Here is a 72,089-nt window from a genome sequence, read left to right as displayed (position 1 = left end):
ACCACACAAACAATTATTTCAGTGCAATAAATGCTACAATTTATTTTTATGATGTAATTCTATAGTGACAATTTTGTCATGTCCTCACAGGGCTACAACAAACTAGGACAGCCATTGGTGGGGTAAAAATATTTTTAGTTTGTAATAAACTTGTGCACATACCAACCTTGTTTAAATGTGTTTTAGCTGACCTTTTTTTGTTGTAAAAACTAAACAGTTAAAATATTTCAACATTCATTAACCTATAAATAATTTACAATCAACAATAGCTTAATTAAATGGTCATATTTTGCAACGACCCCTTATCATCCCCGATGCCACTGCCAGATGCAGACACAGCTCAGCACACACCAATCAGGCAGACGGAGCTCATACAAACATAGCTCAGGCAGACCGAGCTCGGGCAAACACAGCTCATCATGATGGTGCCAAGGCCAACCGGACCTTCACTCAAGAGGAATCATTAGCAGTGTAATTCTTGTTTTTCCTTTCTTACATTAAATCATAATGCACAATGGTCTTGTCTTTATAATTAAATTTATATAATTAAATGTATATTTCATTCTGAGCTTCCTTGTTCATATTTTGTAGGGAGCAACTAGGCAGACATATCCCAGGCAGACATAGCAGACATAGCTCAGGCAGACGAAGCTCAGGCAGACATAGCTCAGGCAGACACATCTCAGGATGATGGTGCAAAGACCAACCGGACCCTCATGCACAAGGAACCATTAGCTGGGTCAGAGTTTTGTTTATCTTTTCTTACATAAAATTAGAATGCACAATCATGTTACGTCTTTATGATTGTATGTATATTTCATTCTGAGCTTCCTTGTTCATATTTTGTAGGGAGCCACTGGCAGACATAGCCCAGACAGACATAGCAGGCATAGCTCACACAGATAAAGCTCAGGCAGACAAAGCTCAGGCAGACAAAGCTGAGGGAGACACAGCACAGGCAGACACATCTCATTATGATGGTGCAAAGACCAGCCGGACCTTCATACACAAGGAACCATTAGTTGGGTAAGAGTTATGTTTATCTTTTCTTAAATTAGAATGCACAATCATCATATGTCTATATAATTGTGTGTACATTTCATTCTGAGCTTCCTTGTTCATATTTTATAGGGAACCACTGGCAGACACAACATGCAAACATAGCTCAGGCAGACACAGCTCAGGGAGACATAGCTCAGACAGACACAGCTCAGGCAGACACAGCTCAGGGAGACACAGCTCAGGCAGACACAGCTCAGGGAGACATAGCTCAGGCAGACACAACTCAGGCAAACATAGCTTAGGCAGACACAGCTCAGGGAGACATAGCTCAGGCAGACACAGCTCAGATTGATGGTGCAAAGACCAAGCGGACTTTAACGCACAAAGAACTATTAGCTGGGTAACAGTTTTGTTTATCTTTTCTTACATCAATTTAAATGCACAATCATTATGTGTCTTTATAATTATACGTATATTGCATTCTAAGCCTCATTGTTTTATAGGGTGCTACTGGCAGATGCAGACACAGCTCAGGGTGACACAACTCAGGGTGACACAATTGCTCAGGGTGACACAACTTGGGGTGACACAGCTCAGGGTAACACAGCTCAGGGAGGCCCGGATCAGGCAGACACAGCTCAGACAAGCAAGCCAAGGTAAAAAAAATAATTTTGCCTGTAGGTTTTAAGTGCATTATATCTCAAACAAATCTTTCTTATAGTTTGCCATTTACTAAACAAATCAAGTTCATTATTTATTCTAAGCTCTGAGACATGGTAAGTTATTAGTTAGTGTCTTCATGGACATTTCATCCATGTATATCTATGCATGTAGGTTTTCAAGGGGAACCTATCTGGCCATAAGCCACGGTGATGAGATCTACCCAGCAGTTGTAAGTTGTAAATTTTAAAAAGTTGGTTCTTTGTTTGACTTTATTTCAGGTTGTTTATCTTGTGTTGTTAGGTTAAGTTACAAGTTTAGTTCATCTTTTTCATTTAACCTTTACCATGTCACGAATTCGTGATTACCTTTACAAATAATTAGGGTCCAGATAAAATACCGAGCAACTCGGCATCTTATCAAGATCCAAATTATTAACAAAGACCACTCTGATAATATTTTGGAAAGAGAAAAATTAGACATTTCTACTTTGAGAATGGAAGCAGACAACAAATTGCTTAACATGCTAAAAATTGATCTATATGTTTGTAAATGTTATTGCAGTGTTCAGTACCTTGATATATCATTACAAGGGATGAGTTTATATACATTCTTAAATGTTACTGTTTTCTTTCAAACTGAGAGTCTTGTTCTTCCGTTCATTTTACACCTGATATGTGTATACCACATGCCAATGTATAAAGTGCAAATGATTTTCCGTTTTAATTTTCACAATAATATAAATTGTATTTTCATATTCTGTTTACAGACCATTAGTAAAAACAAATTCACAAATGGCCCGAATCCAACAGTAGGGAACTTCATGCAAGTGAAATGTAAGGCCATTTTCAAATAATGTGTGCAAGAATTATTTCGCAGATTCATAGGTGGTATTGATATATATTCTGTATATTTGTATATAATTTTACATTTCTTCAATGAACATATAAAATGTCTCCTATGACACTTCAGGTTGATGAGTGGCCGTGGATAAACTATTTCACGAAGGTGAAGAAAATGTGGCAGATGAATGACGTCCGGTATACGGTCCAGCAGGATGACGTTAATCGAGTTCTTGAAACACCTGACCACGTGATGAGAGGTTCAAGGATATATTATAAGTTTGGTATGTCCGTATTGTCTCAAACTGACATACGGGCCTCATTGTATCTGTAGTTATTAAATTTTTCAGACTTTTGTAAATTATTTCGAAAGAGGAGTCTAAAATGCTTCGTTTATATAAGCCGTAAGATTTGTTCTGAAATATGTGTAACGTGATAATTGTAAAGTACTCTTTTTCAAAAACATATGTCAAACACTTCGTTGTTAATTATGGGACGCCATTACTGCATTGCATGGTAATGTATAAATCTATGTGGCAAGTCTAGTATCATGTATGTAATATGTTATTGTAATTTGAAATTATTGTGTGCCAGTCTATAGCACATCTAAACAGTGTCCGTTTTGTTGTTTATATTGATGCCAACTATGGTATAACGTTTGATTGCATTGAATTTTGTTAATTTGTAGTTGTAAATAATAGCTCCAGTTTATCATTTCCATATCTATATTTTTTCATCATAAACTTTTCATATCTTTTCCATACTTTTATTTTAGACTTTTTTGTAATTAATTTTAGTAATAATGGAAGTAATCAGTGACGTATTTTAATCACATGACGTATGAACTTAGTAGCACATATATTTTGTATAAGTAGCACGTATTATTTATGGGAGCCTACGGAGGTAGGGTGTACCCAAAGGAGCAGTTTTATGCCCTGATTTATTAGTCCCCTACTGGTTGAAAACCAGTTTCGGGGACTATAGGAATGCGCTTTTCCGTCATTCCGTCATTCTGTCATTCCGTCCATCCGCAATTTCGTGTCCGGTCCATAACTCTTTTTTCCATGAAGGGATTTAATTATTACTTGGCACAAATGTTCCCCATGATGAGACGACGTGTCATGTGCAAAACCCGTACCCCTACCTTAAAGGTCAAGGTCACAATTGGAGGTCAAAGGTCAACAGGGCTTTTTTTCCTGTCCGGTCCATAACTCCCATCCATGAAGGGATTTTAATATCACTTGGCACAATTGTACCTCATAATAAGACGATGTGTCGTGCACAACTTTCAGACCCCTGGCTCAAAGGTCAAGGTCACACTTAGTAGTCAAATGTTAACATGGCATGAACAGGGTCTGTTTCGTGTGCGGTCCATAACTCTTTCATCCATGAAGAGATTTTAATATTACTTGACACAAATGTTCCTTATGAGGTGACGACGTGTCATGCGCAAAAACCGCACCCCTAACTCAAAGGTCAAGGTCACAATTGGAGGTCGAAGGTCAACAGGGCTTATTTCCTGTCTGGTCCATAACTCTCTCATCCATGAAGAGATTTTAATATCAATTGGTAAAATCTTACGTCATAATATGACGATATGTTGTAGAGATAGTACCTAAGTTTTTCAAATCATAGGTTTGAAGTTAAAAAGCTTTGAAATGAAGAGAAATGTCCATATATTTCTCAAAAACAGAAATATAGACAATATTTTAACCAGAAGTGCGGAGTTATGAGCATTTAATATTTTCATGATAACGAAAATTTTGTGATCAAGGAAATGTAACTCTTCTTGAACATGGAGAGCATAAACATCAAAGGGACATAATATAGTCAATATTTTCTAATTGGGTGCATTTGATTTAACATTCAACTTTGATGTGGATTGCTTAATACTGATAGATGATACTGTGTGCTAAAAATTTAGAACATCTGGAACAGTCTATTAACAGCAAAACTATGCTTTAGCAGAATCTAAATAGAGTTAAGCTCTAACTGGGACTTGAACCCAGGACCTCTCACCCCTAAGGCAGACACTCTACCACTTCCCTATAACAGCAGTAGCTAATAGCTATGCAGTTTAATTGCTGGATTACATTGCGTGAACTGGAACAATAATCGGTGAACTCCGGATTATCGGCGTATTCGCTTTGTTACCTAACGGCAATTTTTGTGTAAAGAAAAAATATAATCTAATGCTGCCAACGTCATAATTGGTCAAATCTGCCCAAATTTCTCTGACGTGTTGTTCAGAGTATGAACTTACTAACTGGCAGTACCAGTGAAATATTACTTACACTGAATCTTTTATATTCGCCCTTTTTGCAGCTGCCGAACGGCAAAGACGATGAGATTTGTCCAAATATAAGTAATTATTTTACCAGTTTTGAGAGGATTTCAATTGATGGGAAATTAAAAGTTACAAACTAAATACCTTTCTGCAACACATGGAGTCATTAGCATTCACTGTCAATCGGTATTATGACTGAGATCGACTGTCATTCATTCATTTCAAAGTTTCATAGACAGAGTCCGTTGTTTACATTTTTATCGTAACCGGCGCACTTGTAAAAATCACTTTAGTTTGAAAAATCAAAGTATGCGAAGAGCTATGGTACGGTCTCTATATGTTGTGCACAACTTTCAGACCCCTAGCTCAAAGGTCAAGGTCACACTCAGTAGTCAAATGTTAACATGGCATGAACAGTTGTCTGTTTCGTGTCCGGTCCATAACTCTGTCATTCATTAAGGGATTTCAATATTACTTGGCGCAGATGTTCTCCATGATGAGACAACGTGTCATGCACAAATCCCGGAGCCCTTGCTCAAAGGTCAAGGTCATACTTAGAGGTCAAAGGTCAAATTCAAGAATGACTTTGTCCGGAGCATTTCTTCTTCATGCATGGAGAGATTTTGATGTAACTTGGCACAAAAATTTTCACCACCATGAGACACACTTTTTTAGAATTACGTCCCTTTGTTGTTACTATAAATAGATTACATTGTAACTTTTTTATTACTGGCCGTAGGGAAAAATCGAGATCACTTTTCTGTGGTACAACATGCATGTTACATCCAATATTTAGGTGTATTTTGATCTATCTCTACCTGGTAAAGATTTTCTTGTGGACTTCCATTTTATATTTTTTTTTTTTTTGATTTTTTTTTTAGGAATAATTTCACTTTGTTGTTACTATAAATAACTTTTATGATAACTTTTTGTATATTCGGCCAAAAAAAATCCAAATGAAAACAACTGTACGTTTTTATATATGCAAATTTTAATCCAAGTGCTTTGTTATATTATATTGTATATATAGTACAATATTGTTAATACATCATTGACAGATATTATTATGTTATACTGCAGTAGAGAAAATTAGGCGCCTTCCAGTAGGGGACTTTGTATTGCATGGCAATACTTCATTCACTTGTTTGTTTTGCTATGGTGCTTACCATTTGTTATATATTTTAGCTTCTTCCGCCAGACGACTTTTACCTGGTGATAATGTCACAACCCGGAAGTACAATACCCGAGGTTCACTTGTCTTCACTCGCCTGGATGTGATTTTCCCAGCGCAGAGCTTTCGTCCCATGGTTATGCCGTAAACCGCAAAGACGATGATTTTGTTATCCTCTGAAGTCAGCTCAGGGATGCAATCACCTACCATCATAGGGAGCCAAAACGGAGTCAACGTATTCACGGTTTAAAGGGACTTTACTTGAAGATATGTTGTATTTTTGTGCTACTTAAAGTTCGAAATTAACTGAAAGAACTGTGCCACGTCACGTTAAAACGGAACTGTCAGTGTTAGAACTTTATATCTAGAGATACTGAGCTCAGATTTTCTTTCTTTCTTTCTTATAATCAGAATTTGTTTTCCATTTTTCATTTATTCATTGTTAATAATCATTTTATGTAAATAAATTTGTAAATATTGTAAAGGGTGTTGATTTGTTCTGATAGTTATTGTCCCCGGTACGTCCATCCTGTCACACGCATACAAGCACGAGTTATTTCTCTACCATGTGAATGTCATAAACCTTCTCAATAGGATTTGTTCTTTCATAAAAGAAAGAAAATAACAACGATCTTTATTGATTTTATTATTCACATGCATATTATAGACATTTTTAAATACGATTGTTCTCATCCATAAATACATAAAAATGATTTTAAAATGTCATTGTTTCAATATTTAAAATTGGTCATGTACCCACAAAAAGTTATTTGAACATTTGAATATAAATATATATATATATATATATATATCTTTTCAGATATCCCTTGAAGCCCCATGCAGATCATCATCCACTGTACCTGTGTTGCTAATGATCTGACATTAAGTGTTGAAAATGTTCATAAAAATAAAGATACATAGCACAGTTTGTTTTCATTATTTGCTTTGCAATCAATAACCTACCTGCGATTCAGAAAGATCACATCAAGTTTGGGCGTGACAATTTGACATACAACATGGCAAAGCTAAAAAGCATGACCAATAATCACAAAATAACCTTTAGGCAAGCGAGTGTGCTCGGTTTTACCACACTCGATTTTACGCCTAATAAATTACTATGATCATATAATGGGGGTCAGTCTTTCTATGGCTCTACCTGGATTCTTATCAGTGGTGACCTCAGTTCACTGCAAGTGACTGACAGCTTTCCCACATGAAGCAGCGTTATAAAAGTGTTAAAATCTACCCTTACCTATTATCTCTTGAAAGGGCCAAACACCCCACGTCTAACGGCCGAACCAAATGACTTGCAAAACAGACATGTGGACACCCATCCAATACATCTGATGTAATATGTGTTGCGTGACCATCATATAACAGTCACATGGTCTCTGTGTTACTGCATTTAAAATGGTTCTTAAAGTAGTCCAAGAAATTAAGTTGTCCAACCCTTCTTTATCAATGTAAATTTGAATTTCCTGGTAGACAACCTTGTGTCAGTTTTGTCATCAGACGTTCAACTTTGTAAATTACGAATAGGGGTAAAGTTTCTCTAAGAGCACTTCCCGTCGCAATTACTGTGGTAGTAGCACGTCTTCCAGAAGTGATGGTATATGGTTTTTCGCCTTTTCCAGCAACAATTTTAGTTGGTCGAAAGTCCAACGTTATCCCAGTCCCATCAACATTCCATATGGATGCAGGGATGTTCAGAAGTCCATGCGTAATGATAAATGTTTCAAGTTATTAAAGTATTTATTGATATTACCAACTGTGTGCACGAGCAATTGACCTTTTCTTTGATACTTTAGTATTCAACTTGTTGAGAATAATAAATCCATACTACCGATTTTTACTAGCTGTGACTTTGATACCTTGAGAAACTAGCATATTTTCAGCAGCTTCACACACTTGACACCTCTGATACTAATTACCTAACCTAGACATCTTTTTATATGCTGTTCCAATTCTGCTTCCTCTGCTACTGTGCAATGAGTTATATGGCCAACAGATACAATATTTGGATGGCGTTTGATGTGTGGTCTGAATCAGGCACATAGAACAATTTAGCAGTTTTTTTAGTCATTAGTTGCCCGAACATGTGCAAGTGTAATTTGCAAAGCAGAAGCTGCCTGCTCTTGTACCTGCTTTCTGAGAGCTCTCAGAGATCTCAACGTAATTGTGACAATTGAAATCTGAAAAAAAAAGCAATAAAGGTAAGGACTTTACTGGGGGTAGATGGCGGGGGTGTGGGTTGGGGACAAGTTTTTGAAGTATAAATAACATTTCTTAAATAACATTTTCCATGCTTGATCTGACAGCCCATTCGTAAAATTCATGAGGGTCTTGTATCATAACATAACTTTGCCGCTTCTAATTTCCTAATCAACAAGTTTTTACATGCTCCACCAAGTCCGTCACACGGCCCCTTCCTGTGGCCAGCCTCAAAATAATTTCACATTGCTCCAATAATGATTGGCAACGAAGTTAAACATGTTTTTGTTTCAGTATTGACTTTAAGTTACTGTCAATTTGTTTCAGATATGGCATAATCTCTTCAAACCCGCCCGCTTAGTTCGAGAGCGCAGATCTACGGATCGCGGGGTCGTGTGTTCGATCCGCGGACGGGGCGTATGTTCACCATGATGATTTGATAAAAGACATTGTGTCTGAAATCATTCGTCCTCCACCTCTGATTCTTGTAGGAAAGTTGGCTATTACTTGCGGAGGACAGATTTGTACTGGTTCAGAATCCAGGAACACTGGTTAGATTAACTGCCCGCCGTTACATAACCGAAATACTGTTGAAAAACGGCGTTAAACCCAAAACAAACAAACAAACAAATAATCTCTTCAATGAAAGCAATGACTGGACGGTTTGTGTGCCATTTCGTCAGATATTATAATGAAACTTTTTTTTAGGGCTCTCACTGTTAAAGTTGCATTTTGATGCTTTGTACAGAGACATACGTTTCTGTTTGAAAATGTAGCTGTCATAAACTTTGGTACGGATCTACAGAACGATATAAATGATATTTTGACACCTGGGCTGTCAGACTTAAACTTGCTATTATACAAGTTCGTCAAAAAGTCCATCATCATACGGGTTCGCACTCTCTTGCCTTTCTTATTCTTTTCACATCAGTCTTGCAAAGATGCTGACTGTTGTTATCACCTCCCTTTACATGAATTCCTCCACAAGACCTTTAAACCACATAAATGTACTGATTCTAGAGGACCTCACTACTTGATGTTCTTTACTCTCGTTTTGTCTTAGTTTCAGTCCAGTTCGCTAAGCTCTAAGTAAACCATTTGTATGACCAATTTTAAAGAGATGAGTGTTTTGTTTTTATTTTATCAATATCCTTTAGAAATTTTATTTAATTATACTATGTAAAGAAAAAGAAAAAAAAAACACTTTTGTAAAAAAAATAACTAACATTCTGGTACCAACTGATTTTCATTTTCAATTTCTATGCCAATTTTAACAGATTCACACGATGAATACGATTTAATTTCTTCGTTGAAAAATGTAATTTATATTTAGATAAAATAGAAGCAAGGTCGGCGTGTCATCTTCCCCTTGCCAAACTCTGTTCATTTCCATAAAGCAGAATTCTAAAACATTCATTACCATATAAAAAACCATCTCCAAAAAAGACAAGGGAGGCAACTGTGACCTTGCGTCGTGTTCTCGCTGTCTGCTTGATGTTTTCTGAAAATAACTTATTTGGTTAATATGTAAGGAATATATTTAATTTCATGCTTTATAATGCTACATAAAATATATACTCACTGTGTTATCAGTCAACAGAGATTACGAATGCAATGTACTTGATTTTTGAAACGCGCCGGTATGGCGTCAGAAACACTTGGCTGGTTTTAATATAGCATCTATATAGCATCTAGTTTCCAAACTGTGTAACGAAAGTATTTGTAACGAAGGTTATAAGTCATTATTACTTTGATAAAAACTAGTTACGATAGTCATGTATTCTGATCATTGTTTCAGTTGTTTAAAGAGCATTATGAAAGATTATATATAAAGCAAAAAGTATTGATAAAATCGTCTTTTTCATTCAATGGGTGCAATAACGAAAGTTTAGTGTTTTCCGTTTTAAGACTACGCGTGTATTATCGTCCCTTATAAACATGGCATGTGTTCATGTTTTCTAAAGTTTATTTACATAGACAATAGTTCGTTTTTAAGAAGTAGGTCAATAGTAGACAAACGCATTAGTGGCCTTCAGATATGCAATAACGATGGTTTTTTAAAACAATTAAACTCGGCGACACAAAAATATCGTACTTTTACTTACTTTTAAAAGCTTCTCATGAATTGATACATTACAGTATGCAAAACTAAATCGTTAACACGCAAGAAACAACAAATTTGCGTTCAGTTAACCGGTAAGGTTTTAAAATGCTTCCGGCGACAGTAACGAAAGTTTAAATTTTGGCATTTTTTAAAGGAATATGTTTGGTTTAAACATTGTTTATTGCTCATTCAATATTTACAAGAATACATAACAATTGTACAAACACAGACAAATAAGCAAATGGGTCGGGCCACAAGTTGTGTGATATGGCCTCGTTCTGAAACCCACGCGCCAGCACCCTCACGAATAAGAACGGGAATCTACGATGGCAAATATTTTTCACATTTCCAAACGATGAATGCAAAAGATTTCTTGTAACCGAAACATTTCAACAAATTATATTATATATCTTCTAATGAAAGGCCCATAGTTTGACAATAAAGTAAAAAAGAATCACGAAATTTATGGACTGTTCTTACAGGTTGATGGTTAGTAATTTGTCTCATATCATCCCCAGCTTTTATTATATTTGACTGGCTTATCATAGTAGGTTGTCCCCCTTGAAAACTATCCGATAATCAATATTCATATTGGTTTCCCCACTGATATTAGTTTGAGCAATAGATTATATAGGAAATTTATTTTCAATGATTAATATCAAATATATCTTTTGGTTTGTGAATATTTTACCAGATATGACAGTAAACTTCAATTTCTGCTCTTCAATTTCATGTGAAAATATTTATTCTAACTGAACATCTTCTTGCTTCCAATTTTGTTTTTAAAGTATCACCATCGCTTACATTGAACATATAATGAAAAACACTAAACTTTTCAATTTCTGTTACTTTAGAGGCAAATAAATTATAATTATCAAAGCATGACAATTTATTATCACATATGTAGGTATTCTTGACTTTATAAACAATACAATAATATAATTATAAGTGTAATAGGGTAAAGGCTTCTTGCTTCCATTTTACTTCAAAATGTATCAAGAAATTAAAATCTTGTTGATTTTTTAAAGTTCTGAACTTCTGATGTAACTTAAACCGTGTTAATTTACGGAACTGCATATACAAACAAGTGGCGTACGATTCAATATAGTCTTTTGAAATAAGAACGTTCATAATTGTCTAATTAGTCAAAAAATAGAAAAAAAAAACATATGAAAAGAACCGAATAGAACAGAGCTTTGATTTTTCACCAAACTGTTTATGAGAACAATACGAATCAACATGAATTAGATAATTTCCGACTGAAAACTAAATATCTTTGGAATATTGAAACATTCAACGACAGGAGAAAAACTAATTCAAAGAATAATTTTCTTATGAAATAGTGTAATTTGCAAATTAGGCACTCATTCAAAGCTGGTGAGAGTGGGAAGAGAATGTGTTCATTTATTTAAACAGAAGACACAGCATGGTTTCCACGATATGCAAAGAAAGGGTGAAATTAACAGACGCGCAATATCATGTCTATTTTAGAAATGAAATCCAAGCTTTATAAAGAAATGATAATAAATTTTTTTAAAAAAATGGCATGCTTTCCATGAGTTTGCACGGCAGGATTATCTCTTAAGTGCGATCTACATTTTTGTCACAGTTTTGTTCGTGGAAAGCATGCAAAATAACCACCTTTACAGCTAAAGACTTTAGTTTACACAATAAATTTGATTTCATGATTGAATTGTATAGTATGTACAAACACATATCTGAATGGCATATATCATTGATTATACAAGTAACTTAGACACTCTAAATAAGTAGACAGGGTGAATCGGAGCTAATTGTTTTTTTTTTTTTTTTAAATGAGTTCGGATCTCTTGATACAAAGAAAAAACAATGCTGATAAGAAAAATCAGAAATTTGATTCATAATTAAATAGATTCTTTCTTTCTTTGATTTCTATGGAAATTCAAGGCCAGTTAATAAAACGTGTGTGCGTGTTTTAGTAACATGTGTGTGTTTTTAAGTTTGTTAAATTGCTCGGGTTTTCTTTGCCATTGCCTGTCAAATACAATATTGCTTAGTTTATTACTTTATTTTTTCATGTTTTAGAGTAAACTTCTAGGCATGAAAGTTAAACAGAAGTACCATTATGTGGACAAGAACAATCAGGCAAAGCGGGGAATACTTGTATCTTCACACAAATTTCGTTTTTCTCGAGGAAAACTATCATACATGTTTTGGTGGGAAAGCTCGTTTATGAAAAAATTATCGGATTTCAATGTTTAGCGGGATTCAAAGTTTCAAAAGAAAAGAAAAGAAATTTATTCGAATTTCGCAATATCATAAGCTAACATAATGTTTTTTTAGAGAAGTGTTATATATCTTTACAAGAATAATATTTCTATATGAATCTTTAAAACAACGTGATTTATATCAAAAACTGACTACTTGTTGCTTTCTGTGGAGTAACTTGCGAGCTTAATTTCCGTGTATTACCTAAAGCAAAAATTTATATCAATGCAAAATCCGTGACAAAAAATATAAATGACACGACTTTAGCTAATGTAAGGGAGGCAATCCAATTTGAAGAGAATTCTTTAACACAATCAATAATTAAGGGGGATAATTCTTACAAATTCTCGTTAAAAACTGACCATGTAAAACGAAAATTTCATGTTGTCTTTACGTATCTTTATAGAACATCACTTTTTCCTACACCTATTTTTCATGACAGTTCTGTCATAAATTAACGACAAAAATGAAAAAATAGGGGGTTGAATAGTTCCTAGTGAAATGCCAGTCAGTTGTGGTTTGCTACCCTAAAATGGCGCATATTTGCTCTTGTCCGCACAATAAACCCCTACTTTCGGTTTCGCTCTGCAAAACTTGCCATGTGGGGTGTATAAACATGAAAACCGTCTCATTTCATGCAGAATATATTCTAGCAAAAGTGTAATTAAAGCACTCGTTCAACACGAAACCGTCTCATTTCATGCAGAATATATTCTAGCAAAAGTGTAATTAAAGCACTCGTTCAACACGAATTTGCGCTAGAAATGGGAAAAGTAGGATATATTTACTAATGACTTCTTTCGACTACACCACGGAAGCACATTTTCGACTGAATTACTGACCTTATTCCTACAGACAAGAGACAGTCACAAATTATGCCCTTTAGACTGTGTTTCTTCCCTTGTCTTACATGCGCTCATGTAGATGCAGTAGTATATTCTAAATAACGCAGCATGACGTAGACACAGATAAAGACTCGGCCAATCATTGCTTGCTGGAAATCTCTAGCAGTCGTTAATTTAATTATAGGGATAAGGTCTTTATACATTTTTCCTATTTTCCTAAAAATGCTATCTTTTGAAATAATAAAAATCGTATGCAGTTTTCAGCTCCTTATTCCTTTATGTAAGCATTTCAATAATTGCCTGATATTTCTTTTATTTACAATATCATTTTTTCATTGTAACATTTTAATAACTACTCTATACCAGTGGCAAAATCCTAAAGCGTATCAAATATAGTTCCTACCGGTGACTAATAAAGGGATTGGCTTACGGAAGGTCGGTGGTTGCTCGTGATGAAATGATGCACGGTCTTCCTCCACCATCAAAGCTGGGAAGTCGATCGCCATATGACCTTTAAGTGTGTCAGTGCTACGTTAAACCCGACAAGAAAAAAAAATAAGATAAAGGAAATGAAGTGCGTTATATTCGGAAGTATTGGAAAAATTGTATAAAAGCTGAGAGCGGGTTTGATTTACCATTAGTCGTTCAGTGGTTAAAGGATAACTTACAATAAATTAGTGGGTGTTCCCTTAGACAAAAAGAAATTTTGGGATACACCAGTTTAATCAGAATTTTGACAGTACAAATGTTCTATTAAATACATATAAAAAAAGGCTTAATTAAACACAAACAAGAGAAGTTGAAATCATTTAAACAGATGCATCTTATTTAATAATTATGGAAAACATCTCTTCTGCTAGAACGTTTGAAAACTTGAGTGAAAGCACAAATAGTACGAACATAACGTATGATCTACCACCAGAGCCGCCGTTATATATTGTGCTTACATCAACATTGCTTTACAGTTTGATTTTTGTGGTTGGTATATTAGGAAATATTCTTGTTACCATAGTTATAACATTTAGTCGGTCGATGAAGACAACTGTAAATATGTATTTAATGAATTTGTGTGTCGCCGACATTCTTGTAATTATTGTTTGCATGCCGACTGCACTCGCAGATATCTTCACAAAAGAAGTATGGTACTTCGGAGAAGCTATGTGTAAGTAGATTTTAAATGATTTATTTTTTCTTTTAAAAATACGGCAAAAATGCGGACTGTTTTTTAATTTAATTCTGTAATAGTCTCTTCATCGTACATCAGGCCCCGTGTTCACAAAACATTTTTCGATCTCAGCTGAGTTTGAGTTTGATATTTTAATATTAATTTTGCTAAAACTTCGAGGTTAAATTCCATCTAAGACAGACCATCAATACTGATTAGTCACTTGAAATTAATTTTGAGTATAAAATTAAATTTTAATCATACTGTTTTGATATAAATGACTAATAAAATTTCATTATCAAACTCAGCTGAGAGTGAAAACGTTTTGTGAACACGGGGCCTGTATATGAAACATATCAATATCAAGTCATAAAATCCTAAGCACGATATCAATCGTATGAAATATCAGCATGTTCTACAATATATATATATTTATGTTGACAACATTTTAGAGTGACTTTTTTTTGTACATGTCCAGGCAACTACATTTTTAAGTAATTTACCTTTTAAACTTAAAAAAAAAGAATTGAACAATTTTAACAGCGTTTTCTTATTTAATACTTTGTATAAAGTATAGGATCACTGTAACAACGAAGTTTATTTCAAAGCTATTTGGTTCTCGTATTATGTAAGTGTATGTCGCAAAATTAATAAAGTTCATTTGACATTAGTTAATGACGTTAATTCTGTTTGCTTTGGGCTTTGACGTCATGGGTCATATATAGTGACATATTTCCATAAATATACACGCGTAAGAAGTAAGTGTTTTACCTCAATGAAATAACTAAACTACAAGAATTGACGAGATGATTCAATTAGCAATTGTAGCTTCATCAATGAAGACTCTTAACATTTCCTTCTTTAGTGTCCTCTATATCTTGTGCAGAAACGATATTTGTTGATTAACACACGACCACATGATCCTTTCAGTGTCTGCTATTACTACTTAAGACAACGATAACACGTTTTGGAAATAATTCAATCATGTTTAGAGCTTCAGATATCTTGAGCATCGATGTTTACAAACGAACAAATGATTTTTTTTTCTAGTTGCACTTTCGGCAGAAAAGGACACGTTAAATTTTATGCAGTACATTTCTTTCCTTGGGTTTGTAGATGTTTTTATGTGTATTTGGCCATATCGTCTTTGAAATGATAATAATAAAAACATTTTTTTTGTGTAATTATTTCGATTTTTATTACTCATATATATTACGGCACCTTGGTATAACTTTGGATAAACACCGGCTGGACGGCTTCATCACATGAAAATATCTACATCTGAATCGAGGTCTCGGTCCCACAGCGGTGTTGGACAAGTGAGTCAAAGACCATAGCCACTCGGCCTAGGGAGCATACTGTTTGATATTCACAGTAATTTAAGCACGCGTTTTATGATGAGAAAATATATTACATACGTTGCCAATAACCATCGGTTATTCATTTATTTAGTAGGCTGCAAAGAACAAAGCAATTCCTTCCTATTTACACCACAGTTTGTTGAGTTTGTAGAAACAAACATTTTATTGACCTTCGTTGAGAAAACATTTAAGTTTGAATCCGTTCGTGAAGTTCTTGTTATGTTAATTTTATCTTATTTATGTTACATAATTCATTTCAAAATGTTTTCAACTCTAGGTCTATCTCAGCAGTTTTAAAAGCTCAAACTTTTGCTATATTCACCTATATGCTGCCTATTCGGTGCTTTTACAATCATGTATTTTTCATGAAATTCTGTTGAAAATCGTTGTTTTCCTAATAAATTTAAGATAAAAACATTCGTCTACAATTTCTAAGGGTTTTCCGGTTTATAAAAAGAATGGATTTTCCGTCAGCAAACATCACTTGAAAATTAATAGAGCGCAGACGTATAGGTATCGCACAATACTGTGACGTTTTGAAAATAAAACAAACAAACAATAACATAAAATGAAGTCAGTACATTTAGTACGTTTAGTACGTTTGCGATGCAGTCAGTGATTTCTCGTTGGCCTACAGCGGTTACGGTATTCGTATTATACTTATTTTGTCGTGAGTTCAATTCCCAGACCCGTTAAATTTAGTCTTTAATTTTTGTTTTTTTTTCATCAAATCAATAAGGACAAAACGAGTAAATCTAGTTCTAACATGTTCACTAACATCCTATGTCATAATTGACACGTAATCATGTCTAGATACACGCCACCTCTAATGTTTAAGCTTTCCTGTGATATTTTTACACCTGTACGAGTTAGTTTTATAACAATCTTACACTTCACGTTAATAAAATCAATGCCTTGCCATAATTTTAGGATCGATTGATTGATTGATTTATGGATATAATTATACGAAAATAAGAAACAAAACAATAAATTAGAAACCATAGAAAAATAAACTTACACAAAGTATGTGATACAAAATTTGGGGACCGAACTCGCCGGACGAAAAGGTATAATACGAATACATGTACCGTGACTACGGTGTTTCGTTTGGACAATCGTGACATTTTACTGAATCCTAAACTGCAAAAAATCGAATGTTCCCGTAATTCTGGAAACTATAAACTGGTCAACCATTATCTTTCATGTAAATATATGAAACAGTGGCGGCATTTTGCCTTTCGGTGATAAATTATTTTAAAAATTACAAATCACTTTGTGTGGGTTAGTCGCTTTAAGGTCCTAAATACATAAATTCTATACTCTGAATGTTTAAAAAAAGTAAAATGTTGCACTGTATGCCAGAAACTAATGGTATTTTGTTTCCTTTCAGAAGGCATTCACGTGGCATGAACACATGATAGCCTTTAAATAAAACACTTTTCCTCTACGTTTTCTTCATATAAGTTTCTTTCTTTTCTGTCACGCAAATACGATTAAACACTGATGAGATACGAAAACGCAACAACATGTTAGTTTGGCTTTATAAGAATAACTAATTAAACAACATTCATAAATTGGATATCAATTAAATCGGCGACTTACCAACATTGCATGATTACATTCTCCAGTAGTGACTACCGAGATGTGTTTGTGTTGAACATTTTAAGGTGATGCTTTTTGTAGTAAAAAATATGTTTGTTTCGTTTTCATGTCTCGTTAGTGTATGTAATATTTTAGTAGTTTCCGAGTGTATATATATATATATATAAACATATATATTGAGAAATGTTTGTAATAACGTATGAAAATCAACAGCATCGGGTAATTTTGTATTTTGCATCCTCAACCAAGTTTAACAAGGAAAACAATACAAAGATGTCTAGAAATTGGAAACGAGGGAATTTTGTTAGAAGTCAGGAAAGATCTTTTGCTTTTTAGATAAATATGCGGTTACAATTTTCTGATATTTTAAAATTATATAGTAGAGGTAGTTAAATAAAAGTTCTTTTGGTTCAGTTTGAATCTACCGTAAGTTTCAAATGGTTTGAACGACATATTTGTCTATATATCGAATAAGTTTCTGAAGTACAAACAAAAATACAGGTTATAGCAAAACTGTCAATGGAATGGATGTGGGCTAGGAGTGTATTGATGACAGGAAGTAATATTTTATATGCATGCATTTCCTACAAATGGGGAAAATAACTAACGTTTACATAAAACAAAGAAAGTACCAACAGAATGAGTGATACATTTGCAATGAACAACTCTTGATGCACGGACCATGAAGGGGATATTATGACGTCAGTTATCATTCGGATCCTTAAAATCCCACTTCCTGATCGTCTGAGCTCTGAACCATGACAAATCAGACGGTAGAAACCGCAAGGGCACTGATTATTATGTATCCCACAAATAATGGTGGAAACATATTGATTAAGTTTTGTCCGTCTGTATGTCTCAAAGTTTGTCAACGCAAATACTCCAGACACAACTACACGGATTTACACAAAACGTCACAAGCATCATTTTGCATATTTATAGCATTTCCAGTTCGATGACTTTCAGTAGAGTTATCACCCTTGATTTGTTGTATTTCACCTTTAGGGAAAATGCCCCACTACCGACAAAAGAAATAACAGCAAACTTCATAATAGATATCATTGCCAAGCTAGTTATCCATATCATGGGTATGTTCCGGGTTGATGTTTTTCAGCAGAGTTTTGACCCTTGATTCGTAGCATTTTACTATGTTTTAGCCACTACTTTTATATAAAAATGCGGATTTCCACCACACCGTACAGGAGTGATCAGTGCCAAGTCTTAATATTCATAATTTTGCATGTTCCGATTCAGAAATGTTTAAGGTGTTATGGTCCTTTATTTTATGTTTTCCAGTGAATTATTGAGTTTTCTCAGTGAAATGAAAGTGATAATCCACCGTTTTGAAACAGTAGATTATCATTTTTATTTTTCACTGTTTTTGCCGAACTAGTTCCGGTCCTCCGTCGCGGCTGAAGTCAAATTGTATACCGAGCGTTATGAATACGGGGGACCATGATGACGATGACGTCGTAAAAATGACGTCATTTGTGTTATGCTTTCTGTTGATCTTTCACGCGATGTTCGACATTTTATAAATAACGCGACAAAAGTAGAGTTTTACACATAAAATAAAAAGAAAATTTGTTTGTATCAGTGAAATATCAATTTTATTTCACTCGCCACTCGTGAAAATATCAGTTTTTGACGCTCACTTGTGAAATAAAATTGATATTTCACTGAAACAAACAAATATCCTCTATTTATCTTATGCTCTTCTGTGAAATAATGAAATTTATCAGTGAAATAAAATTGATATTTTCACCGTTTCAGACAGTGAGAATATCATTTTCATTTTTCACTGGTACGGAACTACATTTGAATGCGAAATGATTTGAATTATAAATGATAGGAATTTCCTTGCAAAATATCTTCAGTAAAGGTAAAAATTTATAAAAATAATAAAAGGATCATAAATATTTACATTTCATCATTATGAAATATAAAAGAAATCAGGAAACGTAATAAAACTATTTATAGTTTTTGTTTCTACAAAGACATCCTGACGTCATGACAGTATGACGTTATGATGCGATGCACGTGACGTTGCGCGGACAAACTGAATATAATTCGGTTGAAACATAAAAATGCATAAAATAAATAGAAAATTTGTTTGTTTCATTGTAAGATCGAAAAATATTTCACTCGTGAACGACATGATTTACATTTTCACCCGTGACTGCGCCACTCGTGAAAATATTGCATTATAGTGTTCACTCGGTGAAATATATATTCGATCTTACACTAAAACAAACAAATGTCCTCTATTTATTTGTCAAATTATATGAAATTTCTCATACACCATTGGGCAGATGTCTGCTGAATCGTACAGGACATATCATTGCAGAGCTTAAATACATATAACCGGAATATTCCGGTTCAGTAATTTTAAGAGTTATGACCAGTGATTTGTCATTTTTTAGTGTCTACACTACTTTCTGTATAAAATTAGGCCGGATTTCACAAAACCTCACTATTAGTGTGTAGCATAGTTCTGACTGACTGACTATTTAAATTTAATATGGGTCCATCCGCCCTGTCGGGCACAACATAACTTTCGCTATTTATAGTATAGACACCCGGCATGTCACCAGGCATGCCGTTAAAGATGCTTTTTGAACCCTAAATGGTACAAATTTACCTCTACGCAATTTCCATAGAGTATATGCCAAAGATAAGTAATTTTGAAGCCAAAAGTGGGTCACTGTCGCGGCCAATGAGACCTAAATGAAAGATATGAGAAGGTGTGGCAAGGGTCGCCCTTAAAAGGGCGGTTGATGCCGCAGGTGCAGGCTGGTCTACCGTGGTGTTGATGCCCCTCCCCGCTCGCCCCTCACGTTGAGCGTGGAGTTTGAGCAACTTGGGGTCTTCTCTGCATGCCTTCAGTGGATCTGTCGATGTACTGGCAGGTCTTCTATCCAGTCTACACGACTGTGCCACTCAGAAGTGTCCCGCGAAGATCTGCCGCAACGTTCGGTTGCCGTCTATCGCCATGCAGGAGTTTCATCATTACCACCCGAGTTGAGTGGAGCCGGTTGGCCGAAGCCTATTTGTTGATAAACAACAGAAGTTGAGTAGGTTGGGTCCCCCGCGTAGATTCGTTGGAAGTCTGCATGGCCCATCCGCGTCGTCCAATCCTTTGCAGGGCCACTCCCTCCGGATTAGTCAGGACACCGACAGTTGTCTTGGCTCCACATCTGGCGATGCCCTGTGCCTTCTCCGCGACGTGCACGCTCCGGAGGGAAGGAGAAGAGCATAGTTCTGATTTAATTACTTTCATTTATATATAGTTGAAATGTTATGGTTCAGTGATTTTTCCTTGGAATTATCGCCCCTTTATGGCATTTTTCAATTTCTGCTGGATAAGTTGTGAGAGACATGTGTTTTACGTGAAAATCAATCTCTTCCTTAATTGATTCTTGACCAGATTTTTCTCTCTTTTTTTTCTACTTTTTGTTTGCGTGTCTTTAGATTCCAGTCTTATTTTTAGGAAGCATTTCCTATCTAGAAGGTTGACACTTATCAAAGTATTTATATCCTTTATTTTATCGTTTTCATAAGAAAAGTTTGGTATTTACATGTCTGACATTAACTAACTTTTGTAACTTTAGCACTCTGTAAATGAAAATTGCAATATACATGTTTTAAGAATGTTCCCTTTGAAAAATATATTTTAACGAAGTCAGCATGTTATCATACATTATCGTATAGAAACAAAAGAAATATTAGTTAAACTTACTTCAGTGGTTCAGCTTCAGAACAAATGGACGTTATTTATAGGTTAAACTATATTGTGTCCAAATTTCATTTATAACAAAATGTGAATAATTACTAAACAGTAATTATGTAAACATAAAATAAACAGGTTTGTGGGTAGAAACAGTACAGTGTGTCAGGTTTAATATACTTCACGCTAATAATAATGTAAAAGTAATATATAAATACACACATAGTGAACATGTGATGTCACTAAAGGGACTGGCAGTTTTTGGAAAAAATGACTGCTATTTTATGACACTTAATTGTGATTGTAGTTTTTCATTATGAATTTTAGTTTATATAATTATCTTTAGCCAAATTGTATTTAATCGATAAGGATTTTCTGGATTTAAATCTGCCTTTTATGATAAAATATTTTTGTGAAATACAAGAATACTACATCTTTAAATGCAGCAGTCATTTTCGTATTTGATGTTATTAAAGTTATGTCTATTACATGTAACGTAGTGATATATCAAAAATTTGGGTGAAATGTATTTGGTTAGTTTAACAAAACATATCATTTACGTTTTTTGACTGGTATACAACATTTCAATGCCGAAAATATGACTTCTAAATGACTTGTGCACCGCCGTATGAACACATCTGCGGATGTCTCTAAATTGTCTTTTTACTTTTAGCGTGAGTGAGTTGGGTTTTACGGCGAATCGACACAAAATGGTCATATATCGCCGAGAAGAAGTCATATTGCAAACGCCAACTGTAAAGCCTAAACATTGATGTAAAAATGTAAAGCATACCTAAAACATCCATGTAAAAATGTAAAGAACACTATGAATAATGTAAAACATATCTAAAAGCATCCATGTAAAAATGTAAAGCATATCTAAAAACAGTAATGTAAAAATGTATGTACGTGTGTGTTAAAATATCAGCTGCAAACATAATAATATTGCAAGATGTAAATATAAAAAAGAAGTGTTAGATCTTTTGATATATTCCTATCTGCTTTAAAAACGATAAAATATTTCCAACTGAAACGTTGTCAAATAATTCTCTCAAAGATCGAACGTCATAATATGTACTGCGTTGTGTAGCAAAGTCCACACAGTCGATTAAAATATGTTTAATAGTTAGCGGTGTTTGACATGGTACACATTCGGGTTGATCTTCTTTATTCAAAAGGTAAGAGTGAGTCAAACGGGTATGACCTATTCGACAGCGAGAAAGAACAACTTCCTCCCTGCGAACAGATCTGTTCCCTTGGTGCCATTCCCCTAGAGTAGGTTTGATATCATGAAGTTTATTGAATGAAGCACGGTTCCATGACGACTGCCATTTAGATAAAATGTATTTGTTTATATTGGGCTTAAAATCGGTATGTGGTAATTTCAAATTAGATTGTGATAATAAAAGGGATTATTTCTTTGCTGCAATATCAGCATCCTCGTTTCCATGAATACCAACATGACTAGGAATCCAACAAAATATGATAAACTTTTTTAAAGATAGTTCATGAAGCCTGAGAAGAATATTTTGAATGAATGGATTTTCCATATTTCGGTTATGAATTGACTGTAAAACAGAAAGCGAGTCGGAAAAGATAATAAATTTTTCTGCACTATCTTTTGATATAAAATTTAGAGCTAAATCAATAGCTTTGGCCTCGGCTGAAAATATTGTTGCATTATTTCGCAAACGTAATTTTGATTGATGGAGGAGGCTGACAGCAGTACAGCCAACCTTTGATTCATCTTCTGTGTAAATTGCAAAATGGTCATTGTAAGTTGATTTGATTTCATGATATTTGGACTTGAATATTTCAGGGCTTTTTTCAGACTTTCTGAAGGCAGTTTTCAAATCGAAAAGAACTGTAGGGGTATGAAGGGTCCATGGTGGTGTATCTGGAATTGAATTTTCTTTAATACCATCGAATTTGAAGTCTGTTTCATTCATAGAAGATTGTATGCGAAATCCAAACGGTTTGATTTGTTTTGGTTTTTCCTCATATGAATCGGAGTACTTTGGCTTAAAAATAATTTCATGAGCAGGATTGGATTTGTTGGCAGCCACTCTTAAAGCATATTGCAGTGAAAGTTTTTCTCGGCGTGTGTAAAGAGATGGTTCGTTTGCTTCAGCATATAAACTTTCAACTGGCGATGTTCGGAATGCACCAAGAGCAATACGAAGACCTTGATTATGTATGGTATCTAACATTTGTAAATAAGATTTTCTTGCGGAACCATAAACAATACAGCCGTAATCTAGCTTAGATCTAATTAAAGCCCTATAAAGTCTTAATAAAACCGTGCGACCGGCTCCCCAATCAGTATTTGAAATTACCTTTAAAAGATTTAATGACTTCAGACATTTGGCTTTCAAGTATTTTATATGCGGTACAAACGAAAGCTTTTTATCAAAGATAACACCAAGAAATTTTGCTTCATCAACAACGGGTATTTTTGTACAATTTAGAAAAAAAGCAGGGTCACAATGATGCTTCCGTAATTGGCAAAAGTGGACACATAGAGTTTTCGATTGGGAAAATTTAAACCCATTTTCCATGGCCCAAGTTTGAACTTTATTCAAACACTGTTGTAATTGGCGTTCAATCGTACGCATATTTTTTGAACGATAACATATCAAAAAATCGTCAACATATAATGAACAGTCTGTCCCTGGTAACAAACATTTCACAATATTATTAATTTTGATGCTAAAAAGTGTGACAGATAAAATTGAACTTTGTGGAACTCCCTGTTCTTGCTCAAAAGAGTCAGAAAGGGTATCACCAACACGTACTTTAAAACTTCGATCAGATAAAAATTGTGGTATAAATGTTGGCAGACGACCTTTTAAACCTGTGTCGTTAAGATCATTCATTATACCATATTTCCATGTAGTGTCATAAGCTTTTTCTAAATCGAAAAAGACAGACACTAGATGCTCTTTTTTAATAAATGCATCACGAATAAAATTTTCCAGTCGAACAAGATGATCGGTTGTGCTGCGTTGTTTGCGAAAGCCGCTTTGAAAGTTTGTAATTAAACCTTGTGATTCGAGGTACCAAACTTGTCTAGAATTAATCATACGTTCCAGAGTTTTACATAAACAACTAGTAAGAGCTATCGGTCTATAATTACTTGGGTTCGTGCTATCTTTTCCGGGTTTTTGTATGGGAATAACAATAGCTTCTCTCCAGGAGTCTGGAAAAATACCAGTTTTCCATGTAATATTGTAGATTTCAAGGCGAAGGTCTAATGATTCTTTTGGTAAGTGTTTTAAAAGTTGATAATGTATTTGGTCTGGACCAGCTGCAGTATCATGACATTTGTCTAAAGAGTCAATTAACTCTGTGATCGAAAAAGGTTTATTATAATCTTCCTCATTATTTGAATCAAAATTCAGAGGTTTGCTTTCTTTAGTTAATTTAATGTTTTGAAATCTTTGGTCATAATTATGTGAAGAAGATTTTTTTGAAAAAGCTTCACCAGGGGTATTAGCAGTGTCTTCTTTGGTAGATGCAGTAGTCTTGTCAGATTGTTTAAGATGAGAAACATTTGAATATTTCCTTTTCCACTTATTTTACGAATCATTTCCCACACTTTTTTAACCGATGACCTAGAATTAAGTTTAGAAACGTATGAATGCCAGGAGTTTTTCTTTGCTTGTTTTATAGTTCTGCGAGCTTTTGCTCTGAGAATCTTAACTGATTGCAGATTGTCTTTTGTCGGTCGAATATTAAATTTTTTAACGGCCGTTCTACGTTTTCGAATGGCGGTCTTACAATCATCGTTATACCATGGTTTATTTTTTGATTTACCATTTCTTGAAGTTTTTGGAATGGACTTGTCTGCAATATCTGATAAAATAACAGAAAACCGATCAATAGGATCAAAAAAATTGGCGAAATTCTCCAAAGACAAATCATTTTTGCATAAATACTGATATTGCTGCCAGTCAGCTTTATTAAATTTAAAATAAGAGGAATCAGCTGATGTTTGCTGAACAATACTTGATAATATAATCGGGAAATGATCACTCCCATGTAAGTCATCTGGCACCCTCCATTCGAAGTCAAGAAAAAGGCTTGGTTGACAAATTGACAAATCAAGAGAAGAGTAGTGTCCTGTAGCAGGATGTAGGTATGTTTTGGATTTATCATTCAGTAAGCAGAGAGAATTTCTTTCAATAAAGGTTTCAATAATTTGACCTCTAGCATTGATTAAAGAGTTCATTTGTATTTTGTTCATTTTGAATTGTTATTCCTCGTACATTACTATTATTTTGAAAAAAGTGTATGTATTCGTGTGCCACTGGTCATTATCTGGCCGTGTGTAGAGTTTATTTTTATTTCAGTTATTATGTTATGAATATTGTGCAAACTTTTATGTGTGACATGTAACAAACAAGCAAAAAATTCGTAAAACTGCATTATATAACGGTACACAATAGATGTAGAGGTCATTACCACTGGATGTTTTAAATAAATGGCTATTATACATGTACATGTAAAACTAAACAAAATGATTAACACCATTAACATTTCTCAGCAAGTATTGACATTATAATTCAAGTCAATTAAATTTGATTCTTTTATTAATATTTTATTAAATTATAAAAAATGGATAAAACGTTCTGCCATTACAAAATTTGCTGGTGTAATAGACATCAAGAGTGATTTAACACGTAAACAAAATTCAAATATATATATATTTACAGAAATGGAAATCAGGTTAATAAATAGTTTTAACTATTTTCGCAATAATTTGTAATTTTTGATAAAAACACAATAGTGAAATCATAAGAAAACGAAAATGAAGACTTCGATTTTCAACTTTTTCAACAAAGCCAAAGCACGACCGAGAAGTGAAGAAATGAAAATTTGATCATATCATGAACATTAAAACATGAGTATTTGTTTTTATGCCAAAATCAAAAAAATACATGTCCGTGGTTGACCTGTACACCACGGAGGGGTCGTTAAATATAGAGCAGTTTGCATCCGTTACAAACGCTTCTCAATTTTGAATGAAATAATAGCAACTAATTCTTAGGTGTTTCCATAACAAAAAAATTGTCAGTAACTTAGTTTAAAGGCCTTCTTTAGAAATATAGTAACACAAAAGTATCTGATATCTGTGAATCTATAAAAAAATCTATCTTTTTGTTGTCGTACGATCTGAAGGTCAGTGCCTTTAAGATAATGATAACTTTACAAATAACGGGTTTGCTGCTTTGTTGAGTATAGAATATCTTAGCGACTAGGAAATTCGATTCAAGCGTACAATTATTTTACACAACAAAATGCTCGCTGGAATTCGCTAGAATCCTTTTATCTATGATCATCATAGAAAACCAGTTGAGTTTAAATATATGCACAACAACATCTCTTCATTTTACTCGGAGAACAACCAAACCAGCGCCTTGTCACTTTAGTAGAAGATACGCAATTGATTAAAGACCTACCACGACCTAGGGACCTAGTTTTTCCTCCCACATGAGTTTCGTGCAAATCATTGTGATAAAACTGGTATTATACAGCTTTTCTACACGGTGACAGGTAAACAATCTAGACCCTCCCTGAATTAATGTGTTTTCACAACTTCATCTGAACACTTATTCAGTCTTTCTCTTTTCAGTATAGTTTTGTAGACGTAAAATAATAACTATCAGAACAGAACAGAACAGAACAGAACAGAACACTTTATTAGAGATAAGACACAGATTACAAAATACAAGTATTATGTAATAACACGTCAACAGAGAAAAATGACAAAAATATTCTATTATGGGTATGAATAATTGTTTTAAAATGACAATGTCTAACAATATCTAAATATTAAAATCTTAAATTCTTACACTGTAGAAACGAAGTGTGGTCTAAACTCACCTTAATACATCAAGTACTGTGCATACTTCTACATTAATTTGATAATATATTTAGACATCAAACACATTGTCTTGGTCTTATATATATATATCACTGTCAATTTGTAACTAGATACTGAATGTTATTTCTCATTTTCTTTATGCAAAACATGTATAACTACCATCTTGGAAATATAAAAAACAATAAAGTTATTTTGTGGTGCGTCTTTAATGACGGTTAATCTGCTTATATCAAGTTGTTTCCTTCTTGAATATTCAAACAACTCTTTTGATGTATTTTTTTTTTTTGTATTTATTTTACAAACACTTCATATTTATATTAATTTTAATCTAAGTGACAACTATACTGTAGCATATCAAACTGTATATTTCAAACGTACAACGTTTCAGTAATACGTGCAATTATAGTATTGGTGAATTCTAATTTTGAGACACCTTCGGCCAAGCGATTAAGTTGTGACTATTACGTAACAGTCAACTATTGCCACATTATTATCCCCTGCCGAAAGCGTAGGGATATAGTTTTGGCGTCGTCTGTCCGGAGCCATATCGAAGAAAGTGGTTTCGAATATTTAAATTAAACTTCATATACAATTTACCACAATTAAGAAATGCGGCCCGTCTAGTTTCAGTCAGATTGCCCAAGTAACACCAGAGTTATGACCCTTTGTAGTTTCTTGTGTTTACTAAACAAGGCACTATAAATATCTGCTTCATAACATGTGGCATATTTGACCTAGAACTATGAAACTGAATTTAGACCACTATATTTCTTTTATAATTTCGCCAGGATCTCTTTGAAATAGTAACATCAGAGTAATTGCTCTTTACTTGATTTAAAATCCTCATATTTGTACATAACAAACTACTAAATGGTAGAATTTCATGAAACTTCCATTATTCCATGAAAAGTTTTTATTACTATGACCAGTTGAGTACCCACACCCGGTCTCTCCTAACACCCTGTTCACCACCCCTCCCCAAACCCGCTCCCACATTTTTTTTAAATCTTAAACTTTGGCTAAAATATATATCTTTAAAGTTGAAGTTTGGTTATATTGTGAACATTAGAAAATAGGATCTTGTCTCTATACTGTCTTACAAAATAAGAAAAAATAACGATGTCCGAGTCAAGAGTCGAACCTAAGAATCAGAAAAACGAGGCTTTGAAAAATCTTACTCCATCTCATGAACAATACCTACGACTGAGCTTCTTTGAGTACTAACAATACCTTTAATAATATAGGCTGTCGTATTTTAATACGAGATACTCAAGACAGCAATGAAAAATGTTGCTTTTAAACCGGCCTTTGTTATACAATATTGCGAGACCAAATTTAGATTACACAAGCGTATAAGCCTTTGAAACTTCAAACCATTCATCTTACTAGAACTTGTATTACATTCGCTTTTCGAACGCTGTACCACATTTTTTACTTTTACAAAAAGCAAAATGAAGCAATAAAGTACACAATTTATCAGTACATGCGATTTTTTTTACTTTGGGTGCTGCTTTGCAATATAAACAAATGACAAATATACAGCTGTAATACGAACACTTTCTCTGCCAGGCCAAATTGCTAAATTTGTAGTCGTAATTTCTGTAAAAGCTTTATTTCTAGTATTATTGTTGAAGGATTTACATAGCCTAATTTAGCTTGTATTATGTTTACCAAACATACTTTGTATTCGACTCTTTCATATAAATGTGTTTTGATGGTATTATTGATTGCTGAAATATTGTTTAAGAAATAATAAGTTCCCAAGCGTGGTTTATCGTAATATAACTCATGTTTGAGGTCTTGTGTAAAAATAAGGCGGCCTTCGTGATATATGGTTTCGCATAATAACGAAAAACTCGGGTTATTCTACGACAAATCATACTTGGGAACTCGTTATTTCGATTCTAACACGACATACTAGTATCAACAGTGTTAGAAAAAATGGTAACTACTTTTACGACATGAATTACACCTCGTGCTACGCACCTGAATCTTTTTATGCATGGAGTATAACGTCGCTACTTTGCACGCGCATGGGTTTTCGCAAAATAACCGTTGATTGATTTTCTCCTATGTGTATATAGCTTATTTGTTGGTCGTGATAGAATCTTGATTTGACGAAACATTTCCATGAAATTGACATGTCGAACATAAACAGAACAAAGCAGTTTGTATGTTTTTATTTCAAAAAACAAAGATTTCTGAAAAAAATATATTTTCAGTCGACGAAATAGATGTCCGGAGGTGCAAGATTGAAAATAGATTTAAATATCCTCATCTGAAATATAAAGAAACTGAACCGTTCTTGTTAATTTAATTCCATGTTATCCGATTTTTGTCCGTGAATTTCAGATATTATTGTTTCCATATTCGTACAAAAGGTCTAAAAGTGGAAATCAACATCTCAGTTATGTGTGTATGTATGTTGTATATATATACCAGACCAATTACGGCCAAGCGCCTAGCAGTACAAACGAACATGCACACGCCACAACAATATTAGTTTCGATGCTTCTTTATAGTTTTTTTTTTCTTTTTGGATTTAACGTCGCACCGACACATGATAGGTCATAAGGCGACTTTCCAGCTTTAATGGTGGAGGAAGACCCCAGGTGCCCCTCCGTGCATTATTTCATCACGAGCGGGCACCTGGGTAGAACTACCGACCTTCCGTAAGCCAGCTGGATGGCTTCCTCACATGAAGAATTCAACGCCCCGAGTGAGGCACGCTCGACTTTGTAGTGGTTCAACATTTTCATATATGTATACTCAAGGTCACAAATCAGTAGTGACATTTTAGTCTTTTAACCAGAGAAGCTATATTTTCTTTCTCTGAAAGTTAACTTGACTTCGAGCATGTACATATGGAGACAGATTGCATAAAAGGATATAATTATATTCAGAACACCTGAGAGAGATAGAGATAGAGGGAGAGAGGCTTGTCATTCGTTAGTCAAAACTATTTCCAAGATACGAAGTACCAGTTACCGGCACGCAATTAAATGACAGTAATTGTTAAAAGGGTTAAACATACCTTTCGATTGATGTATCTTGCGCATTATTCCGATCAGTTAACAAGAGCTGTCAGTAAGACAGCGCTCTCCAGTATTCGGCGATTTGACAGTAAAATGAATATATGTCTCATGAAAATAATTCCAAGTATAACAATTTTGGGACCTTGACTTTGGGTATAATGGGCCCAGCCCCTGCACATACTTTGTTTGTGTGCTGGACAGTGTTTATGAGAACTTACAGTGGGATATAAGCATTAGTAACCAAGATATTACAGAAAAACAAAGGTTGCCAAAAAACTTTAACTTTAAAAATAACCTAATATAACACCTTGGTGACATTGGCCTTTTGTATAATGGGCCCAGCCCCTGCATATACCATCTTTGTATGCTGGACTATGATTATGTAAACTTACAGTAAGATATTAGCAATAGCAACAAAGATATGACACAAAAAAAAGGTTGCCGAAAAACTTTAACCTTAAAAATAATCCAAGTATAACGCCTTGGTGACCTTGACCTTGGGTATAATGGGCAGCCCCTGCATATACTTTGTTTGCATGCTGGACAATGTTTATGTGAAGTTACAGTAAGATATAAGCAATATTTAGTAACAGAGATATGACAGAACAACAAAGGCTGTCCAAAAAACTTTAACCAAGAAAGCTCACGCCGACGCCGACGCCGGGGCGAGTAGAATAGCACCCCCCCCCCCCCTATTCTCCGAATAGTGGAGCTAACAATAACAATTAGGAGATATCAAATTCTTAAGAAACTCCCCCGTACGTGTAAACAGAACATGTAACCGATTAGGAGTGTTTAAAATGAATACAAAAACCACTGTTTATGCTGTTTGTGCTGCTCTATGTCTAGTTAACCGGGACGGATAGAAAAAAATACACAACAATTCTATTTTTTAATTGAATCATTATCGCACTCCCGTACGCCTTAGCGGTAAATAATGAAAAATGACAAAATCTTTAAAAAAAGGTTTAGACATACATGTAGTTCTGAATTTATTTGTAGAGATGATACTGCAATCGTTCTAAGAAAATTATACATCAAAGTACAAAATGCAGTGAAAATTGTTGGAACTGACATTATATTGAATATAAGAGATCTGCATTACATATTAAGCAAGAGCCGGCTTTAACTCCACTGTAGCGGCCGTTAAAGAGTTTTCCCTCACTTTGGCTCAGTGGTGTTATATATTTGATCCATTAGGGTTACGGAGTTTCTTATTTTTGTCTGTTCCGATAAAGCCGTAGCTGCTGGTACCACTCAGTGAATATTAAATAGATTTGTTTAAAAGAATCATTGTATGGACCATTGTTAACTTTTTATCATTTTCTTCTCTATGTAACCTCGCAAAATTTAATCAGGCATGGACTGCTACACAACTTTTTCGTATATATCCGCTGTACAATGTAGTTCAATGCGGAATAATTTACCACCTCTGACGTCCACCGGAAAATAATCTACTCTATCAGCCGTGGACTTGATCACAAACTTATCAGTATTCATGTCGAGTAAAAAGTAGTTCAACATACTTTGACTATATATCAATGGCGCAGTAATTAACTATGAATAACTTTCGGCTGCATGCCTTTACATATTAATAATATCTTTTTACTTTTACAGGGGATTTGAATACAAAACTATATATATCACTAAATCGCAGTATCAGATTGATGATATGTTTAGCCGAATCAAATCCTATATGGGTTTCTAACTAACAGTGTCATTGTTGGAATGTATTCTTTTCATGCACGTACTAACACTAATCACCTTCCAACAGTACTGTTTTGTCAGTACTTTGATCTTTATTTCTATATTACTGCAGAGATCATAAAATAAAACCCATAAACATCCACTTTTCACGAATCTTTTGATAGATACTCACTAATCATGGTCCGTGTTTTTGTAAGAATTTTCTCAAGCTAACTTTGCTTGATCACACAAGGAAAGTGATAGCTCTTTTTGTACGTTTTCTTTATTTTCTGTAAATATCTTACATGGCCTATTCTAGAATTCATTCTGTAAGCTAGAATGAGAAGTTAATGGATATGGAATGTCTTACCAAAAACCTCAAGCAGAAGGCGTATATGTTTATCTAGATTTTACAACCGCTGTTCGGATTCGATTCTTATCTTAAGTTGTAATTTCAAGGAACTTCTGCGACAGGGTATTCTGTAAAATCATTAGTATTCCTAGGGAACTATTTTTCGTGGATTTTTCGTGATTGCGTGACAAATGTCCTGACAAATATACAAATGTCCTTACAAATATACAAATTATCTGTTCGTCCTATCCTACGAATTTATTTAGCACGAAATAGCCGATCTGCCGAAACTGTAATATTCTATGCCCGCGAAATTAAATGATTTTACAGTTAATATATACAGGTTAGGTTTAGTTACTAGTACATGTGTTAAGGATTCGTCTGACAAGAGTGTTGCATTTTTTGTCGTTACTGTTAATCATATACAGGTTAATACGTGTTTCAGGTAAACTGGTGCCATTCCTGGAAAATGTTGTAGCAAACGCTTCAGTGCTGACTATACTGGCCATAAGTTTCGAAAGATACAGAGTCGTTTGCAATCCTTTAAAGGTAAACAAATTGATACACCTTTTGATACGTGATGGCAAAGATCGTATGTACGTCTGCCTGTACGTCTGTCTGTTACCACCTTATTTTCAGTCCAAGAAATTGGTTCAGTTGTAAATCACCCATAAAAATGACTGTTGACCGAATATTAGTTATTTTAAGATCGAGGTACCAAATTAATGATCTCTAAGTGAAATTATGTCACCACTTGATTGCTGCGTCTGCTTTAGTAACGTGTGAATAAATCTATCAACATAAAATGTAAATTCTAGATAATTATATAAACTCAAGCTTCCCATCTCCATTTGTTGAAGAAAAATGTTAATTTCTATATTTAATTTAGATAATAGTCTGATATTTCGGATAGCAAATTTGACCTATTAACATTTTCTAAAAACACTAAAAAGCCTGCCCGCTTAGCTAAATAGGGAGAGCGTCGGTCTACGGATCGCGGGGTCGTGAAGAGTTCGATCCCCGGACGGGGCGTATGTTCTCCGTGACGATTTGATAAAAGACATCGTGTCTGAAATCATTCGTCCTTAACCTCTGATTCATGTGGGGAAGTTGGCAATTACTTGCGGAGAACAGGTTTGTACTGGTACAGAATCCAGTAACACTGGTTACGTTTACTGCCCGCCGTTGCATAACTGAAATACTGTTGAGAAACGGCGTTAAACCCAAGACAAACAAACAAAACAAACAAAAAACACTAGATGTCTGTAAGTTTATGTGAGCAAATTATAACCGACAAATGTCTCAAAAGTGTTTCGTCAATGCGCATTAACTTCCATAATATATTAAATTGTGTATGTATTTGTCGTATTTAAATTTGAGCGGAGTGCCAAAACAGTCATGCATACCCTTTTATACCATTTTAGGTAAATGAAGACACCAACAGAGTATGGAAGATAGTTGTCCTAATCTGGGTTATATCGTCGGGTGTCAGTCTACCTTGGTTGTCCATAGCTATTGTAAAGAATTCGGAATTTCTAGATGGCACGCCAATACAGGTATACCATCACGGTGACGTATAATTCAATAAACGAAGCTATGTTAGAAAATACACACGTTTTACAGGAATAACATTTAAATAAAAGCGGGATATCCATTTATTTAGGCGCATTGTAGGATAATGTAACGTATCAATAGAATATTGTTAAAAATTCACGCAATGACAGAGGATCTCGCGTTTAGGTGCATTGTACCACTGGCACCAGAGCAGTGAGAAAATGCCACTGTTCATATTATACCCTATTCCTATGTATACAATAAGAACCACGATCATGAACGGGAAAATCTACTAACACATTTCAAACGCACATTACCAACCTAAAACATGCAGTTCGATGAATGGGTACCAAGCATATTGAACAAGTGGTATGCACCAGTCACATTATCTCAATTTCATACAAGTAAAATTTTGATGCAGTGCATCAAATCGCCGGAGAACTAAATTTACAATAAGGTAAAAAAATAATGATATTTAATGATATACATAATTATTATACTCCATATCGACAAAATTTATTACGTGATCCGAAATATGTAAACAGAAAGTTTCCCAGCCTGTGTGTTTATACATACCACATGTACACATTGCAAAGACATAGTATTATCTTAAATAAATAACACACAAACTTTGAATTTAATTAAGTTTCAATTGTTTAAATAAAAGTACACATGTTTTTATTTACCCAGCAATGCAGCTGCATTGTCCGTCAAGAACGTTTGATTCTTTTAGACAATGTATGTGGTAATTCATTTTTCCTCTGACTTCGACAATGTTTTGCTTTTAGAAGGAATGTTCTGTTTTACACACGAACGCATCGTGCACATAACTTTCAATAAAAAAATATATATTCTTTTTCAAAGGCCCTGTTTTATTTCCTCTTTCTTTATGTAATCAACAATATTTTAGAATATCATTTAATTTTTACTCCGATTCAAAAATCTTCTAGAGACCATTTCTGCAATTATCTGTGTAGAATGTTGTAAAGACTGGGATTTTTAGGTTGATGGTCTAATTGTTACCTGCGGCCTGAAATGCAACGAGTAGTATAGCACATGGGGACTGGGTGATTTCACGTGACTTTTTACCGATATGCGATTGGCTTAACGCATTTATGGAACGCCGTTTTTGCAATATAGCTAGCACTCTACATGATATATAGAGAAATGATTGTAACCTGAATTCCTCATTCATTATTTCATATAATTTATTCAAACTTTCAGCAATGATCAATATTTATACCTTGTTGTGCATAAGGGTTTTTAGTTAAATTGCTCTGTATTTTCCTAGTCAGGGCCTAAATCCTTCCGTTCCGTACACTTGCTAAACAACATCTAGGGTAGCACGGTCCGAATTTTTTTTCACAGGGATTTCCTTTTTTCTTAAAATTGTTCGAAATAATTGTGATCAGAATGGTGACTACCAAAAAGGGTTATACCTTCTACAGAAGCCAGAGTTGATTATTGTAACATCTATGACCTCTACCATTTTTAAAGCATAGAATGGTGCAAATTTTGCAACTTATTTTAATAGGAAAATTAAAAAATTCTCCATGCTCATAAAAAATCTAGGGTGGAGCCATATTTGAGAGCATAGATAGGGATCCGATACGACAAGTTTTCTTACCGTCTTACCCGGCCCAGGGTCATGAATGTCAGTTGAAAAGGTCAAAACATTTGTAAAAAACTAGTAAAGTATTTCAATTGAATGGTATGCACCTATTGGCTTAAAAGTTTTTTAACATGCAAAGGGTAAATGATACTTATTTTTATGACTTAAAAATACTCTTTCAAAAACAAAACTAGCATTATATTATTGTGAAGTATTAGAATGGATCTACAAGTTCTTCAAAATGCGTAAATTGGCCAGTTAATTATTAAAAAAAACAAAAGATTATTCCTCAAAAAGTCTATAACTAGCTTTGATATTACATGGCATTGTATGGACATCTAGTCGTTAGTTCAAATTAAATGTAAAATGCACTCGGCCAGGAAAATCATCCTTTGATAGCAACTTCTAAAAAAATTTAAATATCTACAACCTAGAGCTTAGAATCGACTGGTACATTGCCGATATGAGCTATGACACTTTTCATTCCCGGCAATAATTCCCAGCCATTTGGTCATTGCAATTTTCATTGATTCTAAAATAACACCCCTTGAATTGACTGCATGTGCCTGGCTATAGTTTCATCTCTTTAAATTGGACCATTACTGATTGTATAGAATCTTAAAATTTTTTCAAGGTAGTTAATATTCATTACATTGCTATACCTTTACATAAATGTTCATCTTTTAACAGTGCAAATTTACAGCAGGTATGTTGTACAAATAAAAAAAATAAACAAAAGATGTTCAAGTAGTCTACTCAGTGGTAAATCATGGCCTTTGTGTATGTTACAGTCAATTTCCTGTAATAGGTTAAATATGAACTTTTTTTGTAAGAAAAAATATTAGTAGGATCCGAATTTTTTGGATTTATTAAAGACTTGTCTCGGAATATTAGGTCAAAGAAAATGATACAAAATTAGGGTACTAGAAATATTGATGCTAAATCTAATGTTAAAGCTTGAAAATGCGTTTGACAGACTTTGTTATTGAAAATTCCATGAAGAATTTAGGGTGCTTTTATAATTATTAAACTGGAATTCAAATGTTTTTTAGTCATTCCGTGTTTAACTCCAGGTAATGGGCCTAATTTGAAATGTTGTAATATTTTATTCAGGACCATTGAGCTAAAATATTTTCATTGGGGTTAGTTTGCCACAGATTCAGATTAGATACATATTCTATATCTTTTTTCATGTGATGAGTAAATTTTTCATTAGATGTTAAAACAAAAAAGTACTTCATATATTTTAAATGGTCTTATAATATGGACCGGAACTTCATGTTATTTAACAAGATAAAATAATTCGTAGCTAAATTTGATGGTTTAAAATGTAAAATTCCTTAGATGAGGGGAATGTTTAATTTCAAATCAACTATCGGTTCGAACAATAATGGCAAGTCTTATATTTTCTAATTTCTAAATAGTATCTTTAAATATAAATCTTTGCACTTTTCAAATCCTAATTCCTTATGTAAGCTCTTTCGAATGTTATAGTTCTGATTTACAATATAATTGTTTCAATTTCATCACTTAATAACCTCTTCGGTGGCTAAGAATCTACGAGTTTAATTATAGTCGCCTATACTAAATGCTACAGAGATACCCCTTTCTCTTCCTTCGCTAATAAAGAAATGCATGATTGCCCAAACTTTGAACATCGGACTAGAGTCACAAGTTGCTCCGTTAGCGAAATGTAAACAAAAAATAAAAAGTTCAAAAATTATTAATACAAAAAAGTTCGAAATTATAAATAAAATCATCTGAATTATTTGCTAATTCAGTCATACAGTAACTTGTATGTGCTTTAATTTCAATTGCACAGTTTGTGCGAGAATATACAATTTAGGTCATTGTTTAAAAATAGTAAATTTACATCCATAGAATTAATCAGGGAATTCATTTAGTGAAAATCACAAGTTTTCTTAACTTTATAAAGGCTTAAACAAGCATGTTTCATTAGATCAGAGTATATTCGGGATTGACCGTATAAATGGAATAAATGTACTGCTATTAAAGAGAACCTTCCCATTTTTAGAGGAATGTACAAAATGGGTTTAATTTTCCCTCAGACACATGATTAGAGTAGTACGGAGTGGATTTTTCCACACATGCAGTATGATTGATGGTAAAGTTATTTTTGTATTTTCCCAATTGTCATTTATCTATGATTTGAGTAACCTGTTTGTGAAAAGATTTTTTCAAAACATTAAAGTATGAAGGGGCATTAAAGTCTGTATAACAGTCATTTTAAATTCGGAATTCCACACATGGAATAGTTTATAAAAATATACTTGTAACAATTACCTAAATTTGTCATGAATCGGATTTATATTAAACATGCATAGTACAAGTATAACAACTTTATGTACAATAACCTTTTTAAGTCAGTCCTGCTACATATTTGTCACGGACATTGTTTTTTACTTCACAGAATTATAAGCTATGTACATGGATTATTCATGAAAATAGGGTTTGCTTATTCTTTAAACCTTATCAAATTACTTTTCTCATGGTACGACTCTGGTATAATGGGCGTTGAGTATTTGTTGTATGCTAGACAATTTTATGTGACTTTAGTTAGGTTTAACGGGCAATAGTAACAAGTATATGACAGAAAAATACAATTGGTTGCCAAAGCTTTTTACTTTGAAATAAACAGAGTATAAAACATTGATGACCTTAATCACTATGTTATGCCCAAGCCTGACATAATTTTGTGCTTGACAGTTTATGATGTTAAGGATAAGCAGTGTACCAATGTTATTTACAAGTGTCAAAACACAATGGGCAAAAATTTACAGAGGAAGGTCTTTCCCGACCACGTGCAATCACATTGAATAGCCCCTATTCTCCCCATAGTGGAGCTAAAATTCTTTATGTCTTTATCTATACTATTGACCAAATAAAGAATCTATCTTCTTGTTTTCAAAAACATGTTTTTGATTTAGTGATAATCAAACTAGAATCTTGTTATATTTATTTAACAATTGAATGGTAAACAAATATTTGAAGTGTTTGTATCTTTAAAAATATTTAACATGTAGCATTCAGCAACTATAATTGCTTGAGCATTACTTCTGCAGGGAATTTACAACATGGTTAAGGCTTGCTTTCTTTCATTTTAGAGAAAAAATCAGACAATCTGGTCGGTGATTGAAATGATTCAATTAATCTTGTGCCGGTCAGTTTAGGGTGGCTATTGACAGGTGGAACTAATCCCTCTTCATGACATTATATAACCCCAGAATCGCATTTTATTAGTCTGTTGAGATGAGCCTAGAGAGAAAATGTTTTTCTTGAAATTAGTGTCAGTATGAAGAAAGAATAAACTTTATTACAGATAACTTGATCTCAACAGACTTTGTAAGTCTAAACTTCTGGCCGCAGGAAACCTTTCGACTTGTTTATTTATTAGCAGGTGATAAGAAATAGATTAACTGTGGTTATTAATTTGACATGGTTGTAAACTCATTGTAAAAGCATTCTCTCTGCAGTGTAGTGAGAATGTTTACCTTTTCAGATCACGTGATAGGGCTATTGATACGAAGTATAGGGATAAGTTCTTTATACATTTTTCCTATTTTCCTAAAAAGCTATCTTTTGAAATAATGAAAATCTTATGCACTTTTCAGCTCCTAATTCCTTTATGTAAGCCTTTCATTAACTGCCTTATTTTTCTTTAATTTACAATATCATATTTTTCATTGTCACACTTTAATAACTTCTCTTACCAGTTGCAGAATCCTAAAGTGTATCAAATATAGTCGCCGGTTTCTAATTACAGAGATACTCTACATACTTTATCCTTTCGTCAACATAACAGAAAAAAATTGCCTGAACTTCCCCCCTGAACATCCGGCCTAGAGGTCACAGGAGTGTGCTCACGTTAGGCGAAATGTAAACAAAAAAGAAACATTCAAAATATTCACAGTAATACATAAAAACTCGAAATGATAAATGAAATTCATCTTAGAAATGATTTTGAAATTGAAGTCATACAATGGTACATATTAGTATTGTTTATTCGATTCAAATTGCACATTTATGCTGCATATATACACATTTCAGCGTACATGTGTATTTAAAACAAAGACTACATTTTCACATCAGCCAATGAGACCAATTATATAATCTAGGCTGGAACTTCATTGGGGAAAATCACGCAAGTTTTTCCCTCTAACGTTTATGAAAAGCTATAAACAACGCATTGTTTCTCTGGGATCAGATATATTGAAGGAATGTGACCGGTATACAATGGAAGATAAATTACTGCTTATTCAATATACGTAAAACACATTTACCGAACTTTGCGTTTAGGTGAGAAATGTGCGATTAAAATGGGTTAGTATATTTTCCCGTCCACGATCATGGTTCTTATTAGGGTATAACATGTAGAGTGGCATTTTATTTCTGGGTTGGTGCCAGTGCATTGTATAAGATTTGTATCTGTACCATGCTTACTTTTTTATTATCTCCATATTTGCCATTTCATCGTAAAATGCATGTCTGGAGAATAACTCGTTGAAAGTATTTTTTTAAAACATTACAAATGCTGTAGAGGTCATTGAGAGAAAGTGCAATGTATAACAGTCATAAGTCGGCATTCTGCACAGCATTTGGATACCTCCGTTTATAAAATATATACTTGTAAAATTCATAAATTTTAGTATTGAATGGATTTTATTCAAACTGCATAGTACAAAGATGGAGAATACGGTAGTGCAAAATGTACAAAAACTATAACTCTATCCTGCTTACATTTTGGTCACCGCACTTTATTTTTCTTCAGCAGAACTCTATAACACTATGAATGGGATTATTCATGAAGTGTCAGGGGTCACTTTGCTTATTTCTTTTTATAATTTTCCGTTATCAAATGTACTTTTCTCAGGTACAGCTCTTAGTAATGAGGCGGATTGAATTGAAACTCTATTCAATTTATTTATTTAGTTGGGTTTTACGGCGCACCAACACAGTATAGGTTATATGGCGCCAAACAGGACTACAATTTTGTTTTCATATCTTATTTACATCTAAATAAAAACATGAGATATCGAATCAAAATGTGCATACCTGCTGGAATCACAGAGTTACAGCAAAACCAAATGTTAAGAGATTATTAGTGCCTCTTACGATCATGCAAGGGTAAGGCAGTGGTTCCAATTCTTTTTATACACAGGTCGTCCCAGAACCACATGGGGCAAAAATGGAGTACATTGTAGGGAAAGTCAGTTTACAGTTACCACGTGTCTAATACACATTTTGAGTTATATCCCTCTATTTTCTCTGGACTCCATAGTTGAAAACACTTCTTTTTTGTCTTTAACTAATACGCTTATAGTTCATAATTAAAAGAATCCTATTCTTTCCTTGGCCAGCTTTTACACAAAACATCTGTTTTTTTTTTCGGGTGGATAATCTTGTCTAAGATTGATCTTGTTCGTTTACTAATATTTATTTATTTCACTTCTGGATGGCGTACAATTTTGATATTTTCTTCTCTTTTAGGTATGCAGAATTCCAATCATCGAACTGTGGCAAGAAATATTCATTGTTCTGTTGGCTGCTCTATTTTTCTTGCTTCCATGTGTAACACTATTTTTGTTGAACTGCCACCTTTGCAGGGTACTCAACCAGGCTGGAGAATATGATATGTGTATTCACCAAGCTGGAAATGACCGACGAAAACGGCAAAATCAAGTTGCAAACATTATTGCATCCATAGTAACCGTGTTTTTTGTATGTCATCTACCATTCAGAGTTGCCGGACTTTGGCTCTCGTTCGCAGATCCGCGAACAATAGGACGTCTAGGACTGGAGCGGTATTTGGGTATTGTTTACTCAACAAGAATCCTTTTTTACTTGAATCATGCTTTGAACCCAGTTGTTTACAATTTTGTTTCAACAAAGTTTCGATGTGCTTTGAGTGATCTTTTTGCTAACACTGTTTGCTCGGGATTTGGCAATTTGCTGACAAGGAGAAAGTTGAAACTTTCGACAACTACTGCTTCTACTAAACTAACTGTGCGGAAAACTACTAGTTCAAAGGGACATCCTTATAACTCGCCAGTCCAGGGGCGTACTTCAAATGATATAAACAATGAACAGTTGTTTGATCAGAAATATAAACTAAGGATTAACCTTGAAGACAAACGTGTAGCAATTAAATTTAACTTTATTACAAATCAGGATTGTATATAAGCTTTTGTGTTGTTCGGAACTTACAAATCTGATGTTTAGTATGGAATATTCATGCAACTTTTAATGTATATTTCTCTGTTAACAGATTACAAAACTACAGAAGACAATTCTCAAAATCACAAGGTGCAAGTCTATGAAAAATAAGTCATCAGTTTCCATTTTCGATTAAGGAAAACGAAAATGGAAATCAACAACTTGGCATTCTATTAATATCAATATAAGAAGCATGCTTCACATTCATATGTGAAACAAACAACCAAGCACATACATGAACTTTTTGTTATGAATTATATAAAATGTCTTTAATGCAATTACAATCCTTCAGCTTCGAGATTTTGAGGTCAATGTTTTACTTTTCGAACGTCTTATAAAAAAGATTTGAATAATGTCACCAGTAATGTCATCCTTCCTGCTCAACATTATCATAAATTGTAGAACTTATTTCACAAATGATCTAAAATACAGTACTATAACTTAAAAAAAGAGGGCCAAGATGGCCCTATGTTGCTCAGCTGAGTAACACACCGTAACAGTGTAAACATTTTTGTTCTTTACGATTTCATGGAGACAAATATTCTTACCAATTTTCATTAAGATTGAACCAGAAACGTGGCCTCCTTAGTGTAAACAAACATTTTATTTTATTTGACCATGTGATCTAGTTTTTTTTTACCATTCTGACAACGTTTTAGGAAGATTGAAGCAAAATAGTGGGCTCTAAATTGTAAATATGCTTTTTCTTCGATTTGACCTACTGATCTAGTTCTTAACTTCATCAGACCCAGATAAAAAAACACCCGACACTTTATGCAGACAAACATTCTGACCAAGTTTTATGCATATCAAATGAAAAATGCAGGCACTATTGCATGCACATTTTTTTTTCTTTTTTTTAACAGGTGACCTAGTTTTTTTAAATCCCACATGACAGGGATCATCAATACAAACATTCATAACGATTGAGTCACAACTGTGGTCTCTTAGAGTGTTCGCAAGCTTTTCTTTGATTTAATCGGATGACTTCGTTTTTTCCCACATGACCCAGATTTGAACTTGAACTAGAAATCATCATGATAAACATTCTGCCAAAATTTCATAAAAAATGAGTCACAACTGTGGCCTCTAAATTGTTCACAAACTTTTCCTATGATCTAGCCTACTGACCTAGTTTTGACCCCACATGATCCAGTTTCAAACTTGACTTAGAGATCATCAAGACAAACATTCTGAACAAGTTTCAAAAAGATTGGATCACAAGGCAATTGTTGACGGCGACGCAAGCCGAACAATGACAGGTCTCAATACCTCGCCTTGAGTACTTCGTTCTCAGGTGAGCTGAAAACTAGCCCATATTTCCGAAGAATGATGGCAATAGAAAGGTTTTAATGAATTACTCCTCAGCTCTGGGACAATATTCATTTGTGCGCATAATGTAAAAATGATAATTGGATTTGGTCTAACAATAGTTATTTGTTTGTTTGTTTTGGGTTTAACGCCGTTAACGGCGGGTAGTTAACCTAACCAGCGTTCCTGGATTCTGTACCAGTACAGAGCTGTTCTCCGCAAGAAACTGCTAACTTCCCAACATGAATTATCAGAGGTGGAGGACGAATGATTTCAGACACAATGTCTTTTATCAAATCGTCACAGAGAACACACGCCCCGCTCGAGGATCGAACCCGCGACCCCGCATCCAAATATGCATTCCATACAAACATAATTATATTAATGTGACAGAATTTAGGAGTAAGCTAAAAGTTTGTATTTAAACCTCATTCGTGTAGATTGAGAATAATACATATTTTATTCAACAACAAAATTTTGAAATTAATTGCAGAATAGTACACATGTGATGTTACGAATAATGATATCGTAAGCAGCAGTTCTAACCAGGTGATAAAGTACTGTAACAAAAATGTAAAAGTTAAATGTAATAATACATAATTACATCGGTACGGTGAAGAAAGAAGAGAACGATACTAATTATTGTACTAAAGACAATATAAACATTGTAGCGCTGATCTGTTCTAATTACTAGTGGATAATAGATTGAGATATCTAAATCAGATATAAATATATACATTATATGTAAATATTTATACAACGGTAAAATTCAGAGTAGAACAAGCGATACTATTTGTTGTACTAAGATTGATTACTTTAATATAAATGATGTATTTTACTACTGACAAGTGATAATTGGATTTGCCACTCATGCTTTAAGAAATCTCTTTAAAATTTCTCGATGCACTGTTTTTAATGGAAAGCGGTGTATAAAGGTTCTCTTATCATAAACCTTTACTACAAAAATTACATTACCGTCCATCGATTATAAATCCAGTTTTGCCCGTTACCCTACCTGAGCTGACATACAAAAAACACGGTTACTATGGATGCAATAATGTTTGCAACTTGATTTTGCCGTTTTCGTCGGTCATTTCCAGCTTGGTGAATACACATATCATATTCTCCAGCCTGGTTGAGTACCCTGCAAAAAGGGGGCAGTTCAACAAAAATAGTGTTACACATGGAAGCAAGGGAAAAATAGAGCAGCCAACAGAACAATGAATATTTTTGCCACAGTTTTGATGATTGGAATTCTGCATAACCCAAAAGAGAAAGAAAATATCAAAATTGTACGCCATCCAGAAGTGAAATAAATTTAAAAATTAGTAAACGAACAAGATCAAACTTAGACAAGATTATCCACCCCAAAAAAAAAAACAGATGTTTTGTGTAAAAGCTGGCCAAGGAAAGAATAGGATTCTTTTAATTATGAACTATAAGCGTATTAGTTAAAGACAAAAAAGAAGTGTTTTCAACTATGGAGTCCAGAGAAAATAGAGGGATATAACTCAAAATGTGTATTAGACACGTGGTAACTGTAAACTGACCTTCCCTACAATGTACTCCATTTTTGCCCCATGTGGTTCTGGGACGACCTGTGTATAAAAAGAATTGGAACCACTGCCTTATCCTTGCATGATCGTAAGAGGCACTAATAGGATCTTAACATTTGGTTTTGCTGTAACTCTGTGATTCCAGCAGGTATGCACATTTTGATTCCATACCTCATGTTCTTATTTCGATGTAAATAAGATATGAAACCAAAATTGTAGTCCTGTTTGGCGCCATATAACCTATGCTGTGTTGGTGCGCCGTAAAACCCAACTAAATAAATAAATTGAATCGAGTTTCAATTCAATCCGCCTCATTACTAAGAGCTGTACCTGAGAAAAGTACATTTGATAACGGAAAATTATAAAAAGAAATAAGCAAAATGACCCCTGACACTTCATGAATAATCCCATTCATAGTCTTATAGAGTTCTGCTGAAGAAAAATAAAGTGCGGTGACCAAAATGTAAGCAGGATAGAGTTATAGTTTTTGTACATTGCACTACCGTATTCTCCATCTTTGTACTATGCAGTTTGAATAAAATCCATTCAATACTAAAATTTATGAATTTTACAAGTATATATTTTATAAACGGAGGTATCCAAATGCTGTGCAGAATGCCGACTTATGACTGTTATACATTGCACTTTCTCTCAATGACCTCTACAGCATTTGTAATGTTTTAAAAAAATACTTTCAACGAGGAGTTATTCTCCAGACATGCATTTTACGATGAAATGACAAATATGGAGATAATAAAAAAATAAGCATGGTACAGATACAAATCTTATACAATGCACTGGCACCAACCTAGAAAGAAAATGCCACTCTACATGTTATACCCTACCTCTAGGTATACAATAAGAACCATGATCGTGGACGGGAAAATATACTAACCCATTTTAATCGCACATTTCTCACCTAAACGCAAAGTTCGGTAAATGTGTTTTACGTATTTTGAATAGGCAGTAATTTATCTTCCATTGTATACCGGTCACATTCCTTCAATATATCTGATCTCAATGAAACAATGCGTTGTTTATAGCTTTTCATAAACGTTACAGGGAAAAACTTGCGTGATTTTCCCTAATGAAGTTCCAGCCTAGATTATATAATTGGTCTCATTGGCTGATGTGAAAATGTAGTCTTTGTTTTAAATACACATGTACGCTGAAATGTGTATATATGCAGCATAAATGTGCAATTTGAATTGAATAAACAATACTAATATGTACCATTGTATGACTTCAATTTCAAAATCATTTCTAAGATGAATTTCATTTATCATTTCGAGTTTTATTGTATTACTGTGAATATTTTGAATGTTTCTTTTTTGTTTACATTTCGCCTAACGTGAGCACACTCCTGTGACCTCTAGGTCGGATGTTCAGGGGGGAAGTTCAGGCAATTTATTTCTGTTATGTTGACGAAAGGATAAAGTATGTGGAGTATCTCTGTAATTAGAAACCGGCGACTATATTTGATACACTTTAGGATTCTGCAACTGGTAAGAGAAGTTATTAAAGTGTGACAATGAAAAATATGATATTGTAAATTAAAGAAAAATAAGGCAGTTAACGAAAGGCTTACATAAAGGAATTAGGAGCTGAAAAGTGCATAAGATTTTTATTATTTCAAAAGATAGCTTTTTAGGAAAATAGGAAAAATGTATAAAGAACTTATCCCTATACTTCGTATCAATAGCCCTATCACGTGATCTGAAAATGTAAACATTCTCACTACACTGCAGAGAGAAGGCTTTTACAATGAGTTTACAACCATGTCAAATTAATAGCCACAGTTAATCTATTTCTTATCACTTGCTAATAAATAAACAAGTCGAAAGGTTTCCTGCGGCCAGAAGTTATACAGACCAGAAATTGTTGATAGTAACTTATAGGTGAATAACGTACTTGTTTTGTTTTTTATTATGCCATTACGCTTTAATGAAAGAAATGTTACTCCATTCTACATGATTTACAAATAGATATATGAACTATGTATTTCTTAATTCTGAAAGTTATGTTTTGAGCAAAAATAACTATATTTCCCTTTCATGTATAACATAACTTTTAGCTCAACTGGTCGCATTCCTTGACTATTAAAATACTTTACTAGAGCTTTCACAAATGTGATTCGTGCCTTCACCTGGACTTGCTTGACAACACGGGACCATAAGACGTAAAAAAATTGTTCGTTTACAGTATCCCGATCTACCCTAAATTTTTGGCCCGACCCTAAATGTTTTTATGGCCTTGGAGAATTTTTTTTCAACTTTTTAACAAAAAGTTGCAAAACTGCACTTTTTATGCTTTAAACATGGTGAGGGATGTTAGAAATCAACTTACTGATGATCTAAAGGCATAACCCCCTTATTTGTAGTCATTTTTTGACACAAAAATAATTTCCGAAAAGTCTCCCTTAATAAAAAGAAATTCCCCCCCCCCCAAAAAAAATTCCGACCTACCTACCCTAATTTGTTTTATCATGTTACCGGAAACAAAGATTTTTTTTAGGCCTAATCTAGGAAATTGAAGAGCAATTAACATAAACAAGAGGGCCATGATGGCCCTATATCGCTCACCTGAGTAGAGTTGCTTACTTGAACAAGATCTAGGCCTTCTGGTTTATTTTTAGCAAATTTATGAAGATTTCCCTATGTACAATCAAGTAACCCTGGGGCTGGGTAAATTTGACCCTGCGTTGGGGGAGGGGAAGTCAAGATTTGAACAATTTTTGTAGAGGTCCACTAGGCAATGCTACATGTCAAATATCTAAGCTCTAGGCCTTCTGTTGTTTTTTTTAGAAAATTTTAAAGATTTTTCTATGTACAATCAAGTAACCCCATAGCGTGGAGCCAATTTAACCCCAGGGGTCATGATTTGAAATTTTTTTGTAGAAGTCTACTAGGCCATGCTACAATGTCATGTCAAATATCTAAGCTCTAGGCCTTCTGCTTTATTTTTAGAAATTTTCATATGTAAAATCAAGTGACCCCTAGGGCGGGGTCAATTTTGACCCCGGGGTCATGATTTGAACAAATTTAGTAGAGGTCCACTAGGCAATGCTACACGTCAAATATCTAAGCTCTAGGCCTTCTGGTTTATTTTTAGATTTTTTTTTTGAAGATTTTCCTATGTAAAATCAAGTGATCCCTGGGGCGGGGTCAATTTTGACCCCTGGGTCATGATTTGAAATAACTGTAGTAGATGTCCACTAGGCAATGCCACTTGTCAAATATCAAAGCTCCAGGGCTTATGCTTTTTGAGAAGAAGATTTTTTAAGATTTTCCTATGTAGAATCAAGTAAACCCTGGGGCGGGGTCAATTTTGACCCCGGGGTCATGATTTGAACAAACTTGGTAGAAGTCCATTAGGCAATACTTCACACCATATATCTAAGCTCTAGGGCTTTTGGTTTTTGAGAAGAAGATTTTTTAAGATTTTCATATGTAAAATCAAGTGACCCCTGGGGCGGGGTCAAATTTGACCCTGGGGGACATGATTTAAACAAATTTTGTAGAGGTCCAATAGGCAATGCTACATGTCAAATATCTAAGCTCTAGGCCTTCTAGTTTATTTTTAGAAATTTTTTGAAGATTTTCATATGTAAAATCAAGTGACCCCTGGGGTGGGGTCAATTTTGACCCCGGGGTCATGATTTGAACAACTTTAGTAGAGGTCCACTATGCAATGCTACATGTCAAATATCTAAGCTCTAGGACTTCTTGTTTATGAGAAGAAGATTTTTTAAGATTTTCCTATGTAAAATCAAGTGACCCCTGGGGCGGGGTCAATTTTGACCCCAGGGTCATGATTTGAACAAAACTGGTAGAGGTCCACTAGGCAATGCTTCACACCATATATCTAAGCTCTAGGGCTTCTGGTTTTTGAGAAGAAGATTTTTAAAGTTTTTCCTTTTGGTTGCCATGGCAACCAGAATTCTGTATGGAATTCAATTCTTTGAACAATTTTTAAAGAAGACCATCCAAGGAACATCCCTGTGAAGTTTCATCAAAATTGGCCTGTTGGTTTAGGAGGAGATGTTGTTTAAAGGAAAGTGTGGACGGACGACGGACGGACGGACGGACGGACGCCGGACGGTGAGCGATCACAATACCTCACCCTGAGCACTTTGTGCTCAGGTGAGCTAAAAACCCTTATGCACAACAAGGTATAAATATTGATCATTGCTGAAAGTTTGAATAAATTATATGAAATAATGAATGAGGAATTCAGGTTACAATCATTTCTCTATATATCATGTAGAGTGCTAGCTATATTGCAAAAACGGCGTTGTACTTTTATTTAAACAATTGAAACTTAATTAAATTCAAAGTGTGTGTGTTATTTATTTAAGATAATACTATGTTCCTGATTGGACGAGAGTGTCAATTTCTTTCACTCTGTTGATTGTGCTACGCTGAGTGAAATGTAGACAAAGCGTTTATCCTAAACGACGCTGTTCACAGTTTTAAAGCTAACTTTGGCTCAGTATATTTAGCAAGAATATTGATATATCTCAAAATGATAAGTAAGTTTAATAAATATGATAAAAACCTGTTCAAATACCAACATATATCACATTAAAGAAAGAGCTGAATACGGTCTGCGTATCACATGAATAAGGGTGTGATAAGAGTCTTTTATGTAGAGAAGTGCTTTTTAAAAGATTTTCCTTGTTACAATTGTCGTCTGTATATGAAAAGGTTTCTTGCTTTTGTGACTTATTCAGATTGCATATCAAAATGAGTACTTGTTTGCTTTGATATATTTGTTATAAATTATTTAACTGATTTATTATATATGAATATTTTTCTTTAGTATGGTATGCAACTATTGAACTCAGTTGAAATCTGTTTCATTATATATATGCTATATAATGACTGAATCTCATTACACTGAAATGAAGGTACGCTGCATACAGTTGATCTATGTGATACACGTATATGACTACGGTCAAACTTTGTTTATGAAACAGAAATATTGAAATAATTACAATTGTATGTTTTGCTTGACCTTCATATTTTTTATAGGTGTGACGTCATTGTCCAAAGATTCATGAATAGCGAATATGCATTTGTTAAAGCGGGATCAGTTGGCCTATTTTAGAAATAAATAATAATAATAAATAAAAAAATCCTTTAATTGATTTTTTCTCATGTATTCTAATCAAACTTGATTTGTAGCATCTTTATTTGGCCCGTAACCAACTTTGTTCAGCTGGGGCATTTGACCCCTTTTACGGGCTGCTAGAGCTAAAACTAGAAATGCTCTCATGAACAGCTTGGTGGATCTTTGTCATACTTGGTCTGGAGCATCATTATAAAGTCCTCTTCCAAATTTTATTTAGGAACTTGGGCCCTATTAGGGACCACTATAGCTAAAAGTAGATATGCCTTTCTTCGCATTAACCACTAAAATGTAATGGACTTTTATCAAACTCGATGTGTAACAATATCGTAAGGTCTCCTGCTATTTTGTTACAAATGGGGATAGGGACCAATTTAGCTAAAAATATAAACACGTTTAATTACCTCTTCTCATGAACCGCTTCATGAATCTTCATCAAACTACTGCTGTTATTATTTGTCTAAGGATAAACGAAACAAAATTGCAACCCTACGAAACCTTTAAAAGAGAACTATTTAAATTGTTAAAGTGCGGTGTTTAGTTTTGCAATTTGAAAAATGTTAGAAGAAAGATGAATGTTAGATGAAAAATTCATAAACTTCTTTCCTTATTACAATTCGCCGACTATCATTTTTAAAGATATTTCTTGTTTCATTTAGTAATGATCTAAGATTAAGTAATTACAATTTTGATACACATTTAATATATAGTTTAGCAGAAAAAATATTTTATTTAAGAGTTTAAGATAACTTTCAATAAAAACTGCACAGAAAAACATCAAATCGGAATAAAACTTATAGTCCACCCTGTATCATTGAAATCACCCATGCGTTTTTATATCAACCTTGACCACTCTATTGTGTATAATTCAGGGCATGTATAAACAGACGGTATGTTTCTACATGTAGTGGTCAATATCTAGACTGATTTATATATCAATATGAGTACATTGTACATACCTGGGTACCTCAATGTACTTAACTTAAGTATGGTTTTCTTTACAATGACAATATCCAAAAACTATAAGTGATTCCTGATCAGCATTTTAATACATGTAAGCTTCAATGTCAACAAAATTTCATATGACAAATATTACAGTACCTAACTAAGCAAAAACTAAAAGAAATCAACATTTTTGCATTGATTTCTATCTGCAATGGCCTTTGATTTAAATGACCACAGAGTTTCGTTACATCACACACATATAGTTAAATGCATCCCAGCTTAGTGAGGCAATCATGTATTTAATTGTATGGTTGAAAATAAAACATGTGGAGTAATGTTCAGAAATATGTTTAATATCAGAGATCTTGACCCCTATCCTGTACTTTTAACCTTATCAAAGATGAGAAGTCCTTCAATTGTACCTACCTACCAAATATCTGATAGGTTGGTCAAACAATGAGGTTAATATGACCAATAGTATGATCATTAGAAGGGCAGAGAGGCAGCATTTTAATTCTATGAAGTGTCCAGGAACCATTAGAATGTTATCTAATGGTTAATATCGCCCCATTCAAGGGAAAACTATTTTCTATGATAGAAACTCATCATACAAAAATGTATACTAATAAACTTTGATAATGTGGCAGTTGACCTCAATACAATAGACACTGTTTATTTTCCAATACAGGTAAATCCAATATTTGCTTTTCAATAGTTCTATGACGGATTATCTTTGAACACCCCTGGACTTATTGGACTCAACTGCCACATTATCAAAGTTTATTAGTATGTGTCAATAATCATGGTTCACCCTGTATGTGCATTTTTTGGAAATAAAAGTACTTTCCCCCCAGTGCATCAGAAAAAGATTAACACATAATGTTGATTATTGATATATACACATATTCCATGAGTGGCTTCTTGATGCACTGGGGGGAAAGTTATGCCATTTGAAAATGAAATTGCATATGAAATATAAGGGGAAAGTACTCAGACAAAACGTTTCAAAGTCATTATTTTACATTTTTTTTTGTGAATGAAGACAGTGGGATCGTTTTATTCATTATCAGGTCATAGTTTTCTTTCTATAGAAGTTTAGTAGAAATTTTATTTGTAAGGTTACTTTAGGAGAATGGTAATTGAAATCACACAATGTCCTTTAAAATTCTTCTTGTATGAAACTGCTTGTCCGATTTAAGAAAAAAATTATACAAATGGTGCTTGTTCGACCCTCTACCAAGATTGTTCAAATTATTTTGATTCGTCAGGTAACATTGCCGCCAGAGGGCGTAGTCACTTTTCCGTATATGTATATAGTGGGAACTTTAAAAATCTTCATGTGTGAAACTGCTTGCCCGATTTAGAATATTTTTACATAAATGGTCCTTTTGATCCTCTTCCAAATCTGTTCAAATTATTTTGTCAAAATACATGGTCGCCAGAAGGCGTGGTCACTTTTCCCTATATGTAAAAAGTGGAAACCTTAAAAATGTTCTTGTGAGAAACTGCTAGCCCGATTTTAGAATAATTTACACAAATGGTCCTTATGTGACCCTCTACGAAGATTGTTCAAATTATTTTGATTCGTCAATAAACATGGCCGCCAGAGGGCGTGGTCACTTTTCCATACATGTATACAGTGGAAACTTTAAAAATCTTCTTATGTGAAACTGCTAGCCCATTTTAGAATAATTTACAGGAATGGTCCTTGTGTGAACCTCTACCAAGATTGTTCAAATTATTTTGATTTGTCAAAAAACATGGCCACCAGAGGGCGTGGTCACTTTTCTCTAAATGTATATAGTGGAAACTTTAAAACTCTTTTTTGAAACTGCAAGCCCGATTTTAAAATAGTTTTACACAAATGGTTCCTGTGTGACTCTCTACCAAAACATGGCTACCAGGGGCGTGGTCACTTTTCTTCTCTGAAATGTGTGCGACATGTGTACAATATAGGCTAACAATAGGCTAACACAGAAGAAACCTAACTGTACACTTGAAGCCTTGTACACAGGTGAGCGCTTTAGGGTCAATGACCCTCTTGTTATGATTGATCCATAGTTTCTCTTAGTGTTTCTTAATGTTCCATTATATCCGGGAATATTCCACAACATAGTACAATTCAGTCTTTGTCTACAAAATCTGAATTATTGAAAAAAAATATTTAGTACATTCTGTCATTCTGACAATGTAAATGTTTCAAAACGACTACAATAGTCTTCCTAATTTCATAGCTATAAAGTTTAATATATTATTATATCTTGATTTGGTATCTCTAAAAGATAGGATTTGCCAACCTGTTCTTACTTTAGATACCTGCATATTTTCTTTTATTTGAGTTTTGGTTTAGCACCGCTTTGCAACAGAAACTCAGTCGTGTAATGTTTAACCTTACCAGTGTCCCTGGATTCTGTACCAGAACTGACTGGTTCTCTAAAAGTAAGTGCTAAGTTTTCCGTATAAAACAGATGGAAGTATAATGACTTCAGACAAAATGTCTTAATCGACAAAGGTCTCATCCAGATATCAGACTAGGACCCTATAATTCCTCCTTTTGAGCACACTGGGTTGGTTTTATCTGTCCTTTAAAAACTGCTATTTCTAAAATTCAAATGATACTTTTCATAAAACTGTTTACTCACAGGAATGATTGCACGTATCAGCTGTATAATCATATGACTGCACAGATTAATAGAATTGTGTGTTATACTGAAAATTTATCTAAAAAAAATAACTACAAGGATTGTTCAGTATATGTTTATTCGTTTGATTTGTGTTTAACGCCGTTTTTTTAACAGTCTTTCAGCTATGTATCTGTTGGCAGTTAACCTAACCAGTGTTTCTGGATTCCTTATCAGTACGAACCTGTTCTCCGCAAGTAACTGCCACCTATCCCACATGAATCAAAGGTGGAGGACGAATGATTTTAGACACTATGTCTTTTATCAAATCGTCACGGAGAACATACGTCTCGCCCGAGGATCAAACTCACGACCCATTGATCCGTAGATCTGTGCTCTCCATATTGAGTTAAGATGGCGGGCTTGTACAATATATACATTTAAGTCAATTTCTTACCCATAACAGTTTAAATAAATCAGTATATGCAGTAATCGTGGCTTCGATTTCTTTTTTAATTATATCATTTTATTCAGTTTTAATGATCTCAGATTTTTACTTGCTGCTTGTGGCACTACATCATGTTATGCCGATTAGCTAAACATACCTAGTTTGGAGTAAAAAACCCTTACTTTTAAGGGTTTCAGGAAACAGAGAAACCTTTATGACCAGATGAAAACAGTTTGGTAAATTTGAATTTATTTAAAACTTAGAAAATGTTAGTTTTTAAACAACATTTCGTCATATAACATTCTCATTCATATTCACGAATATGCAAATTAGTATATAGTATTAACATAAAAAACTGCTGTTTAAAGGCCAATATCTCGGCTCCACTTTGACACCATTTGTATTGTTTTATCACAAAAGCTGAATCTAAAAACCGTTCGCGAATTTGATCCTTGGGCGAGGCGTATGTTCTCCGTGATGATTTGATAAAAAAAACATTGTGTCTAAAATCGTTTGTCCTCTACCTCTTATTCATGTTTGCAGTTACTAGACGAGAACAGCTTTGTACTGGTACAGAAAAGAGAAACACAGGTTAACTGCCCGCAATACTGTTCAAAAACGGCGTTAAACGCAAAACCAACAAGCAAACTTGTGGTATCACAATTATGTCTCTCAATGCACGAAAGTGCGACCATGTGAACATCCGATATATCATTACATTCGAACATAAAGAGAATTACATATGAAAACAAGGCAAGACAAAATATGAAACTCCAATCACACATGATAGCATTTAGCATTAAAACATTTGTTCCGTTTAGATCTTCAGTTCTAATTTTATATGGCAAAGTGTAATGTTTATCTATGGAGTGGTTACTCACCCATTACATTTTATCTAAGTTAATTTTTTTCACTCGTGATAGATTTTACAACAATTTTCTTTACTTGACTCAGTTCGTAATTTCTGATTATCATAAATTATACACAATATTGTTCCATATGTGCATGACCAAGAAGTATTTTAGAGTTAGTCCTGTACCTGTTTTGAACAAAAATGAAGATCTCTCAAAAACTAGTATAGCCGCCCGAAGTATTTGTGACAGAGTTAATCTTGTAAAAACTTTTTGCATGATAAAGTTTATTCATTTCAAATCACATGTTTTCTAGTCTGGTACCAGCTCTAGCAAAACGAACAAGATATGACATTAAGTCCCGGTGCGATACTTCATTAGGTCAATCTTAGTGTGGAATATTGACGGTGTCATAAATAGTCTATGCAGTAATATTATTTCTAAATTTAAGATTTTGTTCTGGCACCTGTTGCCGTTTTATATTTATGTCTGCAACCGATTTTCGTATCTTTATTTGTTGATGACAATATAATCCCGCCAACATAGTTAGTTCATTACGGTATTACTACATATTTTCGGATCACTGTTTCAAGAAATAAGGTTTTCACAAACGCAAGACACGGTGAAAATAAAATGTGTCTATGTCATTAACTGTTTCTAAAAACGTAGATGCCCTGAATCTCTGCGTGCTCTTAGTATTCAATATATAACACATTTGCTATAAATCCTGCTTTATATTCAAATGTAAATGGAAGAAACAGATCACATATGTAACGTAATTATGCCAACGTTCCTATTACTCTATTTTATTAGTCTGTGTCGTATGCTACATTTCATCTACGAGGTCTAGGATTATACTAGCCGAAAAACAGCAGACAATTAGCAAAACTGTTATTCACTGCGGAATTAACCTGTATAGGTAAAATGTAAAATGAATTAAATGATTCAGTATCTGAAAGTAGGAGGAAAGGAACGCTTATGCCAGCATTCACGAATTATAGAAAATCTACAAACTTGAATAAACATACTGTTTTTCAATATTTATATCTATATTTTATGTGTGTATTTAGGCTATATCATCAGAAGAGATATAAAAAAACAGTAAGACTAAACTGTCAATTTTTTCCCGGTAGTTACTTGTAATTCTTAGAAAATAATGATTTATTTTACGTTGATTTATTTGACGAAGCTTCCTATTAAAAGTCGCAAATGATTCCAGACAAATCAAATTTCCTCAAAACTAAATCATAATTAATTAATCAGCTGAAATCTCTATGTTATTAAGAGAAGGAGGACAAATAACCATAAACGTATATTATAAGCTTCTTTCACTGGTTGTAGATGCAGATGGGAATATCCGGTCTCGAGGGTTACTGTTTAGGCGGTAACGAGGCTCCTGCCAAGTTACCGCGTAAACAGTTACTCGAGAGCCGGATATTCCCATCTTCACCTGCAACCAGTGATATATTTTTTTCTTGCATACCATATTTAACAACTAATAGTAAAAATTAAATTCAAACAAATGATTTTCTTAAGCACTTTTTTCTTATAGTAGCGCATAACAAAGCGCGGGAACTTTACGTCCGTAAACAGAAAGTACGTCATGACATTACAACGACTAAAACAACGTAATAGTTCCGTTTTTGTGTTATCATCTGCAGTGAAAATTTATTCTATTTCCGTAAAATGACGTTTTTTGAATTGAGAAATATGTTATAATGAACAAAAAGGAACTATCAAGGTATTTATTTTTTATCCCGTTTTACGTAAAACATTATTATTACTACACACATCATCTGTGCATATGTAGTTCGTTATACGTCATTTACAGCGCGAGATCCTACACCCCGAGGTGTAAGATGGAGTTTTCCAGCACCGGTGAAATCACCAGGAATCCCAGTCTGGTATGCAAGAAATGAAGATTCATTCAAATGTTTCGTTATCCTCGACCCAAGCGTTCTCAAGTTATTATCCGGAAACAGTTAAAATGTTCCGGGTCACTCTGACCTTTGACTTTTTGAACTCGAAATAAACACGAACCATCTGCTGGTCATGATCAATCTCCCTGTTAAGTTTCCTGATCCTAGGTTCAAGCGTTCTGAAGTTACTGTCTGAAAACCGTTTAAATGTTACGGGTCACTCTGACCTTGACCTGTGACCTACTGACCTCAAAATCATTAGAGGTCATCTGTTGGTCATAACAAACTTCCCTTAGTTATCAATTTGCATGATCCTAGGCCCAAGCGTTCTCAAGTTATCAACTGGAAACCGTTTAACTGTTTGTATCATTGTGACCTTGACCTTGGACCTACTAACCCCAAAGTCAAACTTGACCTGTATTTTATCCTGTTACCCCCTTGTTCAAACTTTTATCATCCTAGGCCCAAGCTTCTCAAGTTATCATCCGGAAATAGTTTTACTGTTCCAGGTCATTGTGACCTTGACCTTTGCCCTACTGACCTTTGCCCTGTCTGATGTTAGACCTGTGTACTAAAAATTATTTAAATCTGTCAAGCCTTTTACGAGCTATTGTCCTGAAACCATGAAAACCAACGGACCGACTGACCGACCAACAAGCTCACTCCTATATACACCCCAAACTTCGTTTTGTAGGGTATAATAAATGTTTCATATAACAAGTTGTATCGCATAAACGGATATATAAACAGTAAATGAATGACCAAATGAAGACGGTGTTTGCAGATATGAATGGTTTATAAGTAAGTAGGTAAGTAAGTAAGTAAATTTTATTATAGTGACATTATGTATATACATGACAAACATTTGACTAATAACAATTACAACACCTGGTCACGTTGGGCCTATAAGTCACTTCAATAAATAGATTTTATGATACAATATGAGAATATTTATGTATGTTATGTACATTTATAAGTAATGCTAACTCTTACATGCGTAAATTTCCTTTTAAACCTTAGTCATAGTGATTGAAATAAACTGATACATCAACAAAAAGTTCTTTCAAATAACATGAAAATATGGAAATTAAATATAACTTACTATGTATATGTACTTTATGTTTATCATCTTACTTTCCATACCGTTTTTCGATGTAAAACTGTACTGCAATGTTAATAAAGTTAGTTACATGCTCGATTTTTAACTGCTGACTGAACTTTATTCGAGAATTTTAAATAGATTGTTTCTAAATAAAAGATTTTTTAGAATATTTATCAAGCTTGGTTGATGCTTTGGCCTAAGACTGAAGAAATCTGTCAACACTAAAATATTTTGAGTAACTTTCGGTTATATATATATATGATTTATTTATTACTCATCTAAACTCCTGTCTTTATTTGTTTCTATGATCGTAATATGAAGGAGCGACTTTATTATTTGGAAATGTAAGCAGAGTGGCATTCGACTTTCAATGACTAAGATCAAATAAAAAGATATCTATTAGGCCATACCAAATTGAGATGTCGTTCGTCGGAACTACCGCATCAATAATTTCATACCCGAGAAAAAAATAAAAATCACCCGCCCGCACGTACATAAAAATCTCCGAAAAAAATATTTTTTTCCCGATAATCGGTCCGGAATAATAACGGCAAAACAGGTTTTATCACTGTTTTAATGCGTCAAAGTGATATTGATCGGATTTCGAGCGTCCGTAATACATGTAGCTGATGACCCAAACTCAAAAAGTCAGGAATTATGGTGTTGTCCATCATTTGTTTTATATCTGGAGTGTCTGTGCTAGTGCCGCAAATGGCCTTCGATGTGCCGGTAGGTAATGAAGTAGCCACGTTATACTTTTGTTCAATACAGTGGAAAAAATGAAGCCCGACTTGTAAGACGTGCACGGGGATGCAATTAAAAATATTTGGATTAAACATAGAAATATTGTTCAGATATAAAGTTTTCAAACCATTTGTTATCAATTGTTTAGTTCAGTATGTTAGATCTAGAGCCCAAAGCCGAGGCCGACTACTATCTTAAAAAAATGTTTGTTCACAGATCCTGACCGACCCATCACATTGTCTCGACCCAAATCTTTTTTAACGTTACTTCTTTAGTACAGCAGTCAAATATTCTATCAAAACACATTTAGTCAATTTAAAAATTGTTTAGCTTTTCAAATATGTAGTGTAGATATGAAAATAATTTCTAACAAAATCTGTCCTTTTGTAACCCCAATTTTGCCGGTTTGTATATTAATTGGCTGTAAATTGATTGAACGAAAGAAACTGAAATAACAGACCTCCCCAACTCTAAATTTCTAGTTCAGTCAAAGCACAACAAATAACACTTTTAAGGGTGGCCATATTGGGTTCAGACTTTGTCCGTCTGTTATCACTTTTGCCTGAAATGAATCTCTACCACAAAAACTTAAGCCAGCCTGATCTGTTAAGATATTATTCCAAAGGGATTCGAGCAATGTCGAAGCATCTGTATGCCCAAATCTGTTTGGTCTCACTGGTCAAGTGGTTTATGACTTCCCCTCACCTCTATGAATTGGAGTTCCACTAGGGGCACAAAGTTGTTCATGTGTCGAAGCCATCTAACTGTGTTTCAGAAATGTTATTCCACAAATGTGCCTGTTTGGTCTTAAATATTCCTCATCCTGTGCCGTTAAATAGGCACGCCTTCAGATTAATGTAGAAAAATAAAAAATAAAAATAAGACACTCATCCCTTAGTAATTATAATTACAAAATAAAAAAGAAACAAAGTGATTCAGTGAGATTTGGCAAGAATTTATTTGCAAAATCATTCATCATGATGTAGTCTTAAAACATATAGAAAAACTATAAACTGTGTTACCCACACTGTAATGTTTGATTTCTGTGTTATTTCTAAAGAAATGTTAACTTCATGTATAATCATAACCGCCTCCTCAAGGGTCCAAGTTGGGAAAAAAAAATAAAAAAAGCCCGCTCGCTCCATGTAAAATCTACAGGCTTCTGAAAAAATGAAAATTGAGAAGAAAAAAATAAAATAAAAATTTCGCTCGCTCGCTCCTATTTTTTTTGAAAATTTTCCGAAGAACTATTAATCAATTTGGTATGGCCTTACTTACATCATTTTTCCTATTTAGAAAAAAGTAGAGATCTAATTTTGTCTGAAAACAAAATTCTTTGTACTTACTATCATATTGTGTCTGAAAATTCCAGACGATTGTTATACTTAACGACAAATTACACCAAAGAATTTACGTTCTACGAAGATTCTAAGTCAGTCTGAATTATAATAACTATATTCTATGATATAAGTGAACCATTTAGAAAATAGTCCGCAATTCACAGAATTAAACATACTTTGCAATAACTAAATGGAAATGACATGCAAATTAGAGGGCTTTTATCTGGAAAAAAGCCCTCATTCCTACCTGATCTCGTTATCGCATAATTGGGCGCAATTTCATATAATATTTCTATGAAAGTGGTTGTGGCTTATTTCAAATCTTAAATTTGATAAATAGCCAAAGCAGTTTGTGTCAGTATTACGGCAGTCTCCAGATCGTTCGACAACAAAAAAAAACAACATATTTTTTTAGATATCTTGAAATAAATGCTATATTTCTTAAGAAGGCTTTAAAACCTAATTACTGACAAACTTTATGTTTCGGAAACACTTGAGAATTTGCTGTTTTTACCACTTCTTACGATGAAAATTGAAAAGCGTTTATCACATGTAAACTGTCTCGATTATAAATATCTATATTTTGGAGTAATTACTCACTACTTCAGTTTTAGCGCTATTGGTTACGACGACGACGGGAAAATGTCTTTATTGCCGCGGCGGTCCGGGGTTCGATTCCCGCCGCGGTCATCTTTTTTTCTTGATTTGGAACTTTTAAAATATGTTAGAAACAAAAATTCATATTCTAATGTTCATAATATGATCAAACTTCAATTTGAAAGAAAGATTATTTTTATTCAAATCTGGAGGCATGCTGCTTTAAATCACGAACTCTTTTTTTTACAGAAGGCTAATATTCAAAAAGGTTTTGCTGCAGTTATAGTCAGACTGTAAATTATACCATATTACCGCAAATTTACGCATGATTGCCCCAATATAGACTTACAATCAATAGGCATTTCACATCTGGGTTTTTCATGTGTTTCCTTATTAAATACTTCAATATACGAAGCTCAGGTGTGTTGATTAAATTGGTCGCGTAGGAACTTTGCGCAGTCATGGAAAAGTACACGTTTAAAATAAAAATTTCAGTTATTTTGTTTTGAATATGTATGATTGTGCATACTATTGAAGGAAAGAAGCGAATGATTAAAGCAAAACGTTTACGATCGTCTATCGAAGAGAACAATTCATGTAACAGACAAACATTAAAAAAGTCACTTTCTGATCTCATCTCACGTACGTGAAACCTGCATTCTGGCGATAAGGAATACTTGTAATGAACATATTCTTTCTGCGTACATTTACAGCATACCCATCACGACCGGTCCTATCTCAGATGAAAAGAAAAACTAACAAATTCAAACCCTGAAATAAAAGAGCAGCAAGAACATCGGCTTCGGACATTTAATCAATTTGCATAGATACATGTAAGAGTAGAAGGACACCGTGACAAATGTCTGTCTTTCGGTCTGTGTTGTATATTTAAACGTCTTTTAGCAATTGCTTTCATGTCTTCCTCATAATGTTACATTTTAAGCTGAAGTTATGGACATGAAAGGCGCGATGTTTCTCGGCCAGATGACGGCAGCTGACATCATGCCAACAGTATTCGGAGGCATAATTTAAAATATATTTTTCACGGAACAACAAAAGATTCTTAAATCAAAAGGAAATGTTTCGATATTGTAAATAACCGAGATTTTAAAGTAAAGGGAAATGCATACACTCTTATTGCGCGGATATAAAACTATGGAAGGGCATTTAAGTAAAAAAAAAAATCCAGTCATGTAAATAAATTATTCTTGTATATAAATTACATTGATACAATGGTACAATACGAAGTAGGAAAATTAAAACTTCAGCATTAACAATTTAATCATAACAAAATATGTAAAATCTGTTTTGCATGCATGATGTTTTTGTGACAAAATGTTATGTTTTACACTATTGATTATCATTTCCATATAAAGAAATTAGAAAATGGGACCTAGACATTAGAAATTGGGACAAAGAATATTAGAATATTAATTTACCATTGTATCAATGTAATTTACATGCAAGAATAAGTCATTTACATGAATAGATTTTTTACTTAAATGCCCTTCCATATAAAACTATTAGAATGTGATCTACCTATAGCATTCTTTTGATACTTTGTTCACATATGATCTAGAGTGTAACAAAGAATGGACATTGATGTGCAGGCTGACTTTGGTCTGCACTGATCGCGAAGGCAGAATCACTTGCCACCAACAAGCTAAAGGCTAAACTATTGGCTAGCAACCACCGCTAGAGAACTAATCATTAATACTATATAGAGAAGACTTACTGGTCAAACGAAATTGCGCGTAGTGAGAATCCGTAATCAGTTATCACTAACGTCGACAAATCTAAAGAAGACGCTGAAGGTTACCCTGTGAAAAATCAAATTATTTTTATTTTATAGTCAGACTGAAAAGGTTTAGGTAATATTGTGACAGGATGGACGTACCGTGGACAATAACTACCAGAACAAATCAATACCCATTACAATATTTACAGTTTATTTACAGAGAATGATTATTTACAATGAAAAAATGAAATGAGAGAAAACAAATCTTATTGTAAGAAAGAAAGAAAACAAATCTGAGCTCAGTATCTCTTTTTAACAAGTATAAAGTCCTAACACTGACAGTTCCGTGACACAGATGTTTCCGTTAACTTTGAACTTTAAGTAGCACACAAATAAACAACATATCTTCAAGTAAAGTCCCTCTAAACCGTGAAAACGTTGACTCCGTTTTGGGCTCCCTATGATGGTAGGTGATAGCATCCCTGAGCTGACTTCAGTGGATCACAAAAATCATCGTCTTTGCGGGTTACGGCACAAACATGGGACGAAAACTCTGCGCTGGGAAAATTACATCCAGGCGAGTGAAGACAAATGAACCGCAGGTAATGTACTTCCGGGTCGTGACATCATCACCAGGTAAAAGTCGTCTGGTGGAAGAAGCTAAAATATATAACATATGGTAAGCACCTTAGCAATACAAATAAGTAAGGACATAAAACTGCTCCTTTGGGTACACCATACCTCCGTAGGCTCACATAAATAATACGTGCTACTTATACAAAATATATGCGCTATTAAGTTTATACGTCACGTGATTAAAATACGTCACTTATTACTTCCATTATTTCTAAGATTAATTACTTACAAGTCTAAAGTTAAAGTATAGAAAAAATATGAAAAGTTTATGATGAAAAATTATAGATAAGGATATGATAAACTGCAGCTATTATTTACAACTACAAGTTAACACAACGCAATGCAATTTAAACGTTATACAATAGATAGTATGAAGGTAATATCAATTTTAATTCAACAAAACGGACACTGTCTAGATATGCTATAGACTGGCACACAATAATTTCAAATTACAATAACATATGTCTACTTATCAAGTTTAATGTTGTAGGAAGACCTCATATGCCCCTCCGGTCATTACTTTATCACCAGAGAGGAACCACTGACCTTCTGGTAGCCAGCCAAATGGCTTTTACATAAATTCTCCATATCAAGTTTCGCGCACGGAGCATGTGATCAACAACATGAACTACTCTACCACGGATGCCCCCAAAAAGGACGCATCTACAGTTTTAGCATTTTTAAACGAAGAAAATGGTTCTCATTGGATTCAAACCAACACTTTATGTTTTCCAATCGATGATTTGTGATTCACACTGTTTCCAGTACGGTTTCATGCAAGTTGAATAGTTTGGATTCCCTCCCCTGTTAATACATTTGGTCAGGCACAATAAAAAAAAATATGGCGGACGGCAATGGCGATTTCCAATCAATAAAGTATAAAAGCAGCTTTATAAATACGCAGTTCACTGTAAATTCAATCTAGGTATGGAATATAATTGTATATTGAGTAAGTTAATAAAATTTAAATTTCAAACGACAACCACTACGAGATTCTAAATACAGATTTAATTACAGATTTATGGTTTACCTCTATAAAGCAATTATATTTAAGTAAATGTCAACAACTAGAAACTTTTCTAGTATAATAGTTTGTTTGTTTGTTTGTTTTGAGTTTAACGCCGTTTTTCAACAGTATTTCAGTAATTTATAAATAAGTAGCGTCGCAAACAGTCTAAAGTTTAATTCAAGTGATAATGCATATTTATTTCAAAAGAAATGATACATATGATAACTTCCTAAAAGTATACTATAAGTATGATAATCCGTTAAGCCAGATCTCATCGAAAATTACAATTTAATTTGGTTGCCTTGGTTACTTACTTTAAACCAGAGTTAGACATTAATTTATATGTGTCTACCTCGACTAACGTTTCAATTTTGTAAACATGCTAATTAATAAACAACTTAAGGATGGATCCGCGAGTAACCCAAGTAGAAAGGCGCAGTCAGCACAGGCGCTGGTGCAATCGAAACGCCCACCATAAAATCTGGCGAACATACATTTCTGATAGCGTATTATCGAGATATTCACTTTCTACGAAATTTTTGCTTCCATCACACTACTTCTTTGAAAGTAGTCCTAATAATGAAGTGATAAAGTGATGGGAACCGATGACAGTCAAATTAAAATGAACAAATTTAAATGATAATTTTGTCAAATATTCATGCTCAGCCTTTGTCAAATAAACGTCGGATCGCACCATTTGAGGTATACTTCCAAACAGTTTTCTAGCCTAAATGTCCCAAACCCATCCAAAATTTCCACACCTAATTAAATCAAAATTCTGAGTTAACCACTAATCAATACAATCTTTATTATATTTTTGAGACGGACCACATCTGTCCGAAGAAATCTGATGATAACCGATGTTTTCAGTGAGCATGGTCAAGACTATTCTTATTAAAAGATAAAACAGCCATCTCCGAAAAAAGTCTGAGGTGAAAAGAAAAAAATCTAGAGTTGTCACAGGAGTGACGAATTATACCCCCACAATATATAGCCTTGTCACAGAACTAAGCCAATGTCAAAGCTGAACTTGCTTGACCTTTGAACAACTGACCTCAAAATCAATAGAGGTCATCTGCTGGTCATGATCAAATTCCCTATGAAGTTTCATGATTCTCGGCGCAAGCGTTCTCAAGTTATTGTCCGGAAAATGTTTAAATGACCTTTGACCTTTGGAACCCAAAATAATTACGGGTCATCTGCTGGTCATGACCAACCTCCCTATATAATTTCGTGATCCAACGTTAAGATATTGTCCGAAAACCGTTAAAGTGTTCTGGGTCACCGTGACATTGCCCTGTGACCTGCTGACCGCAAAATCATTAGGGGTCATCTGCTGGTCATAACCAACCTCGCTATCAATTTCCATGATCCTTGGCCCAAACGTTCTCAAGTTATCATCCGGAAACCGTTTAACTGCTTTGTGGTATTGTGACCTTGACCTTTGACCTACTAACTTCAAAGTCGAACATGACCTGTATTTAATCAAAAATTTAAGATCCTACTCCCAAGCGCTCTCAAGTTATCATCTGGAAACCGTTTAACTGTTCCGAGTCACTTTGACCTTTGACCTACAGACCTCAAAGTCGAAACTGACCTGTATTTCATGAAATTACATCTGTGTAATAAAAATTATGATCCTAGGCCCAAGTGTTCTCAAGTTATCATCCGGAAACCATTTAACTGTTCCGAGTCACTGTGATCTTGTCCTTTGACCTACAGACCCCAAAGTCGAACTTGACCTGTATTTCAGTGTTGCACCTGTGTACCAAATTATATAATCATAGACCAACCGGCCGACCGCCAAGCTCACTCCTATATACCACTCCCACCCCACTCAAACTTTTGTGGGGGTATAACAATTGTAAATGTGGGCAGAATTGTGTTTTGACACTAACTGAGAAGACACAACAACCAAAAAGAATCTATAACGTTGATTTGAAAATGTTTAACACTTAGTCTAGTACTTTTCCATACAGATATTCATTTAAAGACTTGATCTCATGTAACATTTGCAATATGACTCTTTGGTTCGCAGAGGTCACAATCTTTGCTTGTAAAAAGATGAGGGAATTGGACGAAAGTGTTTGGTACACCACAGTTGTGCTGTAATGATGAATGCCAGTTTTTCAGAGCGGAAAAGAATCGGTTAATTATTGCTACTGTTTGCTGTCTTTTTTTCAATTAAATATCTTCATAAAGTGTAAAAAATCGACTATAATTCCTGAAAAACATGGCATTAACTATCGATTTGTGAAGAAAGTACTATATAACATATTCCTAAAAAAAGTTGAACAGTTTGTTGCAATAGTGACCTGGTGCCATCGCAATATAAATTATCAACCCGATTTATTTTACACTTTATGTTTAACCAAGCAACAAGACGATGACACCTTATCTAACAACAGCCTCGATGTACGAACAGGTTGCTTATGTCTCATTTAGATCGGGTTATAATTTAGAAAACTTAAATATTTCAGCATCTTCATGTAAGTGTACTTTAAGAAGGTTGTGCTTTTCAGATAAGAGTAACATAACTCTCGACGAATAGAGTTATTTTCACAAACCAGTTATCTATAGACTCTATATAACTCGTATTAAAGATAGCTCAACACAGACTGGTCCATTCTTGTCTGTTACAGGTGTTTTTCTTCTTGTTTTTGCATTGAAGTTTGATTGAAAATGCATGTTTTTTTCTTCTCAATTTGACAGAAAAACACAACTACGCTTATGTACTGGAGGAAGTCTACCTAAACTACCATTTCCTACTCTTTTATCTTTGTATAATACAGCTTTCATCTTTGGTGGAATGGAGTGACATTTATACGGGATAGCGTTTGAATAGAGAGTTCAACATGTACGAAGAAAATAACACCAGCAGCTGAAAATGTTTTCTTATAACATTATAATAAAGTTTTTTTCATTATTATGTAAGTGTTCTTGTACTAAAAGTCATAAAATTATCACTTATATATAAAAAGCTAGTTACCAATAATAACTCCAGTCTGGGATATTGATCTAGATCTAAGGTTAATGAAGAACATCGTTGTTGATGTAGTGCTACAAATTATTGGATATTTTATCTATGTCTAGGACTGAAATTCAAGTCAATCACCGTTGATGTACTGCTTCAATTTCCGGGAAATTTTATCTAAGACTTAATACAGTCAATCGTATTCAAGGCGGGGCCTCCGTGGCCGAGTGGTTAGAGTCGTTGACTTAAAACCATTTGCCCCTCATCGATGTGGGTTCATCCAGCTGGCTTACGGAAGGTCGGTGGTTCTACCCAGGTGCCCGCTCGTGCTGAAATTGTGCACGGAAGGGCACCTGGGGTCTTCCTCCACCATTAAAGCTGGAAAGTCGCCATATGACCTAAAATTGTGTCGGTGCGACGTTAAACCCAACAAAATAAATAAATATTCAAGGCATTGCTACAAATTCTGGGATATTTTATCTAGGCCTACTACTTTTATTTGTTGGTTTTGGGTTTACGAGGTCTGTAACTAACAGGCTTATGCAGTTCATCTCGGATATTTGTATTAAAACGCTTCATTGCATTTGAATGGTGTACGTGTACAATAGCTAATGATATCCGTTTATCTCGTGCAAATTGTTTTTCAATTGACTGAGTAATTGCAAATGGAAATACCTGCAGTCATATACACTGACTAGGGACCGTACCAGAGCTCATTGCATACTTTGATATTTCAAAATATAGTGGTTTTTAAAAGTGTACCAGTTACGATTAAAAATGTAAACAACGGACTAAGTATATGAATCATTGAAATGAATTAATGACAGTCGATCTTAGTCATAATACTGATTGACAGTAAATGCTAATGACTTCGTGTGTTTCTGAAAGGTATTTAATTTGTAACTGTAATTTCCTATCAGTTGAAATCCTCTCGAAACTGGTTAAATTATTGCTTAACTTAGGACAAAGCCCACCGTCTTTGCCATTCGCCAGCTGCTAAAAGGGCAAATATTAAAGCTTCAGTGTAAGTTATATTTCACTAGTACTACCAGTTATTAAGTTCATACTCTAAGAAAAACGCCAGAGAAATTTTGGCAGTTTTGACCAATGAAATTGTAGCAAAATGATCTTATATTTTTTTCCATACATGAAAACTGCCTTTAGATAACAGCGCATACGCCGATAATCCGGAGTACACCTGAAATGTTATTGTCACAAAATTGTTCCAGTTCACGCAATCTAGTGGGGAAGAGAACTGGGAGATCTTAAACTGCATAGCTATAGCTACAGCTGTTATAGGGAATAGATAGAGTGTCTGCCCTAGGTGTGAGAAGTCCGGGGTTCGAGTCCCGGTCAGAGCTTAAATATTTGCATTCTGCTACCGCATATTTTTACTGTTATCAGACTGTTCCAGATGTTCCATATTTTTAGCGAACAGTATCATGGATCATTATTTAGCAGTTCATACCACAGCTCAGTGTTAAATCAAATGCACCCAAATAGAAAATATTCAATATTCCCTTTGATGTGTGTGCTCTCCATTTTCAAGAACAGTTACATTTCCTTGATCACAAACTTTCCTTTTATATGAAAATATTAGGTACTCATAATTCTACGCTTCTGATTAAATATTGTCAATTTATCTATTTTTGAGAAATATGTGGATATTTGCCTTCATTTTAAAGCTTTTTAACTTAAAACCTATGATTTGAAAAAATTAGGTACTATCTCTACGATGACCGATTTACTTGTCACATTGTTATATTGAAAAGACTGAAATTCGTAGCTATATTAAAGCCGCATTAGGCTTGATATAGATTCGAAGCAGATATTTGATGAATTGTTCGGTATATATAGACCTCAGGCTATTTCAGTGCGCACAGGTTTTAGGTAGGTTTAAGCTTTTGAAGCTGGGAAATAATCTGTCTAAGATGATAACCGTTCTGGTAGGCCTAAAACCTCTGTTTCCAAGGCAAACGTCGTTACTATTAAAGCTGTGATCAAACTAATGCTGGAATATCAGAAGGCAGTGTGCAAAAAATTATGAAAAAGTTGAGCTGGACCTGGGGAAGGTTTGCACTTGGCGGGCAACTCATTTTCTCACTGAGGAGCAAAAGAAACAACGCCTTAAATGTCCCCGGACATTTTTGAAAACATACAAAGAATGTGACAGTCGAGTTATTTCTAACTTTGTAACAGGTGACGAAACCTTCGTGCACATGTTTGAGCCAGAGAAGGGCTTTTAATAAGCAATGTATTGGCAAGAGAACCAATAGTTCGAAAAGGACGTTGTACGCAATTTTCTTCAATTCTGATGGTTCAGTCGTGCCTTGTTGATCTTATCATACAGTCACTGGACGGACGATTCCACAAGAACTCTGAACTGAAAAAGTGAAAAAGGTTTACAATAAGAAACGTCAAAGCAAAGGATGGTCAGGAGTCCATCTAATACACGACATTGCGTCCTCTCACAAGTGCGAGGTTGTTAAGTCTTTTTTGGTTTCTGAAAAGATGGAAGTTGTAAACCGTCCGTCTTATTCACCTGACCTGAGTCCCTATGATTTTTGTTTTATTTCCAAGGCTTTTAAATAAAAGAAAATGTTTTCCGGGAAGAAATATAAGTCCAGAAGTTCTTTTGGCAGCACCATTTATCAGTGTCTCAAACAGTTACCAAAAGAAGACTATTTATCTGCTTTTCGCGATTGGGTATAAAGGTTAAAAATGTGTTTCAGTAGAGGGGGAATACTTCGAAGGTTTATTATAAATTTTTGATAAAACGTAGCACTTAAGAAATCCGAACCCAAAAACAGATTTTTTTGCAGGACAATCGTAGCGCCGTTTTTTTAACAGTACGGCGGACAGTGTTTCTAGATTCTGTACCAGTACAAACCTATTCTTCGCAAGTTACTGCCAACTTCTCCAAATGAATTAGAGGTGGAGGACGAATGATACAATGTCTTTTATGAAATCGTCACGGAGAACATACGCTTCGTCCCGGGATCGAACTCACGAACCAGCGATCCGTAGATTTATGATCTACCTATTGAGCGAAGAGGGCGAGAGGCACAAGACTTGAGGTACATTTATTCATATGAACTGTGCTTACTAGTTGCCTTTATTTACAAGTGCAAACTACGTGTATATTTACCATGCATCCATATTTGTACTGATGTGCAAGACGTTGCGATACGGACAAGTTATGTGGACGCATATTAGGCACAAGGATAAGCATATTCTTCCAAATAATCCGAAGTAAGACGCTCTGCGCACGTGCCGTGAGTACACAATATTTGATTCGATTATATGAGCTTAGCAAAAGAATATGCAACTGCACAATTAAGGAAGCTAACGAAATAGCTCACCCATCCGTTTTATTTTGCCAATATTTAAAAAAAAATATTACTGTAAGTGATTCTTGCAATTTAGAATCGCCTTAGAAAAACATGTGTTGACATCGTTTCAAAACTTCAATAAAATCGTATAAATTTACCCGTTTTACGACTTCAACTTATGTTTGTAAACTCACAAAAAAAAAGAGACTAAAATATCCAGAATTCACAGTGTAGCGATAAAAGTTATTGGGAAAGAAAATGGCAATAAGATAAAATAACGTCGTTGTCGTATCATCATTTTATATTTTTATGATATATAACAATTTTCTATCAAAAATGAAAATCTGCATACCTGTATTCTTATGAGTGATATTCGTGTCTGCTTTCTTGATTTTTTAAGTGGCAGTGGCAGTAAAATGAATTAGATTTTAAGACAGACAAAAGAGCAAATAGCGGATTACCTGGTTTGTTGTGTATATAGTTATGTACACGTGTGTATGTTTAACACAGAAATGGGGACTTGTTGTTAGCGAAGTTTCAGTTCCTGAAAAATAATGAACATTGATCGAACGAGATATGTTCTTTACGTGTACTTTGGTATGAAATTATTAATACATATGTATAAATGATTCATTTTTTACTATTACTTAGTGTTGAATAGTTTTTCGCCTAAAATGGCCAAGGTGAGCAATACAAATGTATATAATATGAAATAAGGCACTGCCTCAATCGGGAATCGATCAGACTTCAACTCATCCCTTTAACATTTAAAACAAGAGCTGCCTCCATAGGATGACACATGCCCCCGATGGCACTTTGAATGAATAGTTATGGCCGATGTTAGAGTTTAGGACCTTTGACCTACGGACCTGGGTCTTGCGCGCGACACGTCGTCTTACTGTGGTACACATTCATGCCCAATAATTTTAAAATCCATGCATGAATGACAAAGATTTGGACCGGACACGCCCATCAATGCACTATCATGAAATATGACCTTTAACGTCTAAGTGTGACCTTGACCTTTGAGCTACGGACCTGGGTCTTGCGCATGACACGTCGTCTTACTGTGGTACACATTCATGCCAAAGTTATTTGAAAATCCATCCGACCCGCCCGCTTAGCTCAGTAGGTAGAGCGTTGGTCTACGGATCGCGGGGTCGTGAGTTCGATCCTCGGGCGGGGCGTATGTTCTCCGTGACTATTTGATAAACGACATTGTATCTGAAATCATTAGTCCTCCACCTCTGATTCATGTGGAGAAGTTGGCACTTACTTGCGGAGAACAGGTTTGTACTGGTACAGAATCCAGGAACACTGGTTAGGTTAACTGCCCGCCGTTACACGACTGAAATACTGTTGAAAAACGGCGTTAAACCAAAAAAAAAAAAATGAAAATCCATCCATGGATGACAAAGATATGGACCGGACACGAATGCACTATCATGAAAACTGACCTTTAACGTCTAAGTGTGACCTTGACCTTTGAGCTACGGACCTGGGTCTTGCGCGTGACACGTTGTCTTACTGTGGTACACATTCATGCCAAGTCATTTGAAAATCCATCCATGGATGACAAAGATATGGACCGGACACGAATGCACTATCATGAAAAATGACCTTTAACGTCTGTGACCTTGACCTTTGAGCTACGGACCTGGGTCTTGCGCGCGACACGTCATCTTACTGTGGTACACATTCATGCCAAGTTATTTGAAAATCCATCCATCGATAACAAAGATATGGACCGGACACGAAAATTGCGGACAGACTGACAGACCGACAGACGGTTCAAAAACTATATGCCTCCCTTCGGGGCCATAAAAAACTGCCTACTAGGGTGTTAACAGGCAAATTGTTGAGAAGCACAATGACAGACTTAAGGTGATCACATCAGCTCACACTGCTCAGGTGAGCTAAAAATCATACAAACTTAAAAGATACTAGATTGCAACTCACTGTTAACAAGACTTAACAGACAGACACACATCAACAATCTATTTGCACCACAGCAGGTTAAGAGCTCAGTCTAGGGAGACATATTAGCCTTCTTGTGCAGGCTTGATTTTTTTCTATTTGTGTTAAGTGTAATTCTGAAATTACTCCTAAAACAAATCCTAATTTTGCTTTTATATACACATTACAAAGACTTGCATTACACTTTATTTATTGAATAAAATGTTCACATGTTTAAGGTTTATCTGTATACACATTTATAATGATCACAGATCACATAATTTGTTTTACCCATA

General features: G+C 34.4%; 1 protein-coding gene across 1 annotated transcript; it reads left to right on the top strand.

The window, feature by feature from the left end:
* Positions 1-14,075: 14,075 nt before the first annotated feature.
* On the top strand, positions 14,076-41,614 carry LOC123552989 (growth hormone secretagogue receptor type 1-like). Its single transcript, XM_053542440.1, has 4 exons — positions 14,076-14,531; positions 32,630-32,733; positions 33,609-33,740; positions 40,859-41,614. Exons 1-4 carry the CDS (start codon positions 14,207-14,209, stop codon positions 41,549-41,551), a joined length of 1,254 nt encoding a protein of 417 aa, XP_053398415.1. The 5' UTR covers positions 14,076-14,206; the 3' UTR covers positions 41,552-41,614.
* The last annotated feature ends 30,475 nt before the right edge of the window (positions 41,615-72,089 follow it).

This window comes from Mercenaria mercenaria, chromosome 4, assembly GCF_021730395.1.
Source record: "Mercenaria mercenaria strain notata chromosome 4, MADL_Memer_1, whole genome shotgun sequence".
NCBI lineage: Eukaryota > Metazoa > Mollusca > Bivalvia > Venerida > Veneridae > Mercenaria > Mercenaria mercenaria.
Note: the sequence above shows the minus strand (reverse complement) of the source record. Positions and strands in the feature narration are given on the sequence as shown.

Coding starts and splice junctions, on each gene's coding strand:
- LOC123552989 (XM_053542440.1), top strand. CDS start 14,207: ATGGAAAACATCTCTTCTGCTAGAACGTTTGAAAACTTGAGTGAAAGC. Junction 32,734..33,608: donor TCGTTTGCAATCCTTTAAAG/GTAAACAAATTG, acceptor ATACCATTTTAG/GTAAATGAAGACACCAACAG. Junction 33,741..40,858: donor TAGATGGCACGCCAATACAG/GTATACCATCAC, acceptor CTTCTCTTTTAG/GTATGCAGAATTCCAATCAT.